Source organism: Harpia harpyja, chromosome 3, assembly GCF_026419915.1.
Source record: "Harpia harpyja isolate bHarHar1 chromosome 3, bHarHar1 primary haplotype, whole genome shotgun sequence".
NCBI lineage: Eukaryota > Metazoa > Chordata > Aves > Accipitriformes > Accipitridae > Harpia > Harpia harpyja.
In genome coordinates this window covers 1,561,108-1,633,196 of record NC_068942.1, presented here as the reverse complement: position 1 = coordinate 1,633,196, position 72,089 = coordinate 1,561,108, and the positions used below count along the sequence as shown (strand labels likewise).

Genomic DNA, 72,089 nt, shown 5'->3' with positions numbered 1-72,089 from the left:
TGCTCTGCTACACTGCAGATGAGTATCTTTCTTTCTCACATGGGATCAATTCATTTGCACTAACAAGGATCCACCCACTCCCATTCCTTGTTCCCTGGCTTAGCATCTCCCCCCAAATCCGCACATGCAGTTCCTTGTGTCTGCAAGAACCAGATTTTGCAGAAGATAATCCTGAAGGACAGAAAGGGAAATATTAGAAACAAGTGCTGAGAGTGGTGTAGAATAAAAGTTCTGGTTAAACCACCCATTCTCACTGGAGTTTTAACTCTTCCAAACTTCAGAGCCTTACTTCAGACTTTTATTTCCTCTCCATTTGGGGAAAAGTTGTTGTCCTTTCTTTCCACAAAAAGTATTCAGTAACTATCTTCGAGCTCCTCTTGCTACGCTAAGGAAAGTCATCCCCTGTTCACAGCTCAAGAGATCCTGGGGACATTTTTTATTCTAATGACTCCATTTTAAGTACAAACACAATGAAAGACTGAAACGGACGGCAATTTATTTGTCTCTGAAGTTTGAATGTATGTTCAATGACATTTTTATAGGACTTTAAAGATTCTTCTTTTCCTGACATCAGTAATCTGAAAATGCTTTTTCAAATAAAATGAATCTGCTTGACTCTCAGTGATATTGCAGTGTCACAAGATAGCTGTCCTTTCTTCATAGTTCTGCTGTGCTAACATGACTTCTTTCTCTGTATGTTTTTTAAGACTACTATATACTTTGATATTCAAGGCTTAGACCTGCATGTGGCACTCAGCATGGATTCATACAGTGGTTTAATGAAGTTTTCATTTTCCCCTCTATTCCTTGTGCCTGAAACAAAGAGCGGGCACTTCTGGAAAGCTGTCTGCATGCTCACTAATTACTTTGAAGAAATATTTAATATTTAAGCTGTGACTTCCATCCAGAAAAGCAGTTTTGACTCTTCCTTACTAAATCAAATCTTTCCATGTGGCTACTAATTCTAAATTTTATTATAGTTTCCATAGTTTCCCCTATATGGAAGTGAGACTTATTGATCTATAGTTCCCCAAATCTTCCCTGATGGCTTAAAAATGGTGTCACATTTGTTGCTTTCTGTTTCTCCAGGAAAGAGATTGATTTTAAGTGACACGTAACACTTTCACATTGGTACCTGCGTTCCTTCAGAAAGCCCGGGTGAACACCATCTGGTCCTTCTGATTTCCTACTTCTCATTTTACAAATTTTATTCAAAAATCTCTTCTGACACTGCAATTTGAAACAGCCCATCAGACTCAGCCCTCTGTAAAGAAAGGCTGTGGTGGAAACCTCCCTTACTAAGTAAAGATTTAATTTAGTTTTTCTTTAATGGCCTTATTTTTCTGGAAAGCTGCTTTTACAGCTGAATCTGTTGACTCTACAGACTCTTTGCCATGCTGCTTGCTTCTGATGCATTTGAAACCTTGTTAATTTTTTTTCACTCCTGCCTCTATTTCATAAGAATTCTTCATGTTTTGAACGCTCCCATGAAACTGTAGAACTTGTGCTAAGTATGCAGTGAAACATTGTATTTATGACTAGAAAAGCTAAAAAAAGGACACAACTTAGAAAAAGAATATGCTAATGCCTTCTCTCTAATGCCTTCTCTCTAAACCAGTGGACTAACTCAATAGCTTTTTTAAAAAATCAGCATTAAAATACAAGGTATAATATTTCTACTGAGAAACTGCTAAAAATATTGATTCTTCACAAACAAAAAATCACAAGGTTTGTTTTCCTCTTGGCTAACAAAACCAAAGGATTACAGATATCACCGTGTTCCATGCTCCATAAATGAAACTGTTCTTTTCCATATGCACTGCACATCATTACATTAGTGTTGCAATTCATAGATGAACCTTCTTGTTTGGCATTAGATCACATATACACTCAGACACGCAGGCAGAAAGCTAGAAAATAAATACAGAGCTTTGCCCCTTTCCAAGTGCAAATGCTCAAGGCTCTTTCAGCATCCATTGCAGTCAGCTCCAAAAGCAAGCGTTCTAGTTCACGGAGATCAGTGCGTCATGAAATAAAATAGTGGAGACTGTCATGGGTGAGTGCTGTTATGGGAAGCTAATCTGACTTGGACAGGAAAGAAACTGAATATTAGCTTTTTGGTGAGAGGGAAGAAAGAAAACATACAGCTTATTCGACTGCGAGGTCTTCCCCATTAAATGTGCTTTATCACAGATGTACCTCTAGACCAGAAAGATGAACTGCCAGGAACTCTATTTGGAGGCCACATGCAGGCTCCCAGAAGGAGCTGGATCGTAGCAGCTATACACACACACACACACACACACACACACACACACACACACACACACACAGAGATTTATGAGCCTTTGCCTCTGGTTTTATTGATTTAGCAGGTTTAGAGCCCCTCTGACAATGTTACTGGCTGGAGTTCACATTTCTATCTTGCCTTGTAGCCTATAACCAGGCCTAGACTTACTGAGAAAGGAGATAGCAGACAGAAGATTAACTGGTAAACATCAATTTAAATATCAATCACTCATTGTAGAATCGCTCCCAGAGGATTTGGGGATCAATAACAAAAGTAGATTAAAGCACAGATATGAGGCTGCATACTTGCTTCCTACTTTTCCTTAGATCATGAAGCTAAAACCAGATAACCATGCATTATACCTCTGCGTCCTGCTCCAGCAATGCAGCTCCGCTCACAGCAAGCGTTGGTGTTTCTCAGCCACACTCTCTGCTGTGTCAGCTGAGGACATCTGGATTTGGTACTTTTTAGTTGCATAACTAAATTGCACACATAATATACGGACACAAAAGAAAAGCCTGGTTACCTGAGTTTTTCAGTCATGCCTTTACTGAAAAATAGCTCCTGGATTTAATAAGGACCAATGTCTAAATTATAGAATCTAAATACTCTATCAGTACTATCTCCAGGTACCACTACAAAGTGAGCTTTCCTATGAAATAGGGTTATTAACAGCTTTTGGCATAGAACTGATTATTCTCCCGTTAATATCAAGAACTGATGTGGGTAGATCCAGGAAATGTCAAGTACAATAAGATGTCTCAGCCATAGTGTTTGCATATTTAATTTCAGTTTTCCAAAAGCAGCAACGACGCTTTCTTTATGATGTGTGAGATGCCTACATCTCACCAATCCCACTCCCTCTGCCCCCGCCATCATTCCCCGTTTCCTTCTCTCCCTCCAAACAATCATAAATGAAACAATCCTTTCCTGGTTCAACACAAACCCTTTTTCTACTCTGGCCTTACATATCTCATTCACCTAATCCCCTTCTGAGACAGATGTTTGAACAGGGCTTTCCTCCACGAACATTCCCTAGACAGGGGTTAGAACTCCAAAGAAAATCAAGAGCTAAAGCAAAATTTTTCATATTATTTTTCGTCTCTGGAAAAAATTATTTTTGCATGACAATGGTCCAGCATTGCTTTTGCTTTCTGAGACTAATCAATTTGTGGAAAAAAGAAAATTTCAGGATTTTTGTTTGTAAAAGTTAGGAGTTAGGAAGGAAGTTGAAGGCAAACACAGAAGCAGCCAGTTAAAATTCAACCAGTTATTTATCGTAATCTCCAAACATTTTTAGTAGACTCCTTGTTGAAGATAAAGTGAGTCCTAAAAAGATGTTCTGTGTTTTCCCCAAGTTTTTCATTTACCTGTGCTGAACAATATACAGAACGCTACTTACCAAATGGTCCAAGTCTGTTTCAAAAGTCTTTTCTTTCCAATATTTATATATATTTCCAGTATTTGTGTTATTTAGAGATTGTACAAATAATGATTTAAGGTTTTCTCCTGGCTCATTGATAAAAGCTGTTTACATTACAGGGCCATGAACTGATTTCTGTGGCCAGGGATGGCTCCTGTTATTTCACTGCAGCAAATGAAATAAATTTTGCTGTCCGCTTCTGCATGTTCACAGGAATTCAGACCTGGGGAAATTAGTTTGTTTTACCTATGCTGTAATACAGTAATGAAGATGCAAATCAATTAAAAGGTCACTTTTACATTTAGAATTGATCTAAGAAGAGTGACCTTTTCAAAATTAATGACGTAATAATAGCAACTTTCATGCACTATAGGAAGCAGAGGCTTAGGAGAAGGCAGTCTAGTGATAAGCAGCCACAACAAGCACTTAGAAGTCATGACTAAAACTCAGAAGCCTCACTTCTACATTTATTTTAACAGGTAATGAACACGCCTCATTCTTCAAAACAAAGCCACATGACTGGGGTCTTGGAGAAGAATGAATTAGATTTAAAAAAAAAAAAACCTACGTTAACTTTGTCCTACAAATTTCTAGCAACTATTTAAGGGCAATGTATTCTGCAAAGATGAAACCCACAGTTGTTTACATTGTCAAAGAGGTATTAACACACAAATTTTGATCAATTATATAGTATTTCCTTTCCTTTTCTGTCACCCTAGGTAGCTATGTAGTCTCCCCTGTGACACACCAGGGTCTATTACCCAGTAATAAGTGCATTTAACTTGACCTGTATGTTTCATTTGCCATAGTGTCTCAACCAAAATGTTCCACAGTACTAAATCAAATATCCCACCATGGAAATTATTTTAACCCTACTACCTTTATCAAAAAAACCCATAGACTTATCCATAGACTTATTTTAAAAAGTAGTTCGTAGGTAAATGAGAATTCATTGGCCAGCACCTTCTTTTAATCACATCCAGTATTGGTGACATCATTTTGCTTAGGACTGAAGGTACCTTGCGAGGCCTGCAGATTGTCACCTTGTTTACCCTTTTGAGCAAGCCCATCAGATGGCACTGTTGTACATGGTCTTGCAAGTTCTCTCGCAGCCCATTTGAGCAAATTTTTAGTCCTATAAGAAAAGGGTTTTGTTGATTCTGTCTTTTTCCCCAGCTCTATGCGATCAATCAGAAGCAGTCACTGCATTTTTTTTTTTTTTTTTGGACTTTCTGCCATAGAGAGACTTTCACCAGATAGAGCCATCTGACCTTGAGAAGAATCAGGCACAGGCATTTGACCAGTGGTCCTTGAAAGCAGAAGTCCCCGGAGCGGTGTGTAGGTGTGTTATAAAACTAGTGGCATTAAGACAGGACTGGTGTACTGTTGATAACAGTGGCAAGGCTGCAGAGCCATGGGGAGAAGGAAAGTCGTTCTCCCTTTCCCCACTTCTTCCTCTCTTGCCTGCCCTGCCAGCGGGTCTCTGCCATACCTTTCCCACCAGTCAGCCCATTCTCTCCAGCTTCTCGGGATGTGGCCTCCCTGGGTCAGGGGATGGAGCAGAGTCTTCATTCAAGACAAACTTGGAATATTAGAAGACAGAAACATGGGAGGAAAAAGCAAGGTGCAGCTCTGGAAAAGGCTTGAGTTGTTCTACATGGCTTCAGCACTTCCCTTGTCTGCCTTAAACCACCTGGTGTCACACATACATTCATTTTGTATGCATTCTTTACACTTGCTTTGTTACTTAAGGGAAGAGGCATTAGAAGTTGATTAAAAAGTGCTGTATTAGCCACTGAAGGACCCATGCACTGCAGCAGAAATACCCTTAACAAAATACAGAACTTCAAACAAACCAGATATGTGAACAGCTGTACACTGTTCAAGAATCTTGTTTTGTTAGAAATCCAGCAGAAAGTTAGTAAACAGTCAATTTGACCAAGGCAGTCCTACTACCTGCTAGCAACATCTCCTGTTTAGGCTAGCTGTTCTTGGTTTCTTCTCCTCAGGAAAGCAAACAGGCTTGAATCGTAACTAACAAAGATTCCAAATGTCCTACAAATTGAGTTCCTTTCCTAATATAGTATCACATTGTTATGGTTATAATAGAACATTCTCTGTGGCAGATATTCAGCATCTGAAGAAAAAGCCCAATCAGGCAAGAACCTAAAATAAAACTGAGGAAATTATGTATGTGTGTGTGTATGCATGTGCACTGGGAGAACATAGATCATCTTTTGCCTGAAAGTTGTATTTTAAAATATCCATTATTTATTAATCCAATCATAAGGTCAGTGATTTACTTCTCTTTCATATTTATTCCTGGGAAAAATGCTGTGCTAGTCAGAGAAAGCACAAGAAATAACCCATACAGAAATTATTTATCTAGTCATTGGAGGCTCCAATACTCTTTAAGTGAAGCCCCCAACTAATTTTGATGATGAATGACAGAGAAATTAAAGTCGCAAATACTGGGCCATACCTTCACCAAGCAGAGTCAGTGTAATTATATGAGTATAAGCTGGGAAAGAGCTGATTTGCAGAATATATGACATACATCCAAAATTGGCTTGAGTGCACTGGGTCAGACAGTAATATTAGCATGGGTTTAGATAAAACACAAGTCGGACTCCTCCCAGTTCCATTGGCTTTAGCCTTACTTTAACCATCACCTTCATCCATTTGTTTCAGCTGAATCAATTCTGGTTTACACCAGCGTGGCAGGAGGAACAGGTCCCTTGCTGTGGCCAGACACTTCAGCAGTGAACTCAGTGATGGATCACAGAGTTATTCTTATGCAAGAAATCATTTATAAACTATTTGTGAGCCATTTGTTTTGTCTGTAGTCTTGAATTTAGATTAATTCCATGCTGCTTTGTGAAACACTCATTCATCAAGAAGAGAAGTTTGAACTTTAAAATAATCCCATAGCTACCCAGTTCTGCATGGGAATTGCATTACTTGTAGCTTGAGGAGAATGACTTGCTGTAGCTAATTTCTCCTTCTTGACCTCTGAGTTTAACAAAGATCTTTCCACGCTGCTGCTTTCACAGGCCAGTGTGGACGCTCTTTTTTCATGATGCCTTCTTTGAAATAGAACCAGGCTTTGAACAGTCCCCTTGGAAATGACAACGTGTCCTGCCATGTGCTCCATGCGGAAGGAGGAATGCCAGGGCAACTGGTGGAGGTTTTGTGTCCCAACATAAAGTTACAGGCTTTCTGCAAAGGGGACAGAGGATGGGGCTTTCTTTTTCCATATGTAGTCTATTAGACAAGGTTGGTTATAGTCTCACAGTAAACCTGGATTGCCCTCTTCCCACCACCCCCCTCCCAGCCCCGAATCTCAAGACAGCGAACGCAGCAAACGTCCCACCGCACAGGAGTTAATGTTTTAGCATCTCACAGACGGGCCCCGCAAGGATGCGAGCTCTGCACAGGGCAGGCACAATGTAGTCATCTCGTCGGGTTCAGCTAAGCACGTGGTATCCTGGCCCCAGTACCAATCATTTTAAACTGACTGTGACCTGAAGATACGAGATGCTCATTAGAGGCTTTAGTAGCCTAATATCATCAGTAGATTGAACAAAGCTGTTCTAGTCTTTGCCAGCACAAACATTAATAAAAGGGACCATGTCAATAAAAGTTTCCAAGATGAACCCATAGAACGAGGCACTTACAGACTACTATAAACAATTTGCCCCTCGGTGGTTGTCCGTTATCAGGCCCAGTCAAAGCCTTGATAAGCCCTGCCTCTTTAGGAATCATTAATTTACTTGGAAATTTAAACAGCTGTCACTTGTGATATTCTTCAGGTGTACATGTGGGAAAGATTAGCTAGTGTTTATAATCCAATCTGTTCATTAAGCGCCTGCCCATGTGGAACCTCCTTCGCAGGCTGAGAGTCCGGCTTGCAAATCTCCCACAGATAATTGGCAGCAGCCATGAATTATGCGAATGAGCTGTCGACAATGGGGATTGTGAGGCCTTACTAATATCAGCTGGTCTCAGTACAACCGTTTAATGATTTCTTGCAAATGGGATTCGGCCTCTCTGGGCACACGTGCTTAGTACTTGTGAACAAGGAGAGCCAGGTTGATGGTTTGTGCTTCGTGCTTGGGCTGCTGACTTTCCACCTTGCTCTTGCTCTCTGACGTGACATCTTTCTATAACACAGTGAAACGCCTCATACTGGAATTAGGGCCGTGTGAGGTAACCGTCAGTGCCTTGAGGGCACTGATAGGCCTTAATGGCCCCAACCGGCCTCGCTTGGACACTCACCCGCACCTCCTCTGCCCAGTGGCTCGCTAGAAGGTCAGGAATGGGCACCAGGTCCTGTCCGGAGCTATGTTGTAGGTGTGCCTGTCTCCAGCCCTGCATCCCCAATGGACCTTGGACCTCCTCTGCAGTTAGCTTGCATCCTGGATGGACCCCCCGGTCATACGTCGCAGCTTGTCTCCAGCCCTGTTTCCAGCTCCATCTTCTTTTGCTCCTGACTGGCGTCCCCGGGCGGACCCTGGCCCTGGTTCTTCACTCGTGTTGGGTGCTGTCGGTGGTCCCTGCTACAGCCCCTTGCTCTGCCTGCTGTGCTCAGCCCCTGTGGGATGGTGCCTTGCTGGTGAAGGCACAGCCTGTGCTGGGGTCACCCTTGGCTGCTGACTTGTCCTCCTTCATGGGGCAATCCTGTTTTTGCTGCTCCCTGACTGTAACCCTCTGAGAGGTACAAGCTCCAGGGCCTTGTCCGTGCCGCTTCACTGGGAGCACGCTTTCTCTGTGTCCCTTGGGTCATGCTCCAGTATTGAAGATGCTTCTGAAGCTCCTGGTTCGATGGCTGTGGTGGCAGTCAAGGGGAGAGGTGTCACTGGATAGCAGTGTGTTCTAAAACAGTGCAATAGCTCAAGGAGTCAGGGACTCGCACAACCATGTCCTTAAGAGCACAAGTACTTTTAAACACCTACTTATTTCCACTCTTGTTCGTTGTGTGTTTCCACTCAGGCACTCCTTCTGACAAGGTGCAGCCTCTCCCAGTGAAGCTACTGGGAGTGGAAGCTATTAAATGCCTTGCAGAGGATGCTTACTGTTTAAATAAAAAGTAATTTTCTCAGTTTACTCCTTCTTCATTATTCTGAAAAGATAATGTTCATTTTTTCATTCCCCAACCCTTACCCTTTCTTGAAGTTCCTAACAGTCAGCTTGAAAACAGTTCTCTCCATTTTCCTTCTCTTTCACTGCTTATCTTTAAACCGTTGCCTTTACAATGAAAAGAGAGAGACTGTATCTCATTTCAGGGTCCACCCAAGCCTGGTTAAGGCAGACTGCAAGGACTGCTGGGCCTTCAGCCAAGATCTCTCATCTAGGCCGGGGTGGAAGGTTTGGGTTTTGAGTGAGAGTTTTTGAAGGGATGGGTGGAGGTACATGTCAATACTTCTAAAAGTCATGCTCTGGCTTTGAAGTACTTTTCTGGAGATAAACAGATTCTGCATATACCACACACCCATTCTGGAATTTGTGCTACTGCCTGACCTCCTTGACTAAGAAAGATTGATCTTTGATTTTCAGATGGGCTCCATTCTTACAGCAGAGGTCTGCTCTGACCCATGACATAGACCGGCAGAATAAGTCAATGCAAACCCTGAAGGTGTGCCAAGTATCAGACTGGCTCAGCAATGCTCAGTTTGATTGAACTATTTTACTATTTTCTGTGATGTTAATTTATTGTGGTCAACAGGTTTGCTGCTGAAACATGAAACAGTAGACTCTGGGGTGTATCTTTCAAGAGCAGCATAGGTTAACTGTGTCATTACACTTACTGATTCATTTCAAACAATGGTTAAATATTTATGTTTTAGAGCAAGGACAGGATTTGACTGAAGAATAAACGAGTGAATAAGGTAGACTGCATGCTGGACTACATTAAGAAGAGCATGGCTAGTTGATCAAGGGAAGTTGTAACTACCCTTTACTTGGTGCTTGGGAGGCCACACCTGGGATAGAGAGTCTACTTTTGGCCCCAGTTCAAGAGGGAGAAACTGGAGAGAGACTAGAGGGGCTACCAAGCTGGTTGGGAGCCCAGAACACATCACCTCTGAGGAGACACTGAGGCATCCAGGCTTGTTTCTTCCTCGTAAAGAAAAGCCTAAAGGGTGATCTAATAGCAGTAGAAGCAGAGTTACAAAGATGACAGAGCCAAACTTTTATCTTTTGTGGCAAAGTATATAAGAAGGGTCAATGGACACCAAATGTGGCTTGCAAGGACATTAGGAAAACACTTTTTGACTAGGAGGGTAGAGTAGGGGAACCAGGTAGTGTGCTATGGGAGCCTGACGCTTCTCATTAGTGCCCAGTGAAAGGACAAGAGGCAATGGGTGCAAACTGAAATACAGGAAACTCCATTTAATCACAGGAAAAAAGCTTTTTTATGGTAAGGATGATCAAACATTGGAACAGGTTGCTCAGAGAGGCTGTGGAAATATCAGTCCTTGGATATTTCAAAATCTGACTAGGGAAGGTCCTGGACAACCTGCTCTAGCTGACCCTGCTCTGAGCAGGGGGGTGGACTAGACGATTGTGAGAAGTTACTTCCAACCTTAGCTATCCTCTGATCCCCTGAAGTTTGTCTGTGGTCAGAATTTGGAACCTTGCTTCTCCCCCCCCCCCCAAGTATATGATAGATACAGTCAGCTTTTGATTATCCAAAAGTGGATATTCAGGTTGTGCATTAACTATGAAACTTGTGCAGAGACGTCAAACCTAGCTCAGTTTGAGCCAGCTCAGGTCCAGAACAGTCTCTCTGAGTTTGTGCGGTGCCATACATCGCTAACTTGGATCAGTACTACTTGAATGACTTTTCTTGAATATACCCTCAAAGTACAATCTGATGGTTTATATCAGCTGTATTTTGACACTGTCTGGGTAGTACTAGCTCAAGAAATTCAGAGGCACCTTTATTTAAATCGTCCTACTGATATTGAAACAGTACAAGTTTGGAGTTTGTTTAAAAATCAGGTTCTACTGGTGTCACACCTTATTTTCTCTCCCTATATACATCAGATTATGCTCAGTTTTTAAGAACACAATTTAGGAAGGAAGCCACTTTTCAAAAGAAAATATCAAATGTAATCTACCTGTGTCACCATTGCAGAACTCTTACCTGATTCTTCTCCCAGGTGTACCAGTACACTCACAGGTGTACCACAAGCTGCTTCTACTGAATTTTTCTGTAGCTTCTTAAACATAAAAGAAATAATCTAAGCAGTTTTACCTAGTCTTCAGCAATTCATTTTTTCTAGCTAATTTCAATTTTAAGGTGCCTGGCTCCCTTTCAAATGTACTACTTTAACATCGCACTATGCGTCTGCTCAGTTTTTGAAGCTGCAGACGTGGGAATTTGTTCCTGGTGGGAAGACCTCCAGAGCCTGCAGCTATATAGCTATACTGTTCATATAACACAAACCACAGATCTTTAGCATATACATTGATGTTAATACATTGATATTGCCCTACCTATTGGAAATTAGCTGATTAAAAAAAAAAAAATTGAAATGATGGGTAGCCAGGAAATAGTGTGAGGATGGCCATTTTGCACAAAGCAGTTAATGCCAAATATGAACACCTAGGAGGCTGAGCCCTAGTACTCTTCTTGACTGTGTGCAAGCAGGTGGTCAACTTTTCCTCTACCACCAAAAACCAGTATCTTGCAGGAAAAGCAGCTTATATCAAATTGCCTTAAAAACCCAGTCGCATCCCAAGACTATTCACTTTGCCTTTGACAGAAAGGTTTTTAGAAGAAAGCTTATCTTAAAACCTGTTTACTTTAACAATAGTAAACAATTTATAAGAACAAATTGGGTGAAAGATGACCTAACTGCTTCTTCTCGTACACTGATCTTATCAGTGCATCCTCACTTAGTGGCGATGTCTCTTAACACAAAGCTGCAGTTACTGGGACCCAGAGCTACATGAGCCTCTCCTTTTGGTCTTTATTGAAGACAAGTAATTAATCTTGTGAACTGAAGGAGCAGAAAGACACTACCTGACTACGTTTTTTTAATAATGATTAGTAAGTAGTTCAAAAGGGCACTACACATTGAAGGCTTAAGTCAACCCTAGTATCGTTTCAGTGACTCAGCTGCATTGCACTGACAGTTAGATGGGGAAAAATGATTATTTCAAAGCCTGCACACACTGGAGGAAAGTAATAGTACAATCACAGCATGCTACGGGTCCAGGTTCAGTCTTCATAGGCGGCAGGTCTCCTTCCCTTCCTCTCACTGGAGCGGCAGTTCTGCATAACAGCGAACTATCACGGGGTCTGAGGAACGGCATTGGCAGAAACAAGTTCCTGGGAACTGGTCAGTCAGCAGAGATGAGTCTTCGTGTCCTACCAGAAATGTGACTTGGTGGAGGAGATGCAGCTTCTTGGGGTCCTTTTAACAGAAAGTTCACACGGGAGTGAGGGGCTGACCCATCTTGCCCCTTTCTGGTAAAAATCACACCCATATCTTCTACCTCACCTGCAGAGTCAGACTCCTCCAGGTCACATTAATCTTGTGCTCTTCTCTGTCCTTTGGCCGGGCCTTTAGAGGAAAGGCTGCTGCCAGCACTGGCCAGGTTTTTGGGAGTAGGTGGCCATGCTGTGCTACATGCTGACCTCAGCACTCTATGTGTGTTGGAAGCAGACTGTAATGGACTGCAGCTGTAGACGGACATCCTTATCTCTGGATCATGGTAGAGCAGAAGCAAGAACGTGCCTCACAGCTGAGGCCCTACTGTGGATATGCAGGCATTTAGGCAGCTTTAAGACCATGAAAAGGCATAATAGAGGTGCCTGCTAAATTTTAGATGCCTTCATGATAAGGCACTGCTGGATAATAGCTTTCTGCATCACTTTTCTCAGGCGTAAGTTTTGTCTACGTTGCATCCATCTTGGGTGCTCTCGATCCTCCTCAACAAATTGGAAGCAAATTTTTTTGGTACAACTGAGTTATATTTTGATACATTCAGCATAAGAATTTTAATGAAGTTTTGGAATTCTGTTTCCAGGACAAAGTTTGAAATTTTGATATATTTTCTTTTCAGTTCCTCCCTTTCCTTGGCAATCCCCTGCTAGCATTAGATTAAAGTATTTGCCTTTCTGAATTGTAGCCTAAATGGTTACAGCTGTTGAATCATCCCAGGCTAATCAGGATGAATTATGGTATCTGATATTTGAATAGACTTAGCTCTCTCTTCACTTAGCTTTGTAAATCACTTTGCCTATGTCTATACAACCTTTGACACGAAACCATGCTCATGGCATGCTCCCTGACACAGCTGCCTGCCAGGCGGCTCACGGACAGCCTGTCTGGGCAAACCGGGTGGTGAGATGAAGGCTGTGGGATGCCGCCTGTTGGGACGGTCTCCAAGATCACCTGGGGCCAACCTTCCAGACTGGCTGCCTGTCTGCGGGAATGGCGAAACTGGTGCCACGGTCGGCCACAGGATGGTTCTCCAGGCTGCGCCAGGAGCGGTGAGGTCCATTGACAGCAACCAGGGCCACCCAAGAGTCCAGATCACCTGAAACACCCATACAGAGGAGGCACGTTCAAGGTCAAGCTGGGAAGTTGAGCCAGCTGGCAATGGTCAGGCTCAGGCACAGCTGGAAACGTCACTCAGGCAGAAATTAAGGGTGAGGGTCTGTGTTTAAAAGCAGCTCCCAAGGAAAGAAGGGTAGAAACCCACTTCTCACAGCTCCTTCCCCACGCCTCTCTGGCTCAAGGCCATACAGTTGTCTTGAAAGCCGGCCCTCAGACCAGGCAGCCAGGCCCTGGAAAAGAGGTTGCACGCAGGGCTGTGACAAGCAGTGTAGCCTTGCCCTTGGAGATAGATGGATATAAGCTGTTGTGCGACATGGCTCTCCCATTCTGAAAACAGGTTTGCCAATGTTTGCACTGCACTTGGACAATGCAGCATAGGATGTATATGCTAACGTTTCTTATCTTACATCACGCTGTCTTTGAAAGCACAACTGGGCCTGGCCTAAGACCATGTGGCTTTGTGGGTCATAAATCTGTATAGCACAGACCCTACCCAAAGACTAACAAATAACTTTAAACAAGCTTTCAATATTTGCACATAACAAGTCATTCATACTTTCCACATGCAGCTGGATTCCTCCGGGAGCGATTCATAATTCTTACACCCTAAAAACACCCAGAAGTCCCAGTTTTCTCAGACAGATTGCACAAGTGCTGTGTTTTTCTTCCTTAGGACATTTAACTATGGTAATTATATGGAAGAACTTGCATTTGAGGTGAAGGATAAAAGCATTGGCTATTTGGAGGGCACTGTTTGGACTCACCTCAGTTATATGCTATGCAATTATTCCGTCTACCTTGTCTAAATGTTGAGTTTTGAACTCTGAGGTGCTGGAAGCGCATTGCTACATTTTTCTTTTTATTTATTAGCTACATTGACATTGCTGGTGATACTCACACCAAAGCGTGCCTCCTGACCAAACAAGGTGGATTGGCCTGTTTCTGCACTGCTTAAGTCTTGGCTGTTTGGAAGGATAGGTCTTGTCCTTGCTGCACATCAGCAGTGTGTACTGTGCTACAAACACAACCTCGTCCTCCCTTGCACACAGATACCACTGGCCATGTTGATGATTACCACAATATTCACTCCTCTCAGAAGGTGTGAGCCCTGCTTTGTGCGAGATGTGGAGAGAGAAACGTGCCAAGAGAACCAGAACTGGGATGGATGATGGGCAGCCTGTCCATCAAGTCTGTACCCCAGCACGGGCTGGCCCCAGTCAGTGCTTAGATTTTTCAGCCGAAAGAACTGTTGGTAAATACTAACGCAGAGAATGAACGCAGACTATGCTGTATTCAGGGAGAATGTGGAGCTGGCATAGGGATGTTAATTAGCGTTGCACAAAGTGGTTCATAACGTCCCTGACTTACTTGCAGTGAGAGAGGGGCTCTGGCGTACACGTTCGTTGAGTGTACAACCCTGCAGTTCTTCTGGGTCCTTCGGTCCTTGAGGTTGTGACTGCATTTCTCCCCTCAGCTTCACATTAGCACCCTCCTCACCTGAGGACCCACAAAGTCACAAGACCTTATTGTCAACCTCCTCCTGGCCCTGTCTATGCTAGCTGTTCACAGCTTCTAGGGAAGGAAACTTGATGGCATCTGGTGTGTGCAGGATGATGCTGTTCTGTCCCTTCCATTTGGGAAGAGCACCACTGAGCAATACCAGTTATCTCCTCGGGTGCTTTGAGCTGGATGCTTTGAAGGAGTGGTGATGCTGTTGGCACATGCTTCTTGGAATTGTTTTGGGTTGCCTCTCCCCCACTCATGTTCTACTTTTTTCTACTTTTGACCCTTTGACTCTCTTCTTCTTTGATGTCTCTGTAACTTTTTGCTGATTTTTTAATTTCATCATCCTTTACTCTGGCTGGGTAGCTGGTATTGGACATGAACTGAAGTCTCTAAGGGGAAATCTATGGTCATAAGCAAATGCCCAGGGAAAACTAAGAACAGAGCAAACAAATATGAGTATGCCCTGAGGACTCCCAGTTTTATACTATCACTAGCTGAGAGATGTCCTGAATCAGGTGTAGTTTCTATGTGTTTAGTAACCTGCAATGGATTTTTCATCCATTAACCGGTCTAGTCTCCCCTCAAACCCATCTGTGTACAACATCCACTACTGCCCGCCCATATTGCATGAAGAACCACGCTCTCATATTTGTTTGGATCAGAATTTACAGTCTTCACTTGATGCCTTCCTGGTTTTGCACCGGAGAAAATAGTGAGCAGCTGATTCCTATTCACCTTCATGCTCCTTATGATTCTGTAAGCTCTTCATGTTTTCCCTCGGTGGTCTCTTTTCCAGAATAAAGACGACTGGCCTACTCAGTCATTCCCTGTACCTTTAAATGATCATTAAATGAACCACCATTTAAAAATATAATTACTTTTTCTGGTTCTAGGGCTGTTGCTTATAAGCAATTTATGCTTTCTCTGGATAATTAATCTTTCATGGATATAGAGCCACCACTATTAAAGGTCATCTTGTGCTGACTCTACTTACACAGAAAAATATCCATAGCATTATCACTTCAGAAGTAATTGTTTATGATATCCTTTCAACTGTCTTGTAAACAGGGCTAATAAGAATCTTTTACCCCTATACCACAAAGACATTCTTATTGGTATAAACTTGGAGGCTTCCTGTAATGCAATACAATAATTTCACAGTTTAATAGAGCATTGTCTTGCATCTGGTTTTCAGTTTAATTGAAGCAACATACTAGAAGAAAAGAGCATGTCTGAAAACTCTTGGAAGGTACAACTTGAGCTACAGCAAGCATAAGCCAAGTGCCTGCAAATGTTTGCTTGTGCTGTTTCTCTTGTAGCAGTTGCAATAACCATATAATGTGCATGTGAGCCTTCAAGGAGGCTTGTCTTGAAGGCTTCAGAGATGGTGGTTCAAGTGCTGCTGCCTATAAATAACATTGGCTCCCGTGACTCTGTTCGGATTTTTGCTCATTTGTAAATGTAAAGCCCACACTGTCAAAGATAATCTATTAGGATGCTCTAAGAGATTTTCTTAACCACAATAGGCCAAAGGATCCATTTTATATGATCAGACTGTATTTTTTGTAAAATGGTGTTTCTTTTTATTGGCACGTGAAGCTCTATTGCTTGCCTCTCTTTACCTATATGATATGTAAATCATCTTGCTGATGCCAGCATCCTAAGAACCAGGTATGTGAAAGAGCTTTTGCAAATAATACTTCTTGCCCTTTGACCATTTAAAAAACAAACCAACGAAACAAAAAATCCTCCTGTAGCCAAGAGGTGATCTGTTTAACTCAACAGGGGGGTTCCAGGACTTGGGTGAATTTTAACCACCCTTTTTGACATAAGTCAAGCTGTGCAAAGCAATGAAATTCTGATTGCTGTGTGGTGAGATGACTGGATAATGTTACAGTTCCCTCATTAAGAGGTACTGGAGTTAAGCAGGGGGAGTCGAACTTTCCTCTGTATTAAAACAACAAGTGTGGGAGACGAGGAGAGCAAGCTGGAGTAAGGGAGTTCACCTTATAACAACAAAGACTTAACATGCAGTATATCAAGTCTCCTGAACTTTGTCCTGCTTGGTAGTTTATCAGACAACCAAGATGAATAAAATAGCAAAGAATGATTTAAATCTGTCCTGATTTCAATCTTCTGGCCTAATTTTCAGCTTCATTCTTTTTCTGTTCTATCATTTCATTGCTGTGTGTTCCCCCTCCTCGAGATGTTCACAGTTTATACTAGTCTTAGAGTTCAAAATACATGCAGATCTCATTAGTGGAATAAAACACAGTGAAGATGGGTGAGATGTAAGGCAGGAGTTTTGCTAACTTAATGATGATTTCCCCTTTTTCAGCATTGTATCCCATTTACACTAAAAAAGAAACATGGCTCAAATGGTCTCCACTAATTGGTTTTGTCGATGTTAACAGTACCTAACCACTGTTAAAATCCATGACAATATGTCTGTGGCTTTTTGCAAACAGCAAAGAATTTTCATACCACCAAGACATGAATAAACCTTAAAATATGAACTGACACTCTCAATCAACTTTTACAGAAAGTCTGAATGAAGATCGGAAGAGTGACATTTCAGTTCACAAAGTTAACATCAGCATATTAGAATTGTGGGGGACTGGTTCCAGAAAAAGAAAAAGACACCACAACAACTCACAAGACCAACGTTCAACCTTGCTGAATTACTTAGGAGCAATCAGTCCCAAAATAGTTTGCCCTGGAAGAAAACAAAGGATTGAAGTCTTGATGTTGAAGCAAAATCAAGACACTGAGGAACACTTCTGTAGATTACAGGTGAATGAAAGCAAGTCAAGGAAGATAATTACACAATAAGTGAGCAATGGAACAGGTGAAACTGGATTTCACAAGGAATTCTGTCCTACTCTCCTTGGGAATTGCAGCTCCCTCTCGTATCTCCTAGTCTTTCTTTCCCGTGTGCTCAGGCTCTGTTATAGCCATGCATGCACTGACTGGCTCCTCTATATGCACAGATTGATTAGATGGGTACATCTTCTTGGTTGAGCTGTAACAGTCTTTTATTCAGAGACAGCACTAATTCAAGGTTTTGTAAGTATTTTTGCCAGGATAGTAAAGTGCAGAGTGGGATAGTGCAGTTTATGCAGAGAAAATGTACGCAGCGGTACAGAAGGAAAAAGAACCTGGTTCACTTGCAGTATGAGTTTCAAACACTGTCAATGCTTGAGCAAGGTGCCAATTTTCCCAGCCAGACTCTACGCCCTGCTAATAGGGCCTGCAACACCTAGCAGCTGCAAAGGTCATCTTCTCTTCTGCCACGGGATCTCAAACAACACATGGGGACTTTGTATCTTTGTGTCTAAAATGTGCCACGGAGTTAGAAGTCAGTTGCTGAGGGCTGACGAACAGACTAGAGCACAATCTTAATCACATCTTCCAAGAAAATAGAAAAATTTTGCTCAGTGATACTCCCTCAACGCTTGGAATCACTGTGTTTCCTAAACAACTTATTCACTTGTGGGTTAGATAGGCTAATGTCTGGGCTAATAGCCAGAGTTTAAAGAGGAAAAAAGCAGTCATGCACTTAATTTTTCCTTCCTAAATTATCTGCTTTTTGATATATCTTGGTAGATGTTTCATTGTGGCAAACGTATGGCTCTCCAATTGCTTAGCCCTGGTGCGCAATGCTTCTTATGAATGTAAATTACTTGGAGCAGGGACCTCATGCTTCTCTATGGTGCCTAATACAATAGGCATAAGACTGGCTTCAACTGCTGGATATTGCAGCAGCATAAATATTTAAATAAAATGTTACTCTATTATCCTGTATGTTTGAAGTCTGGCCCACGCAGATCCTCTCAGCAGTCTGCAGGGTCTGTACTGAGAAGGCAAATTAATATGTTTCTCCAACGGAGCAAGAATGCATTCTCCATTGCCTTGGGTAACATCACCTGATAAATTCACTGCAGATGCTTCAAATGTATTGTGTCACTGGACTTATCTGCAGCATAACTAGGAAAAACAGAGAAATTTTTAGCCTGGATGCTTGACCTAGTAAATACTTACGACCTAACATAAGCCCCAATTCAGCAAGGTACTTAAGCACATACCTAAATACCCACATGAATAAAGTCAGCCACACTTTTAAGTGTCTTGTTGAATCTGGGCCATACAGAAGCTGAACACATCAAGCAACTACCCACATCAAGTTCCCGTAAAAGAAAATTGATTTCCAGAGTGTATTCCCTCTGGCTGTTAACACTGAAGAAGAGTGAGTGATAAAATTTCTGCTGCTTCTTCTTCTTGGATAGAGGCTGTGCATGTACTTGCTTTCACTGAAGTATTTTCCCTCTGGTATTAAAAGTGATTTGTGAATTTTGAGAACTAGGCCAGATAATGTGAAATAAAGATCCATAATACCAAAAATGGTACTATTTAGTCCCCGAACCTTTCATAATATCAGAAATAGTCAAGTAGGAAGATCCTAATACATACATTAAATAATGAAATAGATGAAAATTAGTAACAGGAAAGACTGTTGGATCTGGCTGAACTTTGTGGCATGTCTGTTCTTTAAGTGGTTTTGCAGTCTGTGGACTAGTCCTACTTTTTATGTGTGGGGCCTACAGCTTCAAGAGTGAGGAAACACTGCTCTGGAATATAATGCTCAGTTAGCCAGTGACTGGTCAGTATTTTGATGTGTGTTTTGTTGCCATTTTGAAAAATATCAGTGCAGTTGTCTAAGTTATCACTTACAGATGCTTCATGGATGCAATACAGAAGACTCTCCTCTATCTGTGGATCAACAATTTATCAGACATTTAGAGATAAGTGGAAGTTTGGACCACAGCCTCTTAAATTTTTTTAAGGTGACTAAAGTTCTCTCTTAAAGTACATTGAGTGCTGTCTTGGGATTTATACCAGGACTATTATTCCAGGGCATGAACACAGCAAAATCACTGCCTTTACTGAAATGATTACTCACAGTGCATTAAAAAATAGTCTCGTTATGTGAAATTGTTAATTCAGAATGCCCTCTGGCTGGAATCTATGATCAAACGCGATTGCAGTGTATATGACCAGAAGGATCATCACTTTACTATTACTAGACACAGATACAAAAAAATATTTTGACTACTGGCCACGAAGGATTCAGAATGAATCCTCAGAACATTAAGTCTTCTGGAGATCAGTGCTGAGAGAAAACAGGCTTTAAAAATTATATTTTTTCTGACTCAGTTTAGTCGGATGTGCATTCATCTGCCCATCTTTAAAAGTGTCTCCAGTTAAACCTGCTGCTAGACCAGATGATAGAGCTATTCTAACTTGCTGTACGGAGCTCAGGGTAATCTTGCTATGCAGCATTGTAGACAAACCCATGGTTACCAAGAACGCAACAGCACTGTCATTGCTGGTTTATCTGCATTGTGATAGTGCCTATGGACTGGGGAATTATTATCCTCTGTTCTAGCCAAATACGGTAACATGGCAGTCCCTTCTCAAAAGGGTTTAATCATCCAGTTAAAGCAATGATTTAATCAGTGTGTTGAAAGCAGTGATGATAGTAAAAGAAAAATAGGCTTGCATGGTTCCTTATTATATGCCGTTCTTTATATATAAGCCAGACATAAAAAGCTGAGAGATACTAATGACTCTTTGGATGGGATGATAGCTTGGTTACCTTCAGGGCTTTGATAAGAAAGTGACCTTGTGGATTATGTATAGCTGTAAATGACTGCCTGAGAGAGAGGGTGAAATGATTGGAACTTTAAAAATTGCAGGAAACACTCCTTTTCCACGCTTCTTCAGTGGAAGTTCTGTTGCTTGGATCTCCTCGGGTATCTCTAGAGGGGCCCAAACTATATCTATGCCTTCATACTCATGTCTGTGAACAAAGTCTTGAGTTACTCTCTTATCAAAATTTTCAGTGTAGCAATTTTTTCTGTAGAACACAGTTGATCTCTACAGACACCTAAGGAACCAGAAGTATTTCCTCACTGGCAGCCAAGACGGACCTCATTCCTTACTTCCCTGGTCTTAAATCAAACCTGAAGGGCTTCATTTTATATCTCCATATTGACTTACTGGTCTAGAGAGTCCACTCCTCTGAGGGACTTTGTTTCTGTGTTGAGCACTGGTAGCTATCACTGACTTTGAGAAACAGCAGCTTGGGAAACGGGGCTACTGTGAGGCTGAGCAAGGACTTTGATCTCAGCTTGTCAAATAGCAGTCATCTTCCTTATGATGAAACCTGAGCACATTACTTAGTTTCCCATTTTACAGTTATGCAATGTTTTCTTAAGACCATTATTTGAATCTTCCTTCGAGTTGTGAATTAAAAGGTAATGCAAAGGTAAGATCCATTTCACAATTCCCAATGAACGAGAAGACTTCTGGACATGAAAGGAACTGGCCTCACATTTTTTGGCTGGGGACTCCTGAAACCAGATGGTATAGATTTTGTACCTAAGCTTATTCAGCGTTTACTGCTGGCTGCTATATTAGTCCTGGCAGCTGCTTGGAAACCTCCTATCCCCCTGAAAATTAACACCTGGTTTCAGAAATACTGAAGTACAAGTGATGGAAAAACTATCTAGCTTCACAAGAGGAAAATTCATGCATTACTACATGGACATTTGTTAGCCCAGAAGTAACTCCTCTTCTAGAAGAAGCAAAAGGCAAATCTACTGAAAAAGGTACCTTTGTCTCATGGAAAAAATTTCTAAACAATTAACAAATTTAAAGTGCCTGTAAACGCATTCAGATATATAAATATTACTATGCATGGTTGTGATGGGTTAACCCTGGCTGGACGCCAGGTGCCCACCAGAGCCGTTCTATCACTCCCCCTCCTTCTCAGCTGGACAGGGGAGAGAAAATATAACAAAGAGCTTGTGGGTCGAGATAAGGACAGGAGAGATCACTCCCCAATTACCGTCACGGGCAAAACAGACTCAGTTTGGGGAAGATCAACTCAATTTATTACAAATCAACCGGAGTAGGGTAACGAGAAATAAAACCAAATCTCAGAATACCTTCCCCCCCACCCCTCCCTTCTTCCCAGGCACAACTTCACTCCCGGATTCTCTACCAACTCCCCAGCGGCACAGGGGGACAGGGAATGGGGTTTACGGTCAGTTCATCACACGTTATTTTCTGCCGCTTCATCCTCCTCAGGGGGAGGACTCATCACACTCTTCCCCTGCTCCAGCGTGGGGTCCCACCCACGGGAGACAGTCCTCCACAAACTTCTCCAACGTGGGTCCTTCCCACGGGCTGCAGTTCTTCACGAACTGCTCCAGCATGGGTCCTTTCCACGGTGTGCAGTCCTTCAGGCACAGACTGCTCCAGCGTGGGTCCCCCAGGGGGTCACAAGTCCTGCCAGAAAACCTGCTCCGTGGGCTCCTCTCTCCACAGATCCGCAGGTCCTGCCAGGAGCCTGCTCCAGCGTGGGGTTCCCACGGGGTCACAGCCTCCTTCGGGAACCCACCTGCTCCGGCATGGGGTCCTCCCCGGGCTGCAGGTGGAGATCTGCTCCACCATGGACCTCCCTGGGCTGCAGGGGGACAGCCTGCCTCACCATGGTCTTCCCCACGGGCTGCAGGGGAATCTCTGCTCCGGCGCCTGGAGCATCTCCTCCCCTCCTTCTGCACTGACCTTGGTGTCCGCAGGGTTGTTTCTCTTACATGTTCTCACTTCTCTCTCCGGCTGCCGATTACCGTCTGTCCCAACTTTTTTTCCTTCTTAAAAATGTTATCGCAGAGGCGTTACCACTATCGCTGATTGGCTCGGCCTTGGCAGGCGGCGGGTCTGTCTTAGAGCCGGCTGGTATCGGTTCTGTCGAACACAGGGGAAGCTTCCAGCAGCTTCTTACAGAAGCCACCCCTGTAACCCCCCCCGCTACCAAAACCTTGCCACACAAAGCCAATACAATGGTTTAAATGTTTGGAAACTAAACATGAACTTAAACAGTGTTTTCAGACTTGGGTATCTATCTCCATAGATCTTAAGTAGCGTTTGATGTTTTCAGTCCTGATAACTCTTACATCACCTGTTTGTTAGTAAGTATGTCTGCAGGTGTTCAGATTTAGGGTAACAGTTTGGTCTTAATATCTTAGAGTCAGTTACCTTGTCTGCAAAGTGATGATCATGATTTCTGTATCAACTTTACTGTAGTTTTGTGATGCCTAGATACTTGTTTGTAAAGGTCTGGTAAGTGCTAAAGCCATCAATGTATGTGTGTGGGGAAAAAAGGACTAGATTTTACAAAAGGATTGAAGCACCTTTGATTTTGCTTATTTCAGAAGGAATTAAGAACCATTCTAGTTTTTAATTTTTTTTTTAATATAAACTTAGATCAGAATTAATCCCCCTCAATTTTAGAAAATAAGTAGATTTTACGTATGTGAATGTCTAAGGTCTCTTTTTGAAATCCCACTTCCCTAAAATCTGCATATGCTCCCATGCCTGCTCGAGCACCGCCTCACACGCCTCAAGGCAGCCCTGACAAACAGTCAAGTGCAATGAATGCCAAGCCCATGGAGCTCGTGCCTCGGAGACTGCAAAGACTCACGGGCTCCTGCCTACGGGGTGTTGTCCCTGTTACATACTCCAGCATTTTTTCAGCTGAATCTGCAGTTAGGGGGAATAGGAGGTGAGGTAAGGTGTTATTGGTGCCTTGAGCCAGGGGGGAAAACTTCTCCTTTTGTCCTTTTCCTTTCCCCTTTTTGCCTCCTGCCCATGATTAACTCTATGCATCTCAGACTGTCTCTAGGTAGAGATTTTGACAGTGCAGTACACACTCCTCCCACCTTTTTAGGCAGGTAATAGAGGATCGTTACATTGTTCGGCTCCCCACACTGCTTTTTCAGAGTGTGTGAGCACCCATGTGTCAGGCAATGACTTAAATTTACAGAACTTTACACAACTTGTTTTTGAACTGCTAATGGATGTCATTCAGTTAAGACCTCAGAGAGCTTAAACATCACCATTAAATTTACATTGTCTTTAGTTTGCAAAATTCAATGTGGTCAAAATCATGTTTAAAACACACTTTCACACTATAAATCAAGCTTTTAGATAACCCAGTAGAACAACCACTTGCTTTTTCTTAATAGCTGCAATTCCTCGTCCAGCTGTGCAGTATGTCCACGCACTGATACAGAGGTTGGTGTTTGGCTCTGCATCTGTTCACAGGAGAAGACATACACATTCTTGAATTGCATTCGGGCACACTGTTTTACCAAATTTTACCAAAATGTAGTTGAGCTGCACATGAAAGCAACAGAGAAGATGGAGAGCAGTACAGCTTTGTAGCATGTATTTGCAAAAATGCCTTTCTGGCACCCTTGTCCTTGCACTCCACTGTGAACTACATTTTCTATTTTGGCTTTGACATGTGAATGAGTGCTAGTGCTCAGTCCACGTTTTCCTTGCCAAGCGCTTTACTGATCTCTGGAGTAAGTGGACAACTACTCATGTAGCTATTGAGGATTCTTTTTTTTACATTTTTGTTGGGCTTCATTTGGCAGTCAATGGGAGAAGACATCTTGTAAAAGACAAGCTGTATTTATTTAACATATTACATAGTGAAGATATTGGTTTACAAAGATAATAGATGCTGAGGGTGCAACTAATCCTACAGAATTCAGAAAAGATTCTGTTTCTTTTGCAGACTGTAGCCTTTATTTAAGTTGAGTAACAAGAAGGATTGGATGTATTTCAAACATGAACTTTATTAACAAGAAATGCAAGACACAAATGTGTATTAAACTTCTATCTCACTAACTTCTGAGCATGTTGCTTTATAGAACTGTATCACCTGAAAAGGTCCAAGTCTCTGAGACACCAAATTAGATGTCATGAGCATTTTATGTCTGAAGTTATATTTGTAGCTTTCATTGTTTGCATCTAAAAGGAAAATTCAAGTATATTAAAAAACTACTGCAAATGATTAGCAACTACCCAATAAAATCTATTAATGTATTTCCTGATGGGAGGAAGAGTTAACTAGAGAGTGGAAAAGTTAGCCATCAGCAAAGTATCCTCAGTATCCTCATTGTCTTTTGCATAGATACAAGGTGAGAACTTCACTAATAATTTTCAGATGCTTCCTAAACTTTAAAGACTGGAGGAATATTTGGGATCACATGATGCTCTTCATGCATTGAAAAATGTATTAAAATATTAAAATTTCATTTAGATTTGGAAAAGGATCTATATGTTCACTCTGCTTGGAGCAATGCCTTTCAGCAGGCATCCTAAGGAAAGGCTTTTCTGTTCATGTATATGTAGATTTGTTGACCTGCGCAGATAATAGACAAATCAGGGCTGATACTGGCAAAACAGTACATGTGATATTAATTCATGTACTTGGTTCCACTGATTCATGATACCAGAATACAGGTAATGCTATATAAAACCGCATTAATCATCTAGTTATGCATATAGCAATTCATATCCCTGATAGGTTCAGTCAGACTTTTTTCTATGTATAATACAACACACTCATATATAGCAGACTTCAAGCTATCAGAGAAATGCTAGAACTAGAAATCTGGAATCAAATCTAATCAAAGACAGAACTTCCAAACCCAATCTTGTACTTTGTTATGAGTAGGTATTTATGGGCCCAGAAAGCAGAAGTTCCCATTTCATTGCTAAATTCAGTTTTATATATGTATGGAACAGCATCCCCAGAGGAACACAATCCAAATTGAAGCTCTGGATCCAGACGCTGCTGCTAGAATTCAGATCTTTCGTATATAAAGCTATACAAACACACAGAACACATTTTCCCATGAATTTATGCTCAGACCTGTAGCCACTTACTTGCAGGTTTAATTTTGTTGCTGTGCTATTGCACTATTGTTTCCCGTTGCAGTAAGGTAAAGTCAAATTTTGAAATGAAACTGTTTCATGGAAGATTTAATAAATTCCTTATCCTGCGCTTGCCCCCTGACATCAAGCAACTCTTTGAGTGTCAGACAGCATAATTCTGAGCTCTGCTTAAAAACTGAGAACAGTTTAGTTCCGCAACTGATACTGTCAAAATGAAACCATGGCAAAACAATGAATGAATAAAAATAATCGCTTACAATGGCTGAAGCGCAGGGCAGTGCCTGTGGACCAGACTCTGTATCCCCAATTGCCAACTGGTACTTCTACTTACTCTTCTGTATGATACCTTTGTGGTGAGTACATTTGTCCTGGGAGAAGGATCCTCAGTCCATTTCTGCCTTGAATTTTGGGGTTGAAGACTGCATTCCCCACCTCCCAGAAGCATGCCCCAGCCACCGGGCTGTGGACATGCAGAGGCATCTACTTCCCATTCTGCCTGTTGAAATACGGTTGACGTAGCAAACGGAGCATGATTCAGGACTAGAAAGAAAAAGCACAAGTAGCTGATATTGTCAGTCAGTGGTAAGGACAGTCTCCAAGCACAGAGGAGATCCAGGTTGTGGACCCTGGTCCTGGCTAGTTGGAGCACAAAAGAAAACCCAGAAACAATCCTGACATGGGCCAGCCTCCTTGTTGAGTCTGACCATTGAGCTTTTCTGATTTTGACATGCAACTTCTTGTTTAGGACTCTAACTTTCAGCCCCACTGACAAATGTTCTGCAATCATTACTATATACTTCTCCCTATATTTAGGGAGAAGAAAATTTAGCCATAGGTACCTGGGGTGTAGCATGCCTCTTGCTCTCAGACCCAAGACTAGGCCTAACATTATACTCATAGGTACAGATCTAGCCTACGAGATCAAAAAGAAGAGTCTTACTCCGAATGAGCAACCAGATTCTGCTGTTGGGGTTTACTAAAGGCAACTGACTCACAAATAAAGAACAGATGCAAAAAAAAAAACACCAACCCCCCCCCCCCCCCCAACTATTTCAAATTGTCCTCTGTGCCGGGAAACACAAAGAAAAGCAGTAAGGCTGTGAACTCTACATCAAGATACTGATGCCTGTGGCTTCTTTATACAAACATATGTATTTCAGGACCATATTTCAGCACCCTTGTAGCTAAGGGCAAATGAAGATTTGTCATCCGCACGAAGAATTCATAGGTGTAAGAGTTGTGGCAGAAGGCAATTGTTAAATTTATTTACTTCTTTGTAAAAAAAAAAATGTAATAGGCAAAACTAGTTAAAGTGTAATCCAGGTAATTATTGAAATCAGTGAGAGTTCTAAGTTCAGAAGGCACCCAAATTGGATTAATCTGCTCAAAATATAAAGTTACAAAGAAACATTTAAAGTCTTGCATTTATGAACATGTGTTCTATGGTATAATTTTGTTTAATATTCGAGGCCTCTCAGAGGCCTCTAAATTTAATCTTGGACAAACTGGCAAACTTCTGCCTGACTAAAGAATGCCAAATAAAACCTAAAAAGGGATTGTTAGGATCAGAATTACTCATTGTCTCCAGCTGCTTTGTTCTGCACTGGTATTGTAAAGATGTCATAAATTCAGCTTAATTGGAGAGTTAAGCTAGGTTTACAGCTGTTTCACTTGCAGCACTGCAAAACAGCTGAGCATACCAATGAGTATGGGCCTTCAACCGAATGACATTTACACCGGAAACCCCCTCAAAAGAACTCTATCTAGGACCAGCTTTCCATATTCTTGTATGTGCTTATTTTTTTTTCTCTTTCTCCTGATGGCTCTCTTCCAGGACGCTTTGCACATAAGAGTAGACCTAGTGATATCACTACATCATCAGATAAAAGTAGGAAGAATGCTAGAGAGATGCAAACACATCTTTCAGCTTTCAGAACAGCAAGTATCTTTAGACCAGTTTGAAAAGCATCCTGGAAAAAAATATCCTGATGTCAAGCATAAGCATATTTTTATTCACTCTACAAGGCAGGGCAGCATTCAATATGAACGTATTACCATTAAAAAAACACAACTAACTGAAAAAGCACACACCTGCCAACTTTTCAGGCAAAGAGCTGCCTCTGAACAGCAATTTTATGTTTCCCTCTGCATTGTTTAATGGCAGCACTGAGTAGTTGGTTTGTACAGGGGCAAAGTGCCATCAGTCGGGATGGTAACTAGCAGCAGTTTGAGGCTATTGACCTGCTTCAAGGGAACTGTTCCATGGCACATCTGGAAGCTGGTGCATCACTGGTGGTATTAAGGAGCCACAGCCCACACCCAGGTGAAGGTACTTAAAAAACATCACAGCAACCTTATTTACTATGAAGAACATCACCGCACACTGAAAAACCAAGCTTAACCTTTGCTAATATTCAGGCTAGGCAGTCTAAATACAAAATACCTATCTGCAGTACCTGGGATAAAGGTGAGAGACCTCAGAGCCAACTTCTGATTTCCAAGTGTATCAGCTAACATTATAGTATGCTCTTTCAAAAAAATCTTGCATTTGTGTTGTGATTCACTCTGCGTTTTTATGGGGTTAGTTTTGTTACAATTGTATTTGTGCTGATGCAAAAGGTGTGACTTTCAGCTTAAAATAGATCTTTTTCTTAGCTTTGTGGTAGTTATACTATGTAAGCTCAGGTAGGTAGCCTCATTTTGTCTAGAAAAACAGTATGGCACCTCCATTTATTAAACCACTTCTACTAGCTACTTGCTTCCACGTACATTTCTGTTTTAACAGCAGGCTTACACAGCAGTTTGGGGTAGATGAAGAAAACTCGATATGGCTTCTCCTCTCCACAGACAATATGGTTATTCTTATGTTAAGGCTCCAATGCGTTTTCTTACAGCAGAGAGCAGCATCTTGCCTCTGTGCAAGGCTGCAGCTCCTATCTTTTGGTTTTATTAACCTGAAGCATTACACCCTCACGATTTTTCTTTGTGTAAAGCACTGTTTGAAGAAAGTGTGTTTATTCTGTAGGAAAAGAAAAAGGTTGTATCAGCAGTTGTTTATTTATAAAACTGTGGTCAAAGTTACATTTATTTAAGCAATACTTACTGGTGTTGTTTTACATTCGAAGAAGTATATACAGTATCTTTTACTCTGTAAACTACTACTTCCATTTAATCACATTTGAAATTGCAAATGCTATTATCCCCAGAAGGCAAAATGATTCTAAGCTAATAAAAGAATTTTTAGTTCAATGGATAATTAATGTTTGATGCCTGTTTCTATACACTATATAGCAAGATATTAAAAAAAGTCCTAAAAATACATTCCTAAGAATAAAATTTGCAGTTAACTAGCTGAAAGGAAAAGGCTTTAGTAATTCCTATACTTCACCATATTCTCCAAGGAAGTACTTTTCCTTTGTCTATGCTACAGCAGCACCAATTTTTAAAAATTTATCTTTTTCATTTAGGTACCTTCAGAAAGCTACTGATTTTCAATACAATCTGGAATACTTTCACAGGGTTTTATATTTTGCTTATTATTGTTGTTTAAAAAAGGTGTTTGCAAATTTGTAAAAAGCATGACACAGAGTCATATTCAGTAAGATTTCTGTGCACTCAAAAGGAATGCAAGCGTTTCCATGATGATGGAAACTAAAGAGTAATTCTCTTGTTCTCCAGAGCAAGACATTAACTGACATTAAAATTTTCAATCACTTTTTTTCCCAGAAAAATAGTTAGTTGAACTCCATGCATCCCACTCTTGATAGCTTGTATTAGATCATTAATTTCTTAACATAATTTTGAAGACCAATGATTTTATGTCTGCTTGCTAAAGAAGGTCAGTCACTGAGGAACCATTTGTGGTGAACTGTTTGGCATAAATTGTATCACTTCATTCTCAGGGGACTGTATGTTCCTTTTGGCAGTTAACAAAACCTCTTCACTTCTGAAAATCTGCATGGAAAAAAACATATTCTGATTACAGCCTATTCTGAATTATTAATATTTTATCTGAAATGTTCTTTTTTAACTCCATTATTGCCTATGATGGTAAAAGAAATAAACAAAAATTACTTAATTTTTCCCTCTCATGTCTTCTTGAATGCAGAATACATGACAACTTTGTGCACTAAGGACCACTCCTATTGAGTTACAGGCATATTCCACATGCCTGAAAGTCAGTATTTCAAGTCTTGCTCTGGTTTAGCTGCCATTCTTCTTTTTTTTTTTTACCATGTTCACATATAACAATAATGTTATGGCTTGGCTTCTGTCACATGAAGTGAGATTTAAGTAATCAGCAGTCAATTCACCTCATCTGGAACCTAACCTGCCTGCACTTTATCGGTTCTCTTTGAATTCAGTTTGCTGTAATCCATCATCGGGGCATTGGGGCAAATCAGCTGGCAGGCAGGCCACTGGTTATCACCTACTGTTTATTAATTTAAAAAAAAAATCAACTGTATTTATGTTTTTGGCCTGAGATATACATGTGTTCAATTGTCTAATTGGCTTTAATGTTAACAAATACGCACGCACGTCCCTTTGTTTCAGTACATTCCCAGGGCATGCAGGCAGTACAAGGCAAGAAGTGGGCATTTTTCATTTGCAGTGGCCTCATGACCGCTTCCTCCACTACTTTAGGAGAGCTGAGGATTAGTGACAATCAGAAACAGCAAGAGGCTAATTTTTTTGCTGCAGGCGTTGATATCTCAAATTGGGATCACCCATTTTCCTCTGCAGTCACAGCCAGAAAACAGGTGGAAAGGTGCATAGCTAAGGAGGGCATTCTGTAGCACATCATTTAGCATTCCAGAGCTGACATAATGTCCTGGTTTCAGCTGGGATAGTTAAGTGTCTTACTAGTAGCTGGTACAGTGCTATGTTTTGAGTTCAGTATGAGAAGAATATTGATAACACGGATGTTTTCAGTTGTTGCTAAGTAGTGTTTAGTCTAAAGTCAAGGATTTTTCAGCTTCTCATGCCCAGCCAGCAAGAAAGCTGGAGGGGCACAAGAAGTTGGCACGGGACACAGCCAGGGCAGCTGACCCAAAGTGGCCAACGGGGTATTCCATACTATGGGACGTCACATCTAGTGTATAAACTGGGGGGAGTGGGGGCGGGGGGATCGCCGCTCAGGGACTAACTGGGCATCGATCGGTGGGTGGTGAGCAATTGCACTGTGCATCATTTGTATATTCCAATCCTTTTATTATTACTGCTGTCATTCTATTAGTGTTATCATTATTAGTTTCTTCTTTTCTGTTCTATTAAACCGTTCTTATCTCAACCCATGAGTTTTACTTCTCTTCCCGATTTTCTCCCCCATCCCACTGGGTGGGGGGGAAGTGAGTGACCGGCTGCATGGTGCTTAGTTACTGGCTGGAGTTAAACCATGACACATAACCTGAAGAAAGTCAACGAAGAGGTAGGAAAAATACTGTTGTATATCAGGCTTCTAGGGGTTTCTTTCTGACTTAAGAAAAACTCAATGGGGAAAAAGCATGGTCCTTGTGGGAGGTGAAAGCTAATGTCTCTCCTAGTGCAGCTAAACAGTATTGCTACCCTTCACGTGAAAAACAAAGTGAAGAAAAACCATTGGGCTCAGGCCTTCTTGTGGTCAACACCTCTGATCTACTCTCCCTGATAAACAGAATTAAAAAGTTGGCAGTTGAGTAATATGTATCCACCTATTAATCTTTGTTTGAGTTCTCCATTGATGGCCATTACTATTAAATATGTTATGCTAATCAGACCAGTTTTCAGTAAATTAAGATCCCAGGGAACGTCCTTAAGTTTTGCACTCTCCTTTCTTCTCTGTAATACATTTACATAAAATATATTTTTTTGGAAGACAGACAACAGGTATTTTTCAGAATATTGTTTAGGTTTGTGAAAGTTCTCAGAGAAGGTGGCCTTTTTGCCCGGTCTGGATTAGCTGATCAGAGTCAAGGTGCTGGAAGGTCCTTCTGGCTTGTATGTAGTCGTGGAAAGCATGACATCTGCAGAGGATAACATTGTTCCTTCTGGAATTTTGGGGAGGAAGTATGACTGGCATCAAATGGGTGTAGTAGATCCAGGAGCAAATGCAAAAAATGTAAAAAATCTAAAAGAGTAATGGGAAAAGTTAGATGAATGCAGATAAAGTGGGTATCTGAAGTAACTATTTTTGGTGTTATTTATTCATCTTTATGGATTTCATTGGAAACACCTAAAATAAACAATTTTCTCTTACAAAGTTAAATAAACTGATACACTTTTAGTTGATGGCATGTCAAGTGCATGAGGAATATCTCTGAAGGTAAGAGTGACTGCTGAGCTGTGAGTTATATGCTTTTATTTTTTTTATGAATGCAATCCCAACAGTTACAACAGGCAGATGGTGCCTGGGCTGTGGAAGTCAATTGACTTTAGGCAGGTTCTTCACAGCCTGATATACAGAGAGCTGATATACAGCATGTCCTGAAAAACAAAACTGAAGCTTAAATTGTAAACCCTAAAATCAGCAAATAGTCTGAATTTCAAATATAATTTATGGTGCTTTGCCTTTCTTATTTTTCACTGTTCAACACTGGGCCTGAAAACAGACAGAAACAGGACTAAATAAATAAAAAAGTAATCTTAAAAACAAGTGATCCTAGAGACTTCTTTCTTTTCTTCATGAAAATAAAAGGTGAATGCCAAACACATCTTTGAGCTTCTAGTATTTACTGTTGCAATTAAATGATTGCCATTATATTAATAGTGACAGCCACAAGAGAAAAGTTTCTTATTAAAATTGCCATTTCCATCTTCTTTTTCAAGCAAGAGATTTGCTTAAGTTCCATGGAGGAGAGGAAAACATACAATTTGCTCCTTTGTATTCTCTCTTTTCCTGTTTCTGTACAAAAGTATTCAACCACACCTGAATTATCCTATAAACAACAGAAAGAATATACAGCTGTAACAGGAGAGTCAGTCTGTGTACTCCAACCACTATGATCAAGCCTATCAACTACATTATAGAAGAGTTTACTTTTGCTGAATTGTTATGTTCTGTTTTAGAGGTATCTTTTCACCACTGAAGAAAACATCAAAAGATTGTAGGCTTTGACGTTCACATCCAGGATAAGTTTCAAAGTCTTTCATCAACCAGTGAAACAGGATTAGCACCAGTAAGTATTTAACAGTCTCTGCCTGACCAGAGAAGAAACAGAGGGACCTTTGGCTTAGCCAGAATCTATAAAATGTGATTCTGAATTTCAAGATATCACACATTTAAAATGGAATTCTTCAGCATTCTTTGGGAAGGTTGACTCTAAAATTATGAATTGACAAAGAGCTGATGAAGAGTCTGACTGAAGATAATGTCGAAATCCAGAAACAAAATAATTAAACTAATAGTTAGGAAGGACCGGCTGGGAGAGCCAATTTACCAAGTTAAGATGGACTTATAAAAGTTTCAGGTCAGAAAGGAAACACTGCTTTTCAATTACATTTCCAAATATTACCCTTGTTTCAACTTACAGTGTATTAGAGGAGTGGATATATTTAGTCTTTAAATTAATTTCTTTCCTTACAGAAACAGAGAACAAAATGTTTACTGGTTTGCAGTTCAGCAGTGATGGCCCCAAGCTTGGCCTCTTTTTAGTCACTGAAATGTATGGAACTGTTTTCAAGAAACCCACGTAATCTGGAAGCAAAAGTGACAAAATAATGTCACTGAATTTGCCTTTATTCAAAAACACTGCAAAGGTGGTTTGTTTTCTTCAAGAAGTCAGACCTGGATGGTGGCATTTTAATTGCTGAATTTTCCTAGGTCTTATCATCAGTACCAGATGATGTGTTTAATTCTAAAACTCAGTTCAGTATTGCTGGAAAACTGGGAAGATGCTGTGCTGCAGCTGAAGCCACGAAACACATCCAGTTCACAAAATGAACTCATGTATGCTTAAAAACTGCAATAGTTAAACAGTGAAAAATACAAAATTCTTGAAATAATATTTGAAAATAAGGTAACTGCTTGTAGAAAATGGATGCAGAACTCCTGCAGCTTTTGAACAGGCAAAACATGAAAATGTGCCTATAAGGCACAGAACTGCCTTTTTATAAAGCTGCATGAGCATGACAAAATTAACAATTTCAACTTTTCAAGAATTAATTTAAAATACATTTTGCATTATTCTTTTAGGTATTTAAATGATATTTAATAACAGCATTAGAACATTGTGGATTCTATCAGAAAGACATAAAACAGTCCTGTTCAAAATCAGAAACATAATGTGAGTTTGCAGTTTTCTATGATTCACTGTAATGTAATCATTAATCCATGCCTTAATAGAAATCAAATTATTTAAACAGTTGTGATATTTATGAAATTTAGTCATTTAGTTAACTTATAATTTTTGTCCATTGCAATGCATAATGTACAGCAATGTAATTTTTTCTTGTTCTACAATATTCCTGTATTAAAATTGAACTATTCAAAAATAATATTTACAGAAATATTTACTGATACAGAGATGAAAATCTATATTCAAGGAGAAATTTTAGCTATTGAAGTTCATGTTTGTTCAGTAAAACAGAACCTATAATTTAATATTTTTACACTGGACTTCTGTTATCAATTGCTTGCAGTAACTAATGTCATAATTTTCAAAACATAAGAAAAAAGAAATCTGGTAAATAAGTAGTTTTGAGACAGCACTTTAAATTACTATTTTCTGTGGCTAAAAACAAAGAATAGTCCACTAGAAATATAAAACTATCAGAACCAACAAAAGTCTAATAGTATTAGACTTAATAGATTTTATTATTCAGTCATTTTCTATATAGCAAGCACATGACAAAAGATATAGTTACTAGTCTTCAGTCTCAGCATCTGTCATTTTATGCAGATCACTGCACAGTTTCAACTTTGTGTTATGTATTTTAGCAGTTTTAGACTTATAGTGGAGGTACTTTTGCAACTCATACAGTTTGTAAAATGCTTGCCCATACCAGTTTCCCACAGTGTGAGATTGCAAGGCCCAATTCTCAGCTCAGGTAAGGTCCAGTGGAGCTACAGATTTATCCCAGCTGTAGATTTGAATCTGTTGACATGCTGAACTATTGTTGATCCCAGTGCAAGTTTCTATGTGTATACTATGAGCATTACAGTAGATGACCCTATGTAGCTCCTGAGTTGTAGCCGTTTAGTTAACTGAAAAAACAAATGTTTACTTCTAGCAGGGCTGCTGAGCCATTAACTGTGATTATTATTAAACTGCAGACCCCCCCCCCTATGTTTTAGTGTGCTTATCCATTCACAGAAAAAATGTTAAGACCCTGATTTTAAGATCTGCATCGCTGTTGACGATTAATGGCAAGTGACAGTCAAAGCTGAAAGAACAAACCCTGATTTTCAAATATCTGACAGAGTATGAAGAACTGGCAAATCTTAAATTCTCTCCTGCTGTCAGATATCATACTTCTACTTGGACTGCATTTTGTGCATATCACAAAATTAACTAAAATACCAAATCATACAAACTTAAGAACATGCTTCAAATAAACCCGATTCCTATCTGGGTGCTGATAATTTTGAATATATTAAGACAATGTATTTATCTTATTGATTTAACATTTAAATCTGCAAACATCCCATAGGCCAAAGAAAACAAAAAACTAATAAATATGCTGAAAAACTCCATACCTCAGTATGAAATCCTGACCCCTTCTCCAACTAAGTACACACAGTCCAAATACACTGAGAATGCCAAGCTACAGGGGCCCCTCTGTGGGGAAACCTGTATTTCAGTCAGCAGCATCCGTCAGCCAAAACAGAAGTGTAGGGACAGATGCTAGAGAAAGGATGACACTTTAAAGCGGTGGCCGATTTCAGAACGAGTGTGCGTTTCTGCGTGCAATTAAGTCAATGCCATACTTGTACTAACGTGGCGTTTTATCCGGGTTTACGTGCAGAACATAATTTAGCACTCTAGGCTCATTTTAGTGGGGGTTTATGGTGCTAATTAGGCTCCTGGTGCTGCAGTCCACCCCGACCGGGCCATCTGGTGTCACATCTCCCAGCAGGGTCACACAAGGCAACGAAGGAGAGAACAAGCGTGTTGTACAACTCCCTCGACTGCTGCAGCAAATGAATTCTATCACGCCTGGGAGACAATTGCCAGCTTAAAGTCCACAGCTCTCGGCCCGAGGCTTGTTTAGGCAGCCAAGCACCGCGCCGGTGCCTCCGACCGGTGCCACGTTCCCTCCATTTTGGGAAACCTCTGCACGTGGCGGCGGCCAGGTTTGAAGGTGAGGTAAAGGCTGTCAGGAAACCGCCACGTCCGTTTTCTTTCTCGTTGATTAAGGAAGGCCCTGGGTGGAGGTTCGGGTTAACTTGTTAAAGCCGGAGCTAAAACAAAGCTTCCGTGAGCGTGCAAGCCAAGCAGTTTGACACGTAGTTGCTCGCGAGGGGAAGGACAGTCGCGGCGTCCACCGGGGAGCCGTTGTTTATCACCTGGGAGCCGTTTATCACCTAGGACCCGTTTATCACCTGGGTCTTGTTTATCACTTGGGTCTCGTTTATCACCTGGGACCAGCTCGGGGTGGTGATGGGGGGGGGCTCTTCTCACCTCACCCACGCACCCTCCGCGCCCCGGCCTGTGACTGTGCAGCCGGTCAACCGCTGTCCGTGGGGACGTGACAGCCCCCGGCACTCGGCGGGAGCGGGTGAGGCGAGGGCCAGACCCAGCGCCCCCGCGGGGCTGGGGAGAGCAGCGGGCTGGGACCGCCGCTGTGGCGGTGGCCGGGTGAGGGGAGGCGGAGAGGGGCTCCGCTCACCGCCGCCTTCCCCTCACAGGAGGAGGAGGAAGGGGGGGCGTCGCCGCCGCCGCCGGGAAGTGCGTCACGGCGGGAGCGCGCCTGCGCCGGAGGCGGCGGATTCGAACGGCGGCGGTTGGGCCGGTCTCGGCGGTAGCGGCCTGAGGAAGAGGAGGAGGAGGAGGATGAAGCGTGCGGCGCCCCGCAGCACTTTGCGGAGGATAATAAAGACGCACAAGCCGCAGTTACGCCTGGCGACCAACGCCGACCTGCTGGTGAGGAAGGAGAAGGGCGGGCGCCGAGCGTTGCGGCCTGGAGTTGGGTGCGGGCCCGCTCCGCCCGCCCGCCCCTCAGCGCCGGCGGCCTCCAGCCTGCCTTCTGCCGGTACGGGCGGGGGCCGGCCCGCCGTCCTCTGCCGCTGGGGCAGCGCGGCGAGCTCAAGGGGTGAATCCTCGAGCTCCAGGAGGGCACCCCCGGGGTCGTGGCGCAGGGCCGGGGGCGGTTGTGCTTTCGGCGGTGGCGGGCGGCTGCAGCCGTTGTGGTTGCCTGGGGGCAGGTGTCCCTAGACAGGGACGTTCGGTCTCTAAACGTTTTATCGCTCGAGAGACGTGGACGCGGTGGACTGTGGGCGCTGGAGCACGTTGGAGTTGCTGCGGCGTAGTGGGATGTCGAGTTACTACTACTCGTGGTGTTTCTGCAGTGAGCTACAGGCAGAGAGGAGGCAACGTTTGCGGGGAGAGAGACGATTGGTTAGTCTAATAAAATACTAATAAGTAGCGATTGCAGCTTCCTGCTTCGCTGGTGGCTGCTGTAGTGTACGTTTCTGACAGTGAGTTTGGGGATTCAGGGACAGGCTGATGCATAAATATTGTGTCACTACATGTACATGCTGCTGTTCAAAGAGTTCAGTGTAGACGGACTGAGAAATAGGAATTTGGATTATGTGGCTGTAATGCACAGATGTTGTTTATGTAGAGCAATTTGGCTGTACAGATATCAATTGACTGGATTGTGATTAATGAGTTGCTAAGCTGTTAAGGCATCTCGAATGATCATATTTTTGTAGAAGGCCAGCTAAGTAATCTTTGTCCAAAACGAAGGAATGACAAGTCTTGTTAGTAATGTAACGAGGAGAATAAGGTGTTGGGGTCCTGCTCATGGTTTAAAAACACCTGCCATAAAGGTGTAGGGATAACAGAGCCATATTGAACAAGTTTGAGAAAACTGAGGCCAACAAAGCTGGATTCCTTCTGACCTGCAGTAAGGGATTTGGGGCACAGGAAGGGTTTGTCTCCCCAAGAAATCACTCGACTACAGCAAGGAAACCTGACGTAAAGAGAGCTTGTGGTAGCTGCCATACTGAAAATGCCCCAGTATTTGTGCATAAAAAAAAATATTCTTTGAAGTGACTTAATAGGCTTAGCTTGCTTGACTGTCACGCCTTCTTGTTTTCAAATGCATGTGATTGTCAGAGCATTAATGCATACTGTACACTAGTGTGGTCCCTGACTTGAATTGTAAGTCCACGTTTCATATGTGTATAAAAGTTGTGTCTTGCAGCAGCTTGAAGGTTGGTATCTGGATATATAAAGCTAAATGTAAATATACAAAATTAATGAGATCAATATGAACAATATGGTAATTACATGAGAGGATTTACATTTGAATGTAAAGAGTACTTATTTTTTCTAATTGGCCTAATAAAAATAGGAGCTCTTCCTACTGCTTTTGCTATCTTTGAAGTATTTTTATGGACTAGGGACCTGGCCCCTTGCTCAGACCCACTCAAAGCTTACTCAGTAGAATGCAGTAGTCAACTAATCAAAGTTACATAATCACTAATAAAATTTTTTGTAGTCATTGGTAACAGTTGGTCTGTGTTTCCATGGTCATGTTACAGGTAGTGTAGCTGTCTGAAAAGGGCTAAGTGGGACCGTCCTCCAAATCTTGGCCATTGGTTCCCATCTCTTCCTTGTCCTGGCACCAGCATTCTGTGGACTGCAAAAGACAATCAGTGAATTGAATTGACTGAAACTAATGAACAACAACAATCTGATCTAGTTTAAAATATGGCTGTGCAAATACTCATTCCAACACAAAGGATGAGGTGAGAATGAATTTTAATCATGTAGTGGAAGCTTAGATTATCTCTTCTGGTTATGTTAAATGACATTTAATGTTAGGAGGCTTGGCTTTTTTATTTTACCTTTAAACAGGAATGTCCAGGGGTGGTGATTGCCCATGATGTTCTTCAACCAGGCATGTGGCTAACAGCTTTTTAGCTCTTTATTTCTATGAATAAATAATCAACACAGCTGGAGTTTTGCTTTGTTTCAAAAAAGAAGAAAAAAAAGAGAGGGGAGAGTTTAGTCCTGTAGTTAGACAAGTAACAAGTTTTGATAGTATGTTTTTTAATGTCTCTGTTACTCCCTACAAACCTTGTAAGAGTGGTTAGATTGCATACTTTAGAAATTTATATGGTAGCTGTCTTAACAAGATGAAACCATATACATTTTGAGCAGAGTGCTTGTGTCTTCTGCAGGGAAATATGAGAATTGGCTAGTTCAGTTTCTGGGCTATCTTCCTGAATGATCCATGCTTTCTGTTTGAGTCTACTGTGGTACTTAGCCAGTCCAGTGAGGAAGTCTGCCTACCTGGCTTATGATATAATCAGATTGTTTTCCTTTTCCTGACCTTCAGCAATTATTTTTCCTCAATAAACCGATGTCTTCTTACATGATCGTTACTAACAAGTTTGAAAGACATAAGAATTCAGATAATTTTGTTAAATACCTGCATGGAGTTTCTTCTTCATTTTTCAGATTCTTTTGATCAAGTGTCTTTCTGAAATTTGAAGCTTTGTCAGAACCTAAGTGTTAACATCTTTCTCTGTGCACAGTGTAGCTAACAAATTTCATCAAACTTTCTCAAGGAGTGTGATAATATCTTTGAGATAAGAGATAGGAATAGTGTTTAAGGTTTGTCCAATGCTCTTACCACTCAGTTATTTACCTTTTTGAAAATAAGAGGTAAAGATTAAGATTTTAGTACTGAAGTTCAGATATTCCACCCCCCTACCCCCCCCCCCAATGGTCTGAGAAGAAAAAGCTGCAAACTCAGCTGCTTGTTTTATGCTAGAAGGGCAGGTTCGTATTTACGTTGCAGAAAAAACTTAAAGTATTGCATTGAATGACCCCTTTTTTCTTTGTTATCAGCATAGAATGATGAATAAGTGTACACTGAAGGCAAAATATCAGTCTAAAGAATTGTTCTGAAGTCATGGCAGCAAAACAAAATTACGGAGCTTGTCCCTACTATTCATTAGTTCTGTTGAACAGGTGTGTGGAAGTTGCTGTGCAACTTTTGAGTTTTTGTTGTGAGTTGTGAGTTTTTACATATGTTCTTAAAACTTTACAACCTTTCTTTTATGGGAAATAAGCATTCTGTTGTGTAAGGTGGTTTTCATGAGTAGTTCAAAACTGTTCTTAAATTTTATGCAGAGGGACAATAATGTAATACATAGTAAAGCAATGTCTTTAAACAAATGTGGTATCATGTAGGTACTTTTCAGTAACTGTCCCATTCATGGCATTCAGTCATTCTGCCTTTCGTTAGCCTTTCTCAATTGCCTTGAATAATCTGGAATATTTATTAACGTATGCTCTACTGTGGAATGTTCTGATTTTAGTTATGTGACTATGTTTAAGTCTATGGGAGTTCAGGGGAAGCTTCTCCACATGAAGCAATTCACTTTGAAAATAGGAAAATAAAGGTACAGTGATTCTGAGAGAAGATGCAGTTTTTAAAGGTGGTTTTAAAATTAACACTTTTGCCTTTAGGTATCTCAGCAGGAGGACTTGCAAGTGTGGAAGCTTTTGTTCTGCTTCCCTCTTCTCCCCCAGGTTGTTTCCAGAAATCCAACCTCCATGTTGATAAGTCTAATAATGAGAGTTCTAATGTTGAACACTATTTTAGTGTCACTGTTTGATTCTGTCGGAGGTTATTTCTGTGTGAGTAACTAAAGACTAGTTTAAAAACAGCTTTGCTATTTTGCTAAATAAATCTGCAAGAACATCTGCTTTTTGTGTAGTAGATGCTTCCAAACGATGCCAAATATTATGCAAACTTATCTATTGCACGCTGGCTTCATTTAGTTCAGGAGTTTAAAAAAAAAAAAAACCAAACCTAAATTGCTTGTCATATGAACACTGAAATGCCTGTCCTCTAACAGATTCTTTGTGCTGCAAACCCACTGCCAAAGTATTTCCTATAAACTCTAACTTGTAGCTTTCCAGCTTTCCTTGTTGTATCTTATCTAGGCTTTGCAGATCAAGTATGGCAGAATAACTATATCACCTAATTCATATAAATAAAACTGTCATATATTTCAGTAATGTTTTTCTGAGCTCTTGATTGAAAAAGTATTTTGTACACTTTACATAGCAAAGTTAATATTGTTTGAAAGTTTAATTTACAAAAGGTGCAATTACCAATTTTTCAGGTTGGACTATTAAAATAGTTCACATAATGTCTGTGTAACGCTGGAGGTTTGTATTATAGGTTCCTTATTACACAGGGGTGCTTTTGACTGGAAGTTTTTAGTCCAAGTTGGAGTAGTAGTTCCTTGCCTGCTGAAATTTTTGCTGCTTCTGTACTAGCAGAGCAGCATTCTGTATTGAATGGAATACTGCCCTACCAGTTCTTTTCATGTAAAAAGGTTAAGTGATGAGCTGGGAAAAAATGGATGGAACCTCCTGACAGTGCAGAATTTCTTGTTCTGGAGAAATTAATGTCAATGCTCCTTTGCACTGGAAAGGGGCAGAAGTCCTTGAACTTGTCTGTGGTCCATTTGGTGATAAGGCAGGGATGAATTTGCTGTTCATTAAAAGTCTGGCTGTTGTAGTCACTGAAAGCTGACTATATTTACTAGTAAGCAAAAAGGCTCTGTCTTATTATCTGATATTTATGTTTATATTTTATTATAGAAAACTGCTAATAAAAATCAGATGTGACTTATGTTAGGTCAGTTGTTTGCATGATTGTTTCTAAAGCACTTTTACGATTTAAGTATACTAAATTTAAACTATATCTACAAGAGTCTTGCAGTAAGGAATGTCTTGGGAATTTAAGACTTGAACTGAGTACGTTGTTTTCCTGAAAACACCTTTCAGGAATCTGGAAGCAGTCTAATATGCGAATCCTCTGTGTCAAACAATGAACATCTAAAAAACCAAACTGTGCTTAAACAGTTTGAATCCTTCTTGTTTTTTTTTTTTCTTCCTTCTTTTAAAGGTGCATTTGAACTTCTTACTGTTTCTCCATCGGCTAGCAGAAGAAGCCAGGACAAATGCTGTTGAGAACAAAAGTAAAATAATTAAATGTGAACACACTATAGCTGCAGCAAAGGTAATAAAGCATTTTTAATATTTTTCTTTGTTTAATGTAAAATGCATTATGACAGCAAATACAAAAGTTTTCTGTATTAGTGATGGTATGTTTTTATAATCCAAAACCTGCAGAAACGTGATGTTCTTTAGTCCATCATTGGCCTAATTCACTGTTACCAAGACATCAAATTAACTCTCCGTGCCCTATTAAATATAGCCCTATTTTTCTTGAATATTCCATGTTTAAATTCATAGTTTCAATATGTGGGAAAGTCTACACAGCAGTCTACCAGCAAGCATCTGTGGGCTGAAAGCCCAGGGAACAGAAGCAAATTCCAAAGTTGGAGGATCTTTATTTCAGATGATACTATATCAAGGAGGCCTCCTGTCTTAACTTCAGTAATATAAATGAAGCTTTATGGAACGAGTGAGAAATAGTTCAAAGAGGTTCAAATATCTTACACCTTCAGTTCTTACCTGCTTAGCCTGAAGGATGTTTGAAGTGGATTCTTGCAGCATTGTGTGGCTACTGCTTCAACAAACAGATACTTTGTGTGATGTTGGGTTCGGCAAGGGAAGAACTAGGAGAGGATTAAACCGTGGATTGCTATATGGGTAGTTCAGCATAACAAAAATCGCTGTATGAATATCTGTGAAGGAGGAATCCTCTGCATTACAGAGCATGGTAAGTTTTGTGTACGTGCAAAAGAAGGGAAAGAGGAGGGCGTTATGCAGCTTTCTCTAGAAAGAATTAGAGTAGCGTCAAAGTATGACCGAAATCCTTTTGTATTCTGTAGCTCGTTTCACTCTCTAGGATATGTCTGCTTTACCTAGGTTTCATGAAGGAACTCAGTCTCTTTAATTTGTTATCTGTTCAACCACCTACTACTGCTAGGCAAATTGGAAGAACAAAACTCAGTGTTATCTAGTATTTGGGTCCTGGGGCTTCTGTTTATCTTCAGTATTTTTTTTTTTTCCTCTGGTGAAATGTTTAGTTTGATACTTTCTATTACTATAGTAACAGAAATATATACAGGATGTGTATGGTAGCCAAGTGAATGTTACAGTTGGAATCTTATGCATTTGTAATTTCTTTTTAACTGCAATCTTAACATTATTTGAACATTTTTGTGTTCCATTTATTTTTTTTAAGATGAGAAGAAAGGAAAAACTGCCTGTATTTTAATAATGTTAACACTTAAATGGTCCCACTTGGGCTTTGAAGTTCATTTTTCAACTTAAACTCCAAACCAAAAAATGTCCTTCCAAGGGTCTGGGCACTCTTGATATAGAAAGAAATAAGGCATTACAAACAAAAATTGAGCATAGTAGCTGTATAAATGCAAATCTTTTTTTTCTTTTTGTCTAGGCCTAACGGGGTAAGAGCTTCAGGGAATCTGCTGAGGGCTTGAGAGCGCTATTGCCGTTTCTCAGCATTCATTTTTAAAATAAGCCTTTTATTTTGCAGAACTCTTGGTTATGAATGTTCTTATTTAAAAAAAATACTTTCTGATATGGCATTTCTCTGTATGCTTTTGCTTTATTTCTAACCTTTTCCCTAGACTTTTACCCTTGGTGACTCTGCTCTTGGAAACATTGTTTGGCTAGGTGAACCTTTGGTCTGAGTAGCCTAGCGTTTTGGATCTCTTACTGCTGCCCGGATTGTAGTGATAAAAATGGTGATAAATATACTTTTTTCTTTTTGCAGGTTATTTTAAAGAAAAGCAGAGGCTAGAAAACAGACCACTGGAATTTCAAAGCATGTTTTCTGTGTTTTCTTACTAATGTGAGATCCTGTGAGCCAGCTTTTGCACTTTTGGAAGTACTTAGTTTTATTGATGTCTGTCTCCTGACTCTATGAGTATCTTGCTGTTTCTTTAAAAAAAATAAATTTAAGAATCTTAAAACGTATATTTTCATACACTTCATGCGTAATTTTAAAATGTGTGTCACTTGTTATTTAAGACTTTTCATGTACCTTGTTTCTTCCAAAACAATGGAGGAATGCCTATACCATAGTCACTCTTCAGGTACAATGTGTCATTTATTTTTAGAAGTGTGAAACTAATCTAAAAGATGCAGGTTTCACTAAATCCATTATAGATTATGCAGTTCAAAGCAGATTTACTAGCTAAACAAAATCGTGGCTTTAAAACAATTGCTGTACAAACTAGTGAATTAAATATCTTGGCTTTAATTTATTTATAAGTGTCTTAACATTTTTTTAAATTACTTTGAAAAGTAGGCTAAAACTTCTCTGTTCTGGGGAAAGAATACGTATTTTGTATTTCTGAATCATGCTCTGAACTGTTAAGCTGGCCTATTGTTTGATGTGGTGTATGAGACAAGTTGGTGGTCTCTAATTCAGTTGGTGCGGACAGATGTGCATTATGGAAAAGAAAAGATTTGGCACAGCTGATGTTTTTGAAGTTAGATCCTGTACAAATAGTGAAGATAAGTTGGCCTGAGTGCCAAGCTACTTCCTCTCCCCTTTTGAGTGTCATCTTAACTTGTCAAAAGTCTGGAAATGTACTTTATATAAAAATATCTTTCTAAATTAAAATCATATTCTATTCCTAATCTGATATTTTTAAACAGTTGCTGAACACTTTGCTTAATAAATCTTTCAATAAAGATGTAGCTGAATCTTACGGTTTGAGCTGATAATACAGTTTTGTGGAATATGTGGTAGCTGATCCTTCATATGCACAGTGAGCTATTCTTAAAGAATTCTTAAAAACATGTATTGAGTAGTCTAATTTTGTTTAACACGTTACTGAGTATGTTCTAGAAACTCAGCAAAAAAGAATTACGTTTTATAAGTATTTTTATAGTCTAAGGAAACTGGAGCAATGCCAGAACTTCAAATTTCATATTGTGTCCACATACTTTTAAAACTCCTGTACAACCTATGAAAAGTCATCCTTTTACAGCATGCAGAAAGGATTGATGACTCTTCTGCTTTACTTAACTCATAGGGCTTAGTTCAGTCTGCTTCTTGTAAGGTTGACTAGATTCCTTATTCTGCATTTTCTTCTCTTACTCCCTTGGAATCCATAAAGAAAGCTGAGAACATATATGTGTAGAGGACATTTGGACTTAATAATCTGAAGTACATTCTCAGAAATAAGGGAGATCTGACTAGGTATTTATATTTTTCTTTGTAATTACTGTCTGTGATTTAACAATTTTATTGCAACACTAGATTTTCCTTTGTTATAAATGTTTTCTCTTAATTTTTCCCTGAAATATTTTCTTATAGTCTTGTACAACCACATACCTTTCCTCATTGTACAGTTGTTTAAGTGCTGTAGCTTCTTTTGGAACTTGTTTTGATGTCCACTTTAACTTACTCTGTTTTGATTTGCGCAGGAGCAAGATCCACTCTGAGCTTAGTGGAATGTTCTCATTCTCATGTAGTAGATGGATGATCAGCTACCATTGGGGACGGGAGGCGAGGAGGGGTTAAAACCAGCCACCAGTGTACTTTTAAAATATTTTATACAGTGTTTTTGGCCTGTATTCATGGTTAAGAAGGTGCCTTTTTTTTTTATAGGAGAGGGACTTTTTTTCTATAAGCCCTGAGAAGTCTCAGTCAGAATGTGTCCTGTCACTAGATTGCCAGTACTTTGTGAACATTTCATGATAGCTGAAGCAGGCAGGTATTCAGAAGACCTGAATAGCTTGGCAGGTATTCAGGTTTCTCTCTTAAACTTTAAATAAATGCATACTGAAAATTAATGTGGTTGATGTAGTGTGATTAAGCATTCAGAAATATAAAATGCTATTATGTTTTTCTAGTATCATCTTCTTGAATGTTCATCATAATTTATGTTCAATTATATTCACATTTGGCAGCTCTTCTGTACTCCTTCATGTATATACATAGGGTCTCTTCTCTACCCAGTACCCCTTACTTTGTTTTTTAAAAACAAAACTCCTTACAGCAGTGATGTCTAAATACCCATGAACACTTCCAATTAATATAACCTTGGAGGATATACTAATAATCTCTTTTCTGTTATTGAATCTCTGTTTAATGACGAAACATCAAAGCATGTATTTCTAGAAAAATGTCTTTTTAAACTAGATCTGTGGTAGAAGGCCTAATGAAGTTTGGTTCTCGTATTTGAATTCCTGGTTGATTCTCTGCTGTTAGGAGGAAAAAGGCAAGGGTTATTGAGGAGAGAGGCATGCTGATGCATTAGTAAGGTGTGTCTTCTGCTCAACTGTTTTCATGAAACCTTGAGGAATTTAGTGTTCAGAAACCACTGAGACTATTGACTCACTATTGAATTTCCTCTGGTTTTAAAGGTAAGATTCATGAGATTTTAGGAAGGAGAGGTGCTCAGACAATACCATTATGACTCTTGATTTCCTCAGGAAAGCAAGATAGGCAGCCTGAAAAATTAAAGGCACACTAAGACATTATCCAGTTTTTCCATTATCTTTCTTCTCTTTGCAGCTTTCCCAGTGTTGTTCTGTTTCACATCCTACTCTGCCCTTTCACTATGACCATCAATGAAAGAGGGAAAAGTCAAAATGAAGAAGTAGAAGAACTTGGCAAAAGTACTTCTGGTGGCCCTTGTTTTCGTTTTCAGCTTTTCATGTAGCTAATGTTAGTCCCTGGGCCAGTGAGTGGTATCGCGAGTGATTAAGGCACAAAAGAAGAAAAATGTTTATTGATAAGCAGGTGACTGAGGGGAAGAGATTGTTTTCCCTGGTGGGGTGGTGTTGCTGCTATTTTTGTTTCATCTCATGTATGGAGTGACTGATGAAAGAGGATCTGCTCTTTTCCAACTTGAGTAAGTCTTCTCGTGAGGAGTATGCACTATTCCAGCTCTCATGGTCACAGCATTTTGCTTCCAAGATAAGCAAAGAGAGAAGATAGTCGTGAAAGCTTTAAAACTAGATTCATGCATACTTTTGTTTTAATTTGTAGGGCATGTAAGTTTAATATTTTCTGACTGGTATAAATCACCTGATTATTAGGTTAAAACTATTAAAACAAAAAAAGTGTGACTATTAAGAATGGTATATCAGTGAAGGTTAGATCTATGGAGACATCTAGCTGTTTAACTCCTAATGGAGTCAACAGGAATATATGAATTTGTATACTTTTGTGGGTCAGGGCCTGCCCGTATAATCACTGTTCTATTTGAATCTAAAGTTATGTTGGATCAAGTCTACTGTTTTGATTCAGAAAATCGGCACATGTGCTAGAGAGGACATTCATGCCTTGGAGTTTCATTGTGCTTGTATGTGGAGGAGTGCATCATTGCTAAAAAAGAATCTTAAGTTGCATAATACAAATAGTAAATATGTCTGTCTATAGTGATACGGTAAAGGAAAAAAATTCAGAAATATGTATGCTGTAATAAGAAAATTCTTTTTCTAGCCATAAGGTGGGGATAGAGCAAAAACTGTCTTTTTCTTCCCTGCAGTAACTTCCCGTTAGAGAAAATAATCTGTTTATGCCTACTAAAAAGTATACTGTAGGTTGTGACACTTCCAGATACTCTTTTGAAGACCACTAAGCCTGCACTGCTGACATATGTAGGGCAATTAATGTTTAAAAAAAATTCTGATTCACACAAAGGGTGTTTTGATCCATGCTGAGGTGGTAAAAGTTAGATATGCGAGGCTTTGATGCATCTTGAAGATTTTTCTTTCTTCAAAGCCCAATGTTTCAGCATCAGGTAGTTTTGTTAGGTGTAGGTCTATAGTTATTTGTACGACGTAGCCCTGTTTTTAGAAACTGGTGTGTTCTATGGGCAGTTTTATGCAAGAGGTTTTTGTACAGGACACTGCTCATATAGCAGCCTTAACTATAAAACACAGCTCGTATTGGTTGAATTGCTGACTCGGCATTCCATTAGTCTTTTATCAGCTTAGAACAACTAATGATAGGGCATTGTAACTCCTAAATACATAGGGTTTTGAGGGTCATGACTTATGAGTATATATTTAGAAAGTGTGACTTATATTTCAAATAAAAGTGCTGATTACAGTACAACAAAATTCCTCTTTCCAGAGTTGTAAACTATATGTCAAATTTAAGTTCTTCAGACTGTTTCAAAGCACAGTGTGTAGTTGTTTTTCAGTTCAATATACTATATATGTGTATTGGAACATAGATTCCTTGATATATTTTAATGGTACTGTACTTGTAGCTGCTGTGGTAGCCTACTTGCCTATGATAAAAAGCTAATAGGACAAATTTTTTGCATGTTTGAGTAGTTTCAGTTCTAGGGTGAGAAGATGCTGACAGCATTTTTGTTGTGCTAAATACAGAATTGTTACTTTTTGAGGAAGTTGGTGAAGAGTCTTCCCACCTGACAGCTCATGGTTCTGCAGATGTAGTCAGTTGGAATTCATTCATTAACTGTTTGGTGAATAATGTTGGGGGTATGTCACTTTCTTTACAGTCCACATTCATCAAATTCACACGGGCTTTGGTACATAATACTCTCCTGTGGGCTGGGTTATTAATGTTATCCTGACCAAACTGCTGAAAGATCTTTCTAGGTCATTTGATACTTGTAAGATCAAGTTTCTTATGGAGAAGGTCACTTTCCTGGGGGAATGATTTCAGTGCGGGGAGAACTTGGTAGAGCATAGAAAAATGCCTAAAGAGCCCTAAAATTACTTCTCTGGTTTACAAAAGAAATGTAGACACAGCCTTACTACTGGGTAATAACGTGATTGCAGCAGTTAAATAAAACCAAGAGCACTTCCTACAGGAATGGCTTGCTCTTAACCTCCTAGTACTAGGTCAGGCTATACAGAAACTGAGACTCCTATTTTGTTTCCTAAGTGTGTAGAAAGCACAGGAAGAGATGTAGTTTGGGAATGGAGCAGATCCTGAATCAAAAATTAGAAAGGGCAAACACTTCCAAATACATAAAATAAGGAATAGGGTTGGATTAGCTGGAGATTCTGATCCCTTATATCATGTTTAAATTGGTCTAATTGTATTTATGCTCTAAAACTGACAGCCTACTTTGAATTTTTTTTTTTATTTGTTTAACTTCAGCAGGTAAGTACACACACAGATTAGATTATGTAACTGGAATCAGTTTTAATGAGATTTGTGCAAGTTTTATAAATAAACCAGATAAAGAAAAATGTTTAAGTAACATGTAAGCCAGTTTTTAAAGTTCTATTGCATAGCTGAAATCTTCTTAGTACAAGCAAGCCTCTAGTCCTAGCTGTTGGAGGGTACTCGTGGGTAAAAGCTAACGTTAACGTACTGATGGTGGCTTACATTTAAACATGTTTAAATTCTTTATTCTTCAGTTTGTTTTCACTCTTCAGAGAAAATTATGTGTACAATGCTGTTTCCAAAATTGGTCAGCTGTTTAAATATTACTGATTTCTGATGGTTGGTTAGCAATTTAAAATGAGTTAAAGACAGACCCTAATTTAAAAAAAAAAAAAGGGGGGGGGGGAGCAGTAAGGGAAAGGTAAGCATATGGCATAGGGAATGATTGTCTGGCCAACCTTAACTGTGTGTCTGTAGTTTCACAATTTGTTTTTCACGTTGAAGTTTAATTGTGGGTTCCTGTGCTTTCCAGAAATAAAGGGTTGGATTTTGGAGGAGGAGGGCGGTAGTTTTCATATAGTCTAAGTAACAATGCTCTTCTAAAACTTTTTCCAATAAAGTTAGTGCTTTGTCTGTTCGACCTGAACTTAGGTTTTCTGGGATATGGGATATCTTCCTAAATTGTCATCTGAGTTCCACATGGTAATTAATTTTGATGGTACTTTTCCTGTTACCTATTCTGGAAGTTTATTTCTACAAATTCATATGAATAAACCTTGAAAATTCAGATCAGAAGCAGACAAAAGATGTTCATCTTGCTTAGTGTAAGAGCTTTACAGGAAACTTCTCCAGAATTACTAAAAATTTGCAAAATACATAACAGTATATGTAAATTAACTTACCTGCTTTTAGGTAATTCATCTTGATTTTGTTTCCCTTATTGTTTCCCTTTCCTTTTCTGGGTAAGACTGGAGAGCATAGTGAAGTTTTATTTTAGGTCAGCAGCAACATTTAAAAACCCATTACTGCCAAAAGTATGGATTAACTATCAATTTTCTTTGAAGGCATGTTAGTATTCTTTATGTGAATTTGGGCAATAATGCATTTTTTCATTTAAATGTTTAAATGACCAACAGGTGGTTCACCTATAGATGTTTGTCATAGATTAATAAAGTGTGTGTATAAGTGGCTGCAGAATTAAGAACGAGAATCCCTCTTCACCACTACTCCCATTAAGGATGAGAATCTCTCTTCACCGCTACTTGTGGTTTTTTGGGGATTGGTTTGTGGGTTTTTTTTGGGGGGTGGGGTGTTTGTTTTTTAGTGGAAAGAAGGGAAAGTTACCAAAGATGGTTAACTTGATGAATAGGCACTGTAGTTAGTACAGGAATCCTTCAGTTTGTTGGCTTTGAAATATATACTGAGTTCAAGAGAATTTAAGGAAAAAGCTCCAAAGGAGCCATCAACAGCTGGGTGAAGCTTTCTTTTCCTCTTTGACTGAAGCTTATAAAATGGGAAGGAGAGAAGGAACAGTTGGCTAATAACGGTTCCAGATAGGAAAAACCCACAACCTAGCCCCATCACTGGTATGATTTCAGATTTATACAATGTCTTGCAGACAAATGGTCTGAAATTAGTTGAAATCAACTGTCTCGGATGATACCCATGCAGAAGTGTCGTGGTTTAAGCCCAGCTGGCAACAAAGCACCACGCGGCTGCTCGCAGGTGGGCATCTGCTCCCCTCCTCCGGCATAACTCCTCCTTCACTGACCTCGGTGTCTGCAGAGGTTTTTCTCTCACATCCCACTCCCCCCACTCACTGCAGGTTTCCCCTCTTAACTCTGTTCTCCCAGAGACGCTACCACCGTCGCTGACGGGCTCGGCCTTGGCCAGCGGTGGGTCCAGCTTGGAGCTGGGGAAGCTTCGAGCAGCTTCTCACGGGAGCCACCCCTGCGGCCCCCTCCCCTGCTGCCGAAACCCCACCACACAACCCCAAACCAAGAAGAAATCTCCAGTCTCACAGTCAAGGCGGAACAGGACACTTCCCCTGGTCTCAGCCGTCGTGGCTCCGTGGCGTGTGCCCTCCCGGTAGCCATGGGGGTGTGAAGTAAGGATCTGCTCTGGGCACGTATAGGGGTCTTGGGAGACCCACCGCTGTATCCATAATGTCCTGGGGGAGTTTCTTTGGACATCGGTACTGGAACGGCCTTGGTGTGTGTCCACGTGAGTTTATGGCAGGTTTGCCCTGGAGAATTTCCTAGGTTTTTCTAACCTTTCCTGTAGGTTTTTCTGTGCTTTTTTGGACATTAATATAGAATATTTTAATTAATTTGCTTTAGGTTATCCTAAATTGTGAGTAAAGTTCAAATATTAAATGTTCTCCCAAACCATTAGTCTTCAGGGAGAAACGAAGCATAGGAGCTAGCAGCCCTTACACAAGATTTCTGAAATACCATTGCTTACTTTTCCCTGTTCACTTTAATATTTCTGTATATATGTAGCATAAATACAAACATTGTGAGGTTGTGAAAGTAGGACCTAGGGTTTGATGATACTTTTTGTTGACTGCAATTTTTGAATTTAAGTCTCAACAAGGTATGGAATAACTTACTGGCTTGAGGTGGTGTTAATTGCACTATAATTTTGTACCTACAAACACAAAGAAATTTTGTTGTTAATGTTACTCTTCACACTACCATGCTTTATGTTGAACTTTTTCTTATTTGTTAAACAGCTAGCTGGCAGTGCAGCTATAGCCAAGAGTTGGAAGAATAGGCAATATTTAAAACACAGGATGAGTGCTAGCACAGCAGTTTTAGTTTGGCATATTATTTTCATGAACCTAGCATCTTTTGCAAGGTTTTCCTGGAAATAAAAAGAAAACACCTTTCCAAATCATCTTTACTTGGGTAGAATGGATGCTTAATTACACTGGACTTCTCCAAAACAAACGTTCATGTATTGCCCTGAATTGTACCTTGGATATTTCTGCTAAGATGGTTTTTTCCTACTTCTTGCTTGCCCACTTTCACTCACAAGGGAAGAGGATGGGATAAGCTTGGATACTCCTTTCTTCTAAGGAAAACTCTTCTAATGGCTCCTTTTTTGTGAAGTTCCTGGTGAAGCAGAAGGCTACGTATTTCTAAAATGATGTCTTAGAAATTTGGTGATTTACCAAGAAGGTATTATTTTTTCTCTACTAACTGTATTTTAAAGCGTTTGTTCTGATGTGTAAAGACCTTCTCTGCACATAGAGGATTTTAAGTATACAACTTTTAAGAAATATAGATTTTTTTTTTTTTTTTTTACAGTTCAGAAACTAGGTATTTTCTAATGTATAAAACTCCAGATGGAACTTGGACTACCTGGGGCTATGTTTTTTTCTCTGAAGAACCCATCAATTTAAAATATCAGGCTACTCTTTGGTTGAGAGTGGAGAGGATTTTTGTTAGATTATTTTAAATTTTTATTCGGGTTTTGTTTTGGTTGGTTTGGTTTGGGTTTTTTGCTAACTACAGGAGCTAATAGAGATTTTAAAGGTTTTTTTCTAAATATTTGATATCATATTCCTTTATTCAAGCATGAAAATCCAATTATGACTCATCTCCCAGAGAAGTCTTCCAGTTTCCATAACATTCCTAATACTCTTAATTTTGAAGACTAAGCAGAGTTTCTTCCCAGTACTTTCTGTTCCTCTTTTTCCAACCCCTAACTTCAATGCTAAAGGGAAGAGAGAGGAGAGGATGGTTGCAGTGTTGCAGAACATTTACACTGGAACCCAAGCAATAATAGCAACAGGTACCAGGCTTTGAATAGTGAACAGAGTAGGTGAAGCAAATGCTCCATGTTCCTTATCAAACTTAGATGGTCCTTTGGGGAGATAATTCACAAGATGAACCTTTGTTAGCAGTGCTGTTGCTTTTGCTTAAAAATTGTTGAAATGCCCCCCCCCCCCCATTTTTTTTCCCCCCTCCTTATTAGCAAAAAAGAAGAAAGCATCAGATCCAATGTAAATATGAACAAAGACAATTTAATTTTTTTTAGTGTGTTAATTATTGATTGAAAAACATTTTGTTTCATTTTCTTTATATTTTTTCTCTGTGGAATACATATTCTTCTGAGAACTTCTAAAAATTAGAAGCTGAATATTTAAAGCAGTACCACAACTAGGACTTTATAAATTGTACTAATACCAGTTTGTTAAAAAACTAACATGAAATTATTGCACAAACAAGCAGAATACTCATAATAGTAAAGAAACACTTTTCAAATACCAACTTTTTTCACGTTTTCTCTTGCAAATTCCATGTAAAATTATGTTTCTTAAAAAGCTTTTGTATAATATTTTTAGAGCTTAGTATGTTTAACTCTTGTCTGCATCCCGCCGAAAAGAAATGTGGACCATGTTTGAGACATAATTTGTGTAACAAAATATCTTTATTTCTGAGTTAATTTAATTTTTACATGCCTCTGTTACAGAGGAAGTATACTTTTAATAGAAGTCATGTGTTTAGAGCAGTAATTTTTGCATTCACCATAAATTATTTTTATGTTGTTACTGTTTGATGTGAAGTCTACATTTTCTATGAGTAAACTTCTTAGCAGTTACAGTATGGATCTCATCTTACTATATCAGTACCACTGTGTTACCAATCACTATATTGGAAATAAATCTTTAGAGATTAGTATCAAATTTTGAGCAAAACTGTGACTGTACTTTTAATACAAGATGCACTCACAATCCCTTTTTACCTAGGCTTCTTGTACTGTCCTTGGAAATGCAGAGAAAAATAAATTTTGCTCTGTTCTTATTTCCCATTTAAATAGGGTCTAGCACCACATGAAACACTTTCCTGACCTTTACCAATGTCAGAACATGAAACAGAGGAGGAGGATATCCTATGGTGTATATAGTACATTAAGGGGATTACCTCATCAGCATGAAAGGTCCATAACTAATCTACACCAGAGACATGTGAACTGTTGGAGGAGGACATTCTTGAGGATATAAAGAAACACATCAAAACATTTTCTCTGAGAGTTGTTCAGCACGTAAGTGGAGCAGCCGGCATGGGAATGTTTCTGAATTGCAGTGTCAAATTTGTTCTCTGTTTCCAGTGGTTTACACACACACACACACTCTCTTACACACCAAATTTCAAGGCTAAGACGGGGTTGATAAGACACAACGAAATTCTGCTTGTTATGGAAGATTAAACTGGGGGAGAGGTTGTTCCTCGTGTTTTCCTTGCAGTGAGAACCAAGGTTCTCCCTACCTTGTTAACTGTGGAGACCTAATAACAAAAACATTGCAGGAGGTAACTGATTAAGAGGGAAACAAAAAAATTTTTTCAAACTTCCTAAACCAGTTTGAAACTGTACCTTTACACTAGTAAAGTTTAATGTATTCTTTCTCCACTCTTGCTTGAGCTTGTATGAAACCAGTAGACAAACTAATTATGAAGATTCAAGCTCTAGCACTAGGCAAATAAGGTGCAGTTCTACCCATCCACCATGCACAACCCTATAACTGCTGCTGTGATAGACTCGCTGTAGCTTACAGCATTTGTATTATCTTAATACATGTTTTTCTATTTCTAATCCTTTTTTCCTAACACAATGCTTGGTGATAGATTTGAAAATTTGACCAAAAACTATAAATACAGTTTTCCAGAAATAAAGAGCTCACATAAATGAGTCAATCCAAAGTTTTATTAGCCATGCTTAAGTCTTGCAAATAACATGGTTTTTAAATCTTGCAAATAACATGGTTTTTAAATCTTTGGGTTTGAAAACCATGTTGTAATTTTGTGTGTGAATCCTTGTTTGAAAGTATTCCTTATTATTAAGAGAAAAAAGAACCCAACACTAAATCTGTGGAGACTTGCCAAAAATTGTTTAAATTATCCTTATTAAGTCACAGTAATCTATTATTCAAACATGTGCTAGAATTGCTGGTTCTTATATGTTATAATATAACCCTTGAGTAGAAAAGCAAGGTAACAGAGGAAGGCATCCTGAACAACTAAAAAAATAATTTTTGTCCTGTTTCTACATTATTCAGTTTCAGGTGTCTTTTTTGGTTTCTTTAATAAGAAAATAGATTTTGTTACCCTATAAGAATGTCTCATGTGCTGATTGATCAAATTTTGTAGTATCTCTGAAATTCTTGTCGTTAACTATCAGTTTTAATTACATTTGCTGTTGAAAAGAAATATATCTTATTTAAATGTTTTCTTGCAGCTTGCAGTACTCTCAAACATTTTTGAGCAGATAATTTCCTTCTTTACCATGAGTTGTTGATGAATATTTCAGCTTCTTCAAGTGTTTTCTCCATTCAGAATTGTTTGTTGAATATTCTTAGTGAGTCTCAGTTTTTAGCTCACTGATCAGTCTGTTTTCGCTGATTGCCATTTGAAAGGCAACAGTCTGTAATCAGCCAGTTAGTTTGCATGTTATGTTTCTTTGTCCTGATTGAACATATGTAATAATTCTTAGCTGGAAGCTTGCAGAAGGCAGATGTAAACATGCCTTTTAGTAAACACTTTCTGAAGTGTGCTTAAGCTGCTTAAATCCATATTCCTGATGAAAAGCTTCATTTCATTAACTTGGCAAAAGCTAAGCTGAAATAGATACATCTTTTTAAAAATCTGAGTTAACACTTGTAGAAAATATTTCATAGTAGTTGATCAGTTCTAACTGCAGAGCTATGTAAGTGTAATAAATAATACAGCTTTACTGAAGTTCAATTTTTTTGTTGTTGGAGTGAAATACTGTATTTGTACAGAACATAAGTAGTAGGTGAAAGATTTGATCACGTGCACTGGGGAAAACCCTTCCCCTTAGGAAAAGTTCAGGAAGAACAGATGTAATCTCCAATATAAGTGGTTCTAAGAACCGAAGCCCTTTGATCTGAAAGGAAGCCAACTACTAAAAATTTGCAGACGAGAACTTCTTTACAATACTATGTGCTCAGTTATGATTTAGACAGGCAAGCTACTTTCTGTGGTTATCTGTTATCTGTTCTGCAGTAGAATCCAAATCTTAGTTCAAGTGAGGTAAATAACAGAAGTTATTAACATTTAAGAGGTCAGTATTAAAAACTGTAGAATTGTGTATCTTGTCTCCAGTAATAGGAGCCGTTCTTGTCACTGCCTTTAAGCATTGGATTTTCTTAGGGGCTCAGCTGACTGGGCATTGCAGTTGCTGAAGGGAAATTATCAATTTGCTGAGATAAAGAACTTTTTAGGTGAAATTTTTATAATGTCCACCATTTTTACTTTTTAGGATTGTTAATATCTCTTTTTGTCTGGAGGTACATTCTGGGCTAAATTTTCCCCATTTAGACTTAGGTTTAGATTTAGGTGTAAATCCAAAGTCATACAAAGTGATTATACCACTGAAAATGGGGGCAAGATTTTGCCCCAGTTGGTTTCAGGGATCTTGCTCTGAAGCATAGTCTCCACACTGCACTTAATTTTTCTATGATACTCGATGTTAACTAAGTAACAGCATCTGTACTACTGCTAAATTGAGGGTTTTGAATACTAGGCTTCCACACTAGCAGATATTTTTGGCAAGTATGTACCTTTACCGCAAAGTTGTTGCTATTATGGGATTGTTTTAGTCATATGCTGAAACTCATTTTCTTAAATGCGCTTTTAATTCTTTCTTTGTTTTGTTTTTATTGTTTGCATAAGAACACCACATGCTAATTCACCACATGATGTGTATGCGCAGTCCAAATATCACAAAGTCGGTTCCAAAGTCCAGACATTTACCAGTCTCCCTCTCATAAAGCATATAATGGCAAAATCCTTATTCCAAATTCAAGTCAACCAGAACTTTGGAGTATCTTCAGAGTAAAATACTTTTCAGAACAGCTGCAGGAATCTTGATATATAACCCACAGTGGGGTGGACATAACCCTCTAATACTGAAAATATACTACATAATTTACACATGATGACAAGATAAACGTTTTTATAAGAGTTTCTTCAAAAGAAGAAGGGGTAAGAAAACAACTAAAAATAAATAGAAACACTTTCCTGTTCTTCTAAGCCCACATTGGGTACAGCCATGATGGCAGCCAACACCTTTTTGGCATAGAGCCCTGCCAGTTGCTTCATCCCAAATTCAGAGAGACACAAAACTCAACTCCTCTTCTGGAACTCTTCCAACCATTTTGGGAGTTTGCCTTCCTGAAAGAGGCTGGGGGAAGGAGAACATATAATCCTTTTTCTCTTGCTTCCTGCTTGTTAATAAATTGAAAATGACATAGTCTACAAACATATACTTGGGTCCCCTCCTTATTTTGCTAGATTCCTCAAAAAGCAGAAATCATCAGAATCTTAAGTGTTATTAAATATTTTTATACCAATTATTTTGTCCCGGATCACATGGTTCTCTTATGTAAAGCAAAATTAATGCATTTTTAAAGTGTTCACTGTATTTTATGAGAACGTATCACAAGCCATATAAAATAAGCTACTTAAGTTAATGTAAAGGGGAAAAAACTTTTTTGGAATTTCCTAGAATCTTATATAGCCAATTTTGTAGCAGCATAGATCCCAATGTAGCCTCAGTGTGTGTTAGAATGACAATCCTTAACAAATTTTCAAGAACTAAATTTTTAGATAACTGTTTCTACCAAGAAACAGTGCTGAAGAGTTCTTCCAGAACATTATTTTTAAATCCATGAATATTGTAGCCTTTACAGGAGAGAAAGTAAAGTTTTCACACACACGCACATATGCTAACACATACATGTACGGGTACTCTTCTACATGCATGCATAAGAAGAAATGTCTAGCCAGCCCATTGAATGTCCATCCTGGCAAGACACAGCCTCAGATCAGAGTCCTGTGTTTTCATTCTCATAGCTGAGAACTGTAAACCTCTTCTGAACTGAAAGAAGAGCAAGAATGGAGTTCAAATGGAGATTCTCAAGTTGCAAAGGCTCTCTGGTTCATTGAGGTCCTTGTATGTTACTCCATCAACAAAAACAGTTAAATTCTGGTCATGGGGGACAACCAGATCTGTGCCATTTCATCTTACTTTCCCACATCAAAGGTCCTAGCACCGAGTGAGGTATGAGCTGCTGTCATTGTAGTTACTGTCATCTGCTGAAAATTGTTTTGAGTCCCATTGATATCCAGAATATGGTCGAACAATTTCAAAACTTCTCTTACCTACCCCAGAAGCATTAGGCTGGACAGTATTTGTACCATTTCAGGTGAAGCGGCAGAGATTACGTCTGCTCCCCCCAAAAAAGTCTTGACCAGTTTTGTTTGGTTTTTCTAAATTTTGAACTGTGATGACTGGCCATTTATGAGCGGAAGAGTGCTGTTCCGTGTTATTGTTTAATATTATTAAGGAAATCTGGAATGTGTCCAAGTCAGAATCATTGTAAACTTAGTGGAAAGGATGACTGATTTTACCCCGACTCCTGCACTTCCAACCTTTCATCTCCTGATACGAGTGAATTTTTTGAGTGCCAGAAGGTTTTGCAATCCTTTGTAGCGAGTAAAACATCTTCATTTTGCCAACATGCATTATTTGGATATGCTTTTGAATTGAATCGTAATTAAAGCAAGATGCGGTCTAGAAGAGAGGTGAGTCCCGTTGGAATCTATTTCTCATCCTTCATCTGAGGAATATAACTTAATTGTGCTAGCTGTGGGGAAGCCCAGTTGCTCTTGTGAAGCCAGGAAAGGAAAAACTAATTTGGTTTCAACAGGAGGTGCTGGAAGCTGTCTTGTGTTCAGTTACATACAGGTGAATTTTATTTTAAGTCCCCTCTATTAAATATAGTTCTATGCTGTCCTGGTTCTGTTTCATTATATATCCAGAATAGCTGGAGGAGTCATGATTCTGTAAAGATGAACTCACTTAAAGCATTGTTTCTTAATTTCCTGTCAGACCCATTTTTACCAGGTCGATATACTGAACACACTAGGTTTCAATCATATGTTAAATTTTAGGTTGGTTAGATTATCCGGCATTGCATTTTCTGATTCATTTGGAGGATCTTGCTGTTAAAAATTTCATATTAACACCTGGTTATCTAAATTTACATTAAAAAGAATTTAGTCATAATTTTTTTCACTTTCTAGGCACTCCAAGTGCTAAGAACGTTGTCTGTTGTGAGAAGAAATATGAGGAGCTTGTCCTACATGTATTGAGAGACTGGGTTAAAAGGCCGCTGCTTTCAAGCCTGAGCTCCTAAAACAGAGAAGTGCTTAAGTCAGCTTTTAGATATGTTAAGTGGGATTTTCCGAAATGCTGCATTTTAAAGATGGGTGTAGACTACATTTGTTTAAGTAAAATATGCAAGGCCTATAGAAAAGAAATGGTGGAAGGGTGGTCTAGACATAGCAAAACGTTACTTACAATGCGGTAAGCTATGTCATGCATTTCTTTCATCTTACTGTAAATGTGATGCAATTTACCTTTCTGCTATTTTGATTGATCTCACATTCACACTGTAGCTTGTAGCATGAAGCCAGTTTCAAAACTTTCATAGGTTCTGTCTTTGTTAAAATATTTTCCTGCTCTAATTTGTTTTGGTAAGTTTAAATCTCTCTTTAAAAAGACCATATAATGCTATACTTCCAAATATCAATTTTATTGGGTTAGATTGTTCCAAAGCAAAAGGAAGGTTTTTGCGTCATCCTGAATTTCTCTCATTTGATTTCCGTTTCATCCCAGGTGGACTAGTAGCTTTGTTGATCCAGAGTTTTTCAAATTTTAACTAACAGTCTATTCGGAGTTGGGTAAATGTTTTTAAAGCAAATGCTACAGAGCCATGAGATAATTGGATTTCCTTGTTGTATTCTTTTCATTTCATGGCCTTTTCTCTATAAAGATAGAGGAAGGAGATAATCTTAAAACAAACTGTTCTGTAAAAGTGTTTTAATGAAATTAAACTTAAAAAGCATACATTTTCAGTAAATGTCTGTGCATGAAGGGTCTTTCTCTCTCTTTCCCTTAAGAAATGCAAAGGATTGGTAGCTGGATGTTCTTAGTGCTGGGGCTGAGCTTTGGATCTTGCTTTATTAAAAAAATCTCAATTTTAGGGCTCTGCTAGAATTCCTGAAAGCTTTAATCAGAGCTGGATATTGAGATAGATATCAAGTCAGAAGAGATTAGTTTAGCTGATAAGCCCCTGTAAAAAGTTTTCTTTTTGTGCTTTGCTTAAGCTTCTATGTCTGTCTTGACTTCTGTGGGGTGCTGGAAAGTACAAGAAAGAAATAAATGCTAATTCTGAATCTGATCTGGCTTACTCAGGCAAAAGCCCTATTAGGAAACATAGTTTTTAATCATAGGTATTTAAGTGAAGCAAAATATTCCATCATCTACCATTCTTAAAGCCGTACCAAAATTGTGATATGCTATTCAATTTCTTTGGGTTTAAAAATATTAATAAAAATAATATTTGACCTGACAAAAGAATTTTCTGATGTTAGACTCCGGCACTTTGTGTGCTATCATAAAGATTAAGTAGATGGCTCATCATTCCCAGAGACTGCTAAACTTGTAATATGCTGAAGCTGCAAAATCTTATACCCATTTTGAGGTTTTCATGGCTACTGTAACTAAACAGATATAGCAAGAGCAGCTACATTAAAAGCATTACTGGAAGCAAGTAGAAAATGCTGTAGTGTCCTTTTCTAAAGAAGTTACATCGGCATTACTTTTCAGTGGGCATACAGAAGCAAAGGATTATAAAATATTGGGAAATAATTATCATTATAGATTTTTTATTCAGATAATTATGAAGCAAGAAACACATGAAGCAGGAACTCTGGTCATATAAATGCAGACTGAAACAATTCTTTTAACCTTGCCACCTCTGAAAAGCTTCTGTAATCGAATCAAATGCAGTTGTCCTGAACGAAGAAGGTCAAGCTATGTCTTTCCAATGAACTGAGCATGGGTTTTTTTCCAGAGAGAAGGGAAAGCTTTGGGTTATACACTACTCATTACCTTTCAAATACAATGCAAACTCTTTCTGTCAAACAGGTGTAAGAAAAAAATTGGCCCACTTGCACACTGCATTCTTTATGATACATAAATCTGCTCTTTGCAGAACTGTTCAGATATTTTGTAGTGGGAGAATGGTCAAGGAAATAGTAAAAGTTTGGAAATGTATTTCAGGAATTGACGGCATGGGAACCAGTAAAGAAGGATGAGAATTATTGTTTGGTTCCAGAGGCAGTACTATATAGTATAAGGGAAAGAAACATACAGTAGAAGAAACTAGCACAGTCCTGAGTCTTTCCTAAGGGAGTTTAGGAGCAGGAGAACACAAAAAGAGAAAGCTGGTGTGAGTTAATGTCATTGGTTTTATCTAAGTTCAGGGGAGGGAGGAACAAGTGTGGAAAAGGGAGTGGGTGATGAGGAGTAACTCTGCTTCAATTTTTGTTCAAAATTTAAAAATATTTTTGATTTGTTATAAGAATAATAGGTTGGATGAGAGGGTTATTTTCCCCTTGAACGTTATTTTTCATTTGATTGAAATTATCAGTTCTGCTTCATGACAAAAGCAGGCACATCATAATACCATTATGATGGGGTTACTTTGTTTGGTGTTTTTGAACAGAAATCTTACGAGGAGATTCTTTCCCTTGATATTTTCAGTCACATATTCCAGACTTTAGTGGGTCTGATAGATATGGTATGAGTCAACACCAAGATTTGTAGGGGCTTGATTGGGTGAGGGTTCTCCAAACATTTCAGTTCTAATTTTCAGTCTACCTTTCTGGAATTTGTGGGTACAGTTCACAAATACATATTTTTCAACTAAATATAACTCTTTCAATCAGACTGTGCAGACTGCAGGATTAGGCCCTGTTTTAAAAAGGGTAAGTATCTTATCTCCTGTTATACTTAGCTGAAAGTAAATCAGAAAAAAATTCAACTTTAACCATTTTAAACCAGATGATCCTTTTCATCTGGAGTAAGTTTATCCTTAGGGGGACTACACAGTACAGCCCTTATAGTAGTACTTCATTAAAAACCATGTATTGAATAACCACATTTTCAAAAGAAGCATTTCAACTGATTGCAGAAATACAGCTGTCCTTGCAAAGTCAGCATGCAAGGGAGGATCATGTAGATTAGCACAGACATAACAATGTGAGCCTTTCAGGTCAATTTGAGGAAATGGCAAGAGTCGTAGTGGCTGGGTGCGCACCTATTCAAGAAGACCACATAATCGTTTCATCCTGATGATATCATTTCATCAGCATGCTGGTATTTAAGCTGCTTTTTCCTCCACACATTTTACTCATCTAGTTATAGCTTTCTTTAGACAAGTAAAATGATAGCCTTTTCCTTCTAAAACAGAAAACAAACTGGTCCAAATAGGATTCAATTTTCTGTGCAATAAAGATTAGCTGATGAATTATTTTTCAATTGAAGAATAAAATGTGGGAAATTCTTGTACATAAGGACTTCCATGGTCTTCTGTGGAGGGGGGAACCAAACCAAAAAAAAGACACTCCATCCCCACTATTAAAAAGCTGCTTTGTGCATCATTTGAAATAGTCAGGATTTCTCTGGTGTTCCTTTGAAAATTGCAAAGCACCTGGTCACTTCAATTGAATTACTAATCTTCAGGGCATAGGCATGGCAGAAAAAAAAAATCAGTATGGTATGGTTTCTTGTAGCCACATCTACTAGTCTGATTATAGCAGAGGCCAAAACACCCCCTGCCATCCCACAAATGAGAAAGCCTGGTAGTATATCCTGGCGGGATAATGCAATGCCACGGAGACATGCACTTGGACAGTGTGTTAGCTCTGCTAAATCATAGGTTTCATGCCCGTTTGGGAAGTTCCCTCTTTTTAATTTATTTTGAATCTGACCAGATAATCTGATCTGCTGTTGTCTATGCATTGCAAGGATCAGAAGGACTTGAAGGGTTAGGAAGGAAACTGGAGAAGGTCTACTTCAACTAGCACTGCTGCTGAAACTCATGAATCTTACAGTAGCAAAAGCACAGTAAATTAATCATAGTGAAATCCTGCGCTAATTTTATATTGTTTGCACTGGTGCATGAGTTATCTTTTGGACAGATAGTTTGAGTGTTGCACTGTGCATAACTGTGTAGTAGTTGAAAAGTGTCTAGCCTTTGTAGTGATATACTGCTCACCATACACACCCACACGTAAGGACAGATAAAGAATTTGTCTTTGAATTGTCTGATCTGGGCAGTGCTAAGAGTTGTCAGCCTTTTGCAAGAGACCGAGTCCTTTTTAGTACTGAGGTTTATGACTTTCTATCCTATCCAGTTCCCCAGCTATGGAGAAGCGTGGGGTGAATATGTATACTCTGTGCAAATGAGCTAAACCCATGTCACAGCATTGTAACTCATGGCGAAAAAGCTTCTTGCAGTGATAACTCCTTAAACATTTTGTATCAAAAATAGTGAATATAAATAGTTACCGAACTAATTTTTGTGGTGACACAAAGATGATGATCAGGTCACACAAGGAGCTCATAAGGTTCTTTGTACATAGAGTCATGCATTCTATAACGATGGAATTGATTTTGCTACCACCAATTTCTGAGTAACACTCCAGAGGTGAACAGTCTCACAGCTACCATCAAGCAGAATATGACTGATGGGAATCCAGTAAGTTTGGGAACCAAGCCCCTGAATGACTTTAGTTAATTTTATGGTATGTGTATAGAGGTTGTAGTCATGGCGAGACCAAGGAAAGAATTACAGATTGCTTAGAAAAAAATAGTAGGAAGTTCTGTTTCTTTGCAGTCTCTGAAAGCAAGGCTCCACCCTTCCACTTTGGTTTAAAGGTAGTGTAGGAGCAGGACTGAAACTGAGTTATCTTTCCTGTAGAAAGAGCTCACCTTGTGAAGAAGGAAAAAAAGAAAAACAGAGGACATGATTTGTCTGACTAACAAGTAGATAGTCCATATCAAATATTAATTTATACTTTCTTCTTAATTATCTTTGTTATATTCTTATCATTTCCTTTCTAAGAGTTTAACTCCTAAAGTAATGCGTGAAGTCATTCAGTTTTTGTCTTCTCACTCCAAATATTTTTTTGTCTGCTAACTTCCATTGTTTAAAAATAGGTCATACTCTGCTGAAAGGCGAACTTATGTGTTTTTACTGTATGTGAACCTCTTGAGCTGGTAGAATTATTTGCAAGTGTTTAGAACCTACTTCTAGGAGAGTAAATAGAGTTGAGTAATACCCACAGATAAAGAGAACTGTTTTGTAACAAAGTCTTTCTTTTGCTAATACTAAAGAAGGAACTGAACATTAGTGACTTAAAAATTCTGAAGAATTAAACGGAGTAGAATGAGATGAAATGGCAGTAATAGAGGGAAGGAAGGTATATAGTGAACTTTTGTATAATAGCATTACTGATATCTCTTCAGATATCCAAATTAATATTCACAGTGCAATGCTATAAGCACCTGTTTATGAAGATACCAAACTCTCTGTTTTGGAAAGCAAATAATTACTTTGCTTGAGAATTCTGGCTAATCATTCATTTAAATGCTTACAAGCTATGGATTTCAAGAGAAGAATAGGTCCCAACTGCCCCTCACAGAAATGAGGTGGACATGGCATGTCAACACATGACTCCAGCACAAGCCTGAAATTTGATCTTTTTTTCTTTTAACTTGGATGGGTAAACCAAGATAAACCATATGAAAATATGTTCAGATGCAAAATCTGGTCTATTTTTCCCATAAAAGATGAGGGAGCAAAAAGCAGCCAGTGATGTACCTGTTGTCCTCTTTTCTGGTCATGTGCAGGAGCTTGCTCAAATACTACCAGAAAGATCCCTTCGGGATGTGAGGAAAGTCTACTTTTTAGTCTCAAAGGAGCAATGGTCCCTTGTTTGTGTTTCCAGACAGTTTAGGTGCTCTGCAAGTTGCTTATGGCCGTAAGAAACAACAAAAAAAAGATGTTTAAAACCTGTGGCTGTTGCTTTTTATGGTCTGGATTTAGAGGGAGAGGAAAGCGTGACGTTGCCTGTGGCAGCGTGCTTGCTTATTCAGCACTGCTGACCCTGAGCCAGCAACGTTCTTGTCCACTGCTCTGGAGCTGTAAGAGTTCAGCCAGTAAATTCGATAGGATCACAGTTTGCCCTTGACAATAAGGGATTTGACAAAAGGACTCTGCTAAAAGCAGAAAATAGTGAAAGGGGCAGTCACTACCACTGCTTTTACCAAAGGAATTTGCAAATGTTTGTCTGCTGGTAAATGCCAGGCCAGGTTGTGATCTGCACAGTGAGCCACGACAGGTCTCTCCGCTTGAATGTATTTTCAGAGGCTGCTTTTAAAACTAAGTATTTAAATGGCATGCTGCTCACCTCTCTTTCAGATACTGCATCTTTCAATGATATTGAAAGGGTTTTGTCTTTGAATTTAATGGGTTTAGGAGTTTATGACAAGTCTTTAAGGTACCTAGGTGACGCAGTGCTTAGTGAAACACCACCTCCCTCTTAAATGTATTGCATGTTGTGGAAGTTTCTGTCCCAGGTGAGGTGTCCAGGCTTTTTAATCATGGATGTGGTACAGTTAGGCACCCAAAGAGGTGATCTTTGGAAACAAGCAGGGAGTTTCCTGACTTGCCAGGAGAAAGATGGAGATGACAGAGGTGGGAATCTTGCCCCAGGGAATTTTTATCCTCTCTTGTAGCTGGACATACAGAAAGGTAATTTTCCCATCTGTGAAAAATGAAGAAAACTGTGTATTAGTAGTGTGGAACCACAATTTAATCCCTCTCCCCAGGGAAAGTGTTTCTACAAATGGCTTTGTCAGGAGAGACTGAGAAAGGTCTGCTCCTCCGTGGCCACTACCCAGTTAGGGCTCTCAGCTGGGACCAGGCAGTCTGGGATCAAGTTCCTGTTCCACTTGGAGCATGGCAGAGGTTTCAAGCAGCTCAGCAGCTGCGGCTCATCTTCACATATGCAGACCAGCAGAAATTTAGATCCTCCCTGGATTAAGTGGCAGTTAAGTAGCTGAAGAACATCAAAGATGCCAAAATGTAGGTTAAGTGTGTAAGTAGGAATGCAGACACCCGTGGAAGATCTGAACCTAAACACTTCAGCTTCCTGAGTATTTAATATCCTCAGCAGAAATGCATTGCAAACTCTGCAGCTACCCTTGGATAAATTCATAAACTATGAACGTTTGCTCTCCCAGCAAAAAAAGCATGTAGCCAAGTACTTGATTAACCAAGAGAAACTTTATGTCCATTATTACCTCCAGTTCGTACTACTATTTCATAATCCCAGAGAACTACTTTTTAAAAAACTATACAGTAAGCCAAACATTTAATAGAATCATAATCTGCAATCTTTGCCACAGTGCACTGTAGACAAGTGGTGTTATTGGAAGGAACAGCACATTGAGGAATTGTTTCCAGATTATTATAGTACTTTCTTGCTCAGTTTTTCCATACAAATGCTGTTTGTATACAGTCATCATCCTCACTTGAGGATTTTGAGATTTATAGGAAAACCATCATGATAAGTGTTGGGTAGACTCCCAGTTATATGAATATGCAATAATGTTCTATGGAATTTTATCGCAAGACTTTCCCCACTATTATGTTAATAGGCAGCATATTTATCTCATTTGCTCAAACAGCATTTGCAAGACAAAAAGAGCTAGTATCATCATTTGTCTCAGAGTTTTTTTCAACCTCAAGAAGACAGAAAAAAGTAATTTTGACCTGAGGAAAAGCTGAACGAAATGTAGTGTTTTCTCAGAGAACTTGGCTAAACCTTTTAAGATTTGTGGAATAGGAAGTCCATATAGAAATTTGATTCTCTTAGAAATTATTTACACCATATAAACTTGTGACTTCAGCTTTTTTTCTCCTCCCTATTAAAATTTTATTTGTCACTTCACTAGAGATCTTTTCAAATGTACTTGTTCTCATCAGCTAGTGACTGTATTTGGTTGTTATACTCCTGCTGAAGACCCTGCTTCCTACAACTCTTGCTCTTTCTCAGATATGTATACAATGAGGGTAATTAAGTTTTAGAAGGTAAATGACTTTTTCAGTAATACATTGTCCTTGTTAGTGATGCTAGTCTCTAAGTTGTGTACCTATTGTCATTTTCACGAACAATAGTAAATAAAACTTTTTTCCTATCATTTCAAAAGGTTCCTACTCCCCACTGCTTGATGCTGTCCCCGTCCTTGTCAGAGGTTTTCAAGTCCTGTGTTACAGAACAACCATGTTAAAATGTTCCTCTGACATTTGGCCAAACTGGCAGCCAAGAGAGAGGGGATGCAAAAGGGGAAGGTCTTGAAGGGGACTTGCCACCAGCAGAGCCGTTTCCTCTTCCTCCAGCAACCGGTTCACTGTAGGAGCTTTCCAGCCGCTTGCTCTGACCTGTCTTTCGGGAGGTTTCTGACAACTTTGTTGTTTACTCTTTCAAACTGATACGTTTCACACAATAATTTAACTGCCTTTGTTTTTACAGAGTTACGTTTCCTACTGAAACTGGACACAGCTAAGTTATCAGGAGCTAGATTGTGCTGGCCTCGGGAGGTACGCAAAAGAGTAGAGATGCCATAAAAGTTGTTTTTCTCTGATCTTGCATATACCTTACAATATCCATCTCTAGTGGTGAGAGAATAGTTTAATCTACCTTCTGTCACGTATTAGTTTTGCTGATGAGAGGAAAAATAGTGTCTTCATGGTCCTGCCTGATGTTCCATAACCCTCTCTGGCTGCTCAGTAGCAGCGCTGCCGATGGTTTTAGGCAGCAGCTACTCAAACATTGCAAACACACATCATGAACAGAAACAAAGTCGTATTTAGCTGTCCTCTTCATGACGTTCAGTTTTGTGCTTTCACAGAGAAAGATCCTGAGAGGAAGAGTAGGGAAAAGTAGCACCTCTCAGCTTTTTTATCAGAGTTCTTACAGTCTGGTTGAACAAACACGAGCATCTTGGCAGAAGTAAACACAGATAAAGCACGTTTTGCTAGGTAAGCATTCTGCAAACCTGAATTTTGGGGTCTGTCTATACCCAGTTACCACAGTGCAATATCGGATGATGTCATCTAGCTTTAAAAAAAATTAGCTGCTCTTAAAAATTGTCAAATGTCTGTAAACAGGATGTACCCAGCCTTACGTGGGTGTCTCCTGCCAAGAAAAGGGTTTGCTCCCAAGGAACAGGTAACAACACTTATTAGGGCAGGAAACTAAGCCAAGAATTTTGAAAGATGTTAAAAAGAAAGGAAGGATGTGGGATTGTGCAGAGTGGTCCAGGACACTGTAACTGAGAAGAATAACAGATGTAAATGTAGCGTAGGAAAATTAGGCTGATTTACGGGATTTTTTTGCTAATAATGAAGTCTATTAAGCTGTAGAAAGTTTTCCAAGAAAAGTGGTAAAATACCCATCCTTTGGGATATATAAAAAGAGCCCGAACAAAGCTCTCTAAACCATAAAATAAGGAAGACGCTGGCGCTGACCTGCAAGATGGAAAAAGTGAAGAAATAGCTTTTTCAATAACTAATTTCCACAAGTCTATGAGAACATAAAACTAAACAGTTAAAAAATAAGTGAGGCAGAACTATTGCTGTAAACACAAGAGATTTATCTGGAAGCACTAATTGGTTGTCAATAAATCAGTTCCCTGGTGAGAAGAGAAAACTTTAGAAAGTATTTCTGCACCATGAAATTATCCTCAACTGAAAACAAATAGAAGACTTATTTTTAGCAGTGTATTCATCAACTGTTACTTGAATGCATGTTTTTCTCCTTTGCCCAGTAAAATTGTGCTTTTTGTTTCCTAATGGTAACCAAAGGAAAAGGTGATCTATGAAAAATTAATGTTTCTTTATGAGTAGAAAAAGGGACTTTTGGAATACAGGTATAAAGGCCTTCATCTCTCTTCGTAACAGAAGTGGACAGCCCTTGTGAATTTTAGCAGTATTTGGACTGCTTAATAGTCTAAACATCACTTAACAGTCTAGACATTGTACAGGAGAGCCACTGTGTTAAAGAATGAGATCAGAGCAAGTCTTAAACTTACCGAAAGCTGCCTCTAGTGATATGATCTCATTTTCTTCTTCCCACAAGAAAAGCTAAATGAAGGAAAAGTTGGCCTTAGAAAACATCATCAAAATAAAGACGTTGTTAACTTTTTTAGTGTGTGTGGAACTGGTGATGAGGGTGAGATATGAATATTAGGAAAACTATGGTTACTGCAAGTGCTTTGGGAATTTAAAGTCCCGTTAATTATTTTTTGACAATGAGATTAAAGGTATAACAGCATTTTATTAATTTGGCATGGAAGGCCTTCAGTCACTTGGATTTTACACTGCTACCGCAGTTGGATGGTACCACCTTTTGTTCCTTCCCTGGGCTTTGTGTTAAATAGAGCACAGTCTCTCCAAAGATTTGGCCCTGAATCTCCTCTGCCAAAGTTGAGAAGACCACCAAGATTTTCCTCAAAGGCCTGTGAGGTAGTGGTCCCAGCATGCCATTATTCATGAAATATTTTCAATTTTTGTGGTATGTATTGAGACCATTTTGGCCACAGTTAGTATATTTCAGTCGAACAAGAAAGTACTCTTGCTGAAGTGAGTGAGTAAATTCTCCCCAAGGCTCTATGTGTCTCATTACCCATGATTTCCATTAAAGAAAAACCAACTAAAAACATAACTCAAGAATTAAAAAAAGGGAGTCACACTCTTTGTCACATCAGCCAGCCCGCTATTGAAAAAGACTCCTCTGTGAGTTTTCACATCTCCAGCCTAGTGGGGAATAGAATTTTAAAGCATTTGAAACAGTTAGTTTAATAATATTAAAAGGTTTTAAAACCACTTTTATTATGAGGTAAAGGATATTGACTTTTCTCATGATTTTTCCAGTTCCAGCAATCTATTATTAATTAAAACATTGTGTGCCACTGGCTTTTCTTTCCTTTTTCACTTCCCTCTGCTCTTTACTTTTCAGTTGGCCATGGGGTTTATATATTTCAGTGTTGAAAACAATAGTTTATTCTCATTCTTGCCATGACATGCAACCAGCTCTATCCTAAAGGGAAATACGGCTGTTTAAAAATAATTAGAATAGAATAATCCAACTGATTAGGTCTATCTCTATGGCTAGGCATTGATCTGAGCTGGCCATATTGCAAAGCAGGTCTCTCTAAACTCTCTGTTCTTAGACTCTTGTTCTGAATCACTCTCTGAAAGAGTCTTTCACCTGTGTCCGCTGTGGGTAGGACCAAAATGACAATTAAAAAAAGACTTGAATTGGAGTGACGACAATACAGGTAAGGATTAGGAAAACCTTTTAACACCAAGAATTATGAACTGTTAGGTTGCCTTGGAAGGTTGTGAAGCTTTCACAGAATCAGCAGCTTACAAGGACAGGTTGGAATATCTATCAGGAAGGCACAAGTAATGGCTGAGCTTGTCTTAGGACAAGGAACAAGCTAGATGATCTCTCCAGGCACTTTCCTATTTTTGAATCAAGCTCTGGGCCTAACTCCCTTCACTGACTAGAAAGCAACCCTGACTGGGCTAGCTGCCCAAGGTTGGCTGATGTGAATGCTCTCCATGCAGGTCTAGCACTTGGTAAATTCTGTTGCTACACTGTGTGATTGAATTTCAAGGGTATTTGCTGAACGCAAAGCGTGCTTCTCATTCATGTCTAGAGGCTGATTCACACAGAATACAGCAGCCTTCTATTTCTCCCAGTTACTCCATTCACTTCCAGTTACTTCAGGTAGCGGAGATTTTTGCCAAGCAACCAAAGATGCCAGCTCTGCTGTAAAACCCATATGGACTTTTATGAGATTTATCTATTTGGGGTTTGGTGGTTGGTTTTTGTTGGTTTTTTTTTTTTTCATATTTCACAAGCTTTAAGAGAAACAAATGTAAAAAAAACACCCAACCCCAAACCAAACCCCAAAACACAGTGTATTAAGATTGTAAAGGCAAGCTATTATAAAAAATGGCATACCAGTATATTCCTGTGGAACCCTAATCCATTATTCTTCTGTGTGGCTTATGATAACCTTAATTTACCTCAGTCTGTAGTCCTGTTTCCAGAAGACCCCTGTCAGTTCAGTACATTGAGTGGAGCCGCTCTGGAAAGGAATCAGGCTTGTGTAGTGATTGTCTAAAAGGCCCGGTCTTTGCAGAAGTTGGAAAGGGCTGCCAAAACTAAAAGCATATGTGCATTATGAAGGTGTTTGTCTGCTGCAATAAAGAACTGGCTTCTATTTTTTTCATCTGCTACAAAGGGATAAGATGGTAGAAATTTCATTTATCCCCAGTCCTTTGCATGTAGTTACTGCATATGCATGACTCATTTTCTCCGTGTCTGACTGGAGAGCATAAGCTCTGATTTGCAGAAAAGTTAAGTCCTCACATGTGTCACTGGAATCTCTGATCCCTGTGCTTTCAACATATGAAGAGTTATGCCATGCTTAGTATGTGAAAAAATTTGGCCATGGATGTCTTAACTTTGACACCAAAAAGTGATGGCTTGTTTTCTTTTACATCTGTGTCTCTGACTCTTGCAAGAAAAAGTAAACTTTTTTCTAGTAATTTAGGGAGCAGATACCACAGTGATAAGAACCACAGATAAGTTCATGACAAAGAAGGGTAGCCTTTTAAGTTCAACATCTAACATTAAGTTGCCTGTTGCAGGCAGAGAAGGATAATTCTAGCTTGTCTTGCTGTCAAAACCGCTATCTGCTAGAGGGGACTTTACCCAGAAATTCATCCACCTTTCTGTGAAAGAGCTTATGTTTCTCCTTTAACTTGCTGGAGAACCTTAATCAATGAGCGGGTGTTTTTGAGAAGTGCAGTGAGAAAGAAAGAGATATAAGTACAGCAGAAGCTAAGTTTACTGCCATTTCCAGTTACCAACCCTTTTGTGCTCCACCTGCAAGACAGGTAAATCGGTTTGGGTGTTTTTTATGTTTATGATGAAAGCAAAGGTTTATGGTTAGGAAAATTAAGCAGGCATTGAGTTGCAGGTCACATGAAAATTATCCTGAACTGACATCTGTCTAGGATTTTCTTATTCTTGCTCAGCTAGAAATTGTTGCCTAGTATTCCTTTGAACTAAATGTACAGAGAGTACAAGAATTATTTTGCCTTTGACTACTTCAATGAGTTTCAGTGTGGTCTTTTAAAACCCTCGTGATAGGTCAGTGATTTGGTACTGCTGACTGTCCAGAATTAGTCTCTGAAATGAAGTTTTTGGTCTAGGAAATCAAAAAAGTGGTCTATGCT

General features: G+C 39.4%; 1 protein-coding gene and 1 long non-coding RNA gene across 2 annotated transcripts; both read left to right on the top strand.

The window, feature by feature from the left end:
* Window positions 1-36,483: 36,483 nt before the first annotated feature.
* Window positions 36,484-45,519, top strand: CENPW (centromere protein W). The gene is made up of 3 exons (XM_052781146.1): window positions 36,484-36,666; window positions 41,684-41,797; window positions 43,487-45,519. The coding sequence occupies exons 1-3, from the start codon at window positions 36,577-36,579 to the stop codon at window positions 43,511-43,513; spliced, it is 231 nt and encodes a 76-aa protein (XP_052637106.1). The 5' UTR covers window positions 36,484-36,576; the 3' UTR covers window positions 43,514-45,519.
* Window positions 45,520-57,442: 11,923 nt separating this feature from the next.
* Window positions 57,443-59,382, top strand: LOC128139144 (uncharacterized). The gene is made up of 2 exons (XR_008234243.1): window positions 57,443-57,913; window positions 58,939-59,382. It is a non-coding gene; the product is annotated as an uncharacterized LOC128139144 (long non-coding RNA).
* The last annotated feature ends 12,707 nt before the right edge of the window (window positions 59,383-72,089 follow it).

What these genes read in the sequence shown, in the direction of transcription:
- CENPW (XM_052781146.1), top strand. Translation starts at nt 36,577, where the DNA reads ATGAAGCGTGCGGCGCCCCGCAGCACTTTGCGGAGGATAATAAAGACG. An exon ending in CGACCAACGCCGACCTGCTG is followed by an intron (nt 36,667 to 41,683) that starts GTGAGGAAGGAG and finishes CTTCTTTTAAAG; the next exon opens with GTGCATTTGAACTTCTTACT. An exon ending in ACACTATAGCTGCAGCAAAG is followed by an intron (nt 41,798 to 43,486) that starts GTAATAAAGCAT and finishes TTCTTTTTGCAG; the next exon opens with GTTATTTTAAAGAAAAGCAG.